This window comes from Procambarus clarkii, chromosome 64 (genome assembly GCF_040958095.1).
Source record: "Procambarus clarkii isolate CNS0578487 chromosome 64, FALCON_Pclarkii_2.0, whole genome shotgun sequence".
Lineage (NCBI taxonomy): Eukaryota > Metazoa > Arthropoda > Malacostraca > Decapoda > Cambaridae > Procambarus > Procambarus clarkii.
In genome coordinates, this window is record NC_091213.1 from 12,088,835 (window position 1) to 12,160,923 (window position 72,089).

General features: G+C 42.1%; 1 long non-coding RNA gene across 1 annotated transcript; it reads right to left on the reverse strand.

The window, feature by feature from the left end:
• Positions 1 to 25,514: 25,514 nt before the first annotated feature.
• Positions 25,515 to 49,304, reverse strand: LOC123768997 (uncharacterized). Its single transcript, XR_006774188.2, has 2 exons — positions 47,992 to 49,304; positions 25,515 to 29,571 (listed from the first exon to the last, which is right to left on the reverse strand). It is a non-coding gene; the product is annotated as an uncharacterized lncRNA (long non-coding RNA).
• Positions 49,305 to 72,089: the final 22,785 nt, after the last annotated feature.

The following is a 72,089-nucleotide window of genomic DNA, read 5'->3' on the forward strand; positions in this document are numbered from 1 at the left end:
GCAGAGTTGCAGGAGGCGGTGGTACCCAAGGACGGTGCAGAGCGATACAAGGAGACGGTACAACTAGCGATACAAGGGGGACGGTACAGCAAGTGTTACAGACGAGTGGTATAGCAGATGGAGACATCAGAGGGAGGCGTCTAGCCATGACGTACCATCCACTCGACTAGCCGGGCCGGTAATATGTTAAAATCAATGTTGTCTCACGTCTGGATGGGTACTTGCTATTAAACTCTCCCTCCTACTATTAAACTGTATTGTGTACTGTATCTTTCCCCATTCAATTTAACAGTTCACTGAGGAGCAATGGGGAGGTGAGGAAAGAAATGGGTGAGGGGTGGATGTTGAGGGAGGTAGGGAAAGGGAGGGAGGGAGTGAGGTAGAAGGGGTATAGGTATAGTGTCTAAATCCCGGTACTCGTAGAGGTAAGGAACTGATCCTTCCCCCCTCATTCTTTTCATTCGTTCCATCTTTCCCCCTTCGCTCCCTCGTCTTGCTTCTTTCTCTTGCTTTCCTTACGATCTCTGCCATATCTCCCCCTCCCTTCGTTCTCCCCTCGCCCTCCCTGCCAGGGACGCTACTGGTGCTGGGAGCACTTCACTACGGTCGGTGGCAGTATATCTATGGGGGAGATTCCAGTGTTTACTGTGTGTAATGAGATGGTGTTGGTAGTGGGGTGGTGTAGGTGGTGGTAGTGGTGGTGGTGGTGGTAGTGGTGGAGGCTGTGGTTGTGGTGGAGGTGTTGGTGGTGGTGATAGTGGTTAGTAAGAGTTATTCAGTATGCCATATAATATTTGGAATAGGGATCAAAACCTTGGAGAAATAATAACATTCGAGAGAATCATGTAGGCCCCAACCATGTAGGTTTGTATTATTTTCTCCTTACCTTCCTCTCTCCTTTCTACATTTTTGTTATTTTCGTCCTGCTTAATTTGACAGTGAATGGTTACAGGTTGCTGATTACAGTGAATGGCGAATCTCTTCAAGTTCTTCAGATTTCGAGCATGGACCCAGGCTACATGCTGCTGTATCCCCTCTAGATCACCACACTGAAGCGCAAAAACAGGAAAATAGTAGCTTTTGGGTCCCTGGTAGTGTTAACGAGCCTAGAACCCAACTCTTTTAAGACAGTTCATGGAATGCTTGACCCAGGGGGCAAGGGTCTCAGATGCTATAAAGACAAATGCTTCTTAATGGCCAAGTTCTTTATACTTGAATTGTTTCCCACACTATGGTTCTCAGAGTCATCTGCGTAACCCACACCGAAGGAGATATATGTGTTATCCACTGAGGATACACATGTGTAGTCCCCCCACCAGCTATCTACCATTCCTCTAAGGGTATATTGTGATCCAATCTGGATAATGCGAAGGGCTGTCAGGGATTTGGGTCTGCAAAAAAATCGATGTTGTAGCTCCTAGGCTGTGGTACGCCTCCTCTTAATGATATCTTAAACTTAATTGTAAATATATAGCAGGTACAAGAGCTGTCACGTGAGTCTTGTTTTCAGACTAAGAGCTCTCAATCCCTCAGTTTATGTGATGCCTTGACATACATGCTCTCCCCAAAACACATTTTGCTAATCACATTACAACCAGATCCCCAGTTAATGCTGGGTGCACAGACGCGAACAGTACAAGAACGGTGCCCATATCTTCCCTTCCTGCCCAAGAATCGAACCTGGATCTTCTGGCTTATGGGGCGAGTGAACGAGGGTGCTAACCACTACCAGATGGCCCAGGAGAAGCATGGCCTTCACCTTCACTACACACAATCACCATTGTTGTAACACCTTCACTACTGTTCCTGAACCTCCTTGGCCCTTCAGGGGGGGGGGGTTCCCTAAGAATCATAATTTCGTGGCATAAGTCGCCACACACACGGTCACTAACAGTGTATTTCAAAATATAAACATAAATTCGTTCAGTTTACATCTTCAATGGATGGTATTTCCATCAGCGATACCTCGTTACTAATATGGCCGACCCGGGATCCCCTAGGGTCCCCCCAGACTTCTAGATTCTAAATTTATGCGAGTCCCCCCGAAAGGTTTGCCAGGGCCAGTCGCCAGTAACAACCCAGACCATATTCTCTCACCTAATAGGTCGTATATTTGTATGTTATGGTAACCAGCGTACCAAATACAACCAACTATGACTAGTGGCAGTTCACAAATATCCACGTTTTGTATGCATAGGCTTGATTGGTTAGGTTAGGTTAGGTGGGTTGGGTTCGTATGTTTCTGGTTAGGAGGATGGATTTTGAACGAGGTGACAAATCAAGAGAACGTGTTGACCTTTGACCTTCTTCAGATCAAATGGAAAATGCCATTCGAAGTTTGATTGAACTGACTCAAGAACCTGTACACCAGTTAATTGACAGTTGAGAGGCGGGACCAAAGAGCCGAAGCTCAAACCCCCGTAAGCATAACTAGGTGAGTATACACACACTCACCCCTCACACATTTATATATTAATCCAAATACATATAACTAGGGTTTCACATATTGCATATATATTCATGTTTGTATTGCGGTTGGTGTTTTGGGAAGAATTCATATTTGTCATGAATGAATGCAGAATAAATATATAAATGAATGTATAAAATATGGCAGCTGTGCCGCCCCACATAAATATAACAACACAATAACATATAATGTCACAACTTTCAATAATAAAGTCCAATACTGTATATCATTTTGACCTCTGTTTGTCTGTCTCTCTCTCTCATAATTCATCAACATTCCATTCTGTGCAATGATAAAACATTATTTCCTTTCCAATATTATAAACTATTCAATACAACGTATAATAACAATAACAACAGCAACAATAGCATGAATAATTATAATTATAATTATAATAATACTAATATACATAGAAATCACAATTACGTGATATATCAAATGAACAAATCCACAAGGGTCCTGATGAGGGATCGAACCTGTGCGTGTGATGTATAGTAGACTAGAGTGCGTCTGGGAACATTGATCACATTGGTTCGAATCCATCAAGGCCCTTGTGGATTTGTTCATATAATAATAATAATAATAATAATAATAATAATAATAATAATAATAATAATAATAATAATAATAATATTAGAGCATTCTAGCACGATCATATATACACATATATATCTTATATATATACAAGTGGCACAACTTCCCACTACGTACAGAATCCAGCCTACTAACCTAACCAGAAACGTACATACCGAAGCCACCCACTGAACCTATCATTGCTTTGAAAACGTAGATATTTGTGATCCTATACTTCTCACAATAGGTTGTATTTTAAACGTTGGTTGCCACAACGTCGGAAAGGTGACCTATTAGTTGAGAGGTAGCGTTGACTAGACAGACCTGATGCCTCCTGTGGAATGGAAATGGCTCAGTTGCTTGGTTATCATCCTGAGCCATCAACGAAACCTGTTGATGGCTATCTTTCCTCAGTCATAATGACTAAGGAAAAGGAAACTGTTTACATTAAACCGTTTAATAAATGTAAACAACGCCAACAGGATTGCGGAAAGATGCCCAGGTTTCGTAAGTGGTTGCGTAAAGGCATTGATGAATACCTTTATGAATTGATGAATTGTCCTGAGCAATGTAAAAGAGAAAACTGTAAAGCTTCTACTGGAGACTATTGTAAGTCTCTACATCCGCGCAGGGTCAATTTCAACTGCTTTGTAGCCGCCTCTCGCAGCCCCACTTGCAGCCGTTCTTGCAACCGCCTCTTGCAGCTGCCTCTACCAAGATTGCACTGACCAGCAAACCTGGTCACTACCGGAGAAAGACCACAGTTGCAGATGTCCAGAAGAAAATAATTAAAACATCAGTTGAAAAACTATAGGCCCTAAGTACCCTTGTTTTGAGACAGTGGGAAGATCATTGAACAGAATCATTGTTGTGAGATTAGAAAACTACGAGAAGAATTAACAAGCAATTGAATTTATAGTGATAAAAGAAATACATTAGATTTGCCACTTCAGTTGACAGCAGAACTTATCAACTGGGTGCCAAGTCATGTGGGAATAATAGGAAATAACATTGCAGACGAAGCTGCAAAGTTTCAACCGATTAGATGATGCATGTATCAGGAAACCAAGTCATTGACCACCAAGAAAACATTGAAATTCAATCCATCACTTTTTATTAAGAGTGGAAATTGACCGAAAATCTAGCACTCTGAAGCTATATGAGAAATGCTGCAACTGAGTGACCTATGAAACCATCTTTATTTACATAAGGTAGAGCATGACCTAGGTGCTAAGTGGCATCTAATGCTCTTCCAACTACCAAATCAGATCAATACTTGGAGCACTCCCCACTAATTTACCATTAGTCTCTAGAGTATTTAGACACAATTGAAGACAGTGCGGCGCTTCTAGCTTGAAGCCGCCTCATTATTCCTAAACTAACGCTGTACATGCAGCCTCTCCAGCCCACAAGAGATATGGCCGGTCTGTATGAATTCCTTGTTGAACTTTATTGAATTCAAACTCCCTCCCACAGGAAGAAACTACCAAACTCGTAGAAATTGACGTGACAACTATATAGATATTTCCTTACCACAAACAGAGAAATTTAGACACATATCTCGCGAAATAGAAAATTATGGAACGAATTTTGGCAATAGGCTTGGACCAAGACATACTGACATACTTGCCAATGAATAGTTAATAACAAAGATTGACATTCAGTACCAGCTTAGAATCACAGCATTGCAATAAATAACTACAGAAAAAGTACTGCATTAACTTTCAAACTTTGAAGTAAAGATTTACAAGTGACGTAAATATATATATATATATAAAATAAACTAGTGAATAAAAATACTACTCCTAAAAACGAAAAAGAATCCTATATTAATAAAAAATCACAGAAAATAACAATAACAAAAGGAAATAAAACCATTTAATAACATTAATAATTAGACCGCTTCTCCACACGCGGTACTGAACCTGTCATTCCCTTAATGCCAAACATGCCCACCGCAAGTCCTTATGACCGCCGGCTTAGTCTATAATAGGCTTTTTTTTCCACGTTTATTTTGTTGAAAAATAACAAACTGACAGAGAGTGGGATTAAGACTGTCAAGACGTGAATTAGTAGTATTAGAAACCTCTCTAGGTAATCGTCACTTGTTTGATTAATACAATGCTTGGATTTGGATCTTATAAAAGGAGTGTTAATTTGTTCATTAAGATCGAATAATCAAAAATATAAATGATTGACGAGCACGTACGAACAATCCTTAAGAATAACTTAGAGTTGATTACTGTATACCAATGAAATGAATATATTAGAGTTCTTACAACCTAAGAATAGTAAAAGAATAACGAGATCATCTGCGCTATGTAACATCGCTTCAACACAGGAAAACAGAGAGTAAGAGAAAAAAGCAAAGAATTCTATTACGCTGTTGGTGTAATCATTGGACACAGAGATGAGGAACGCTCCGCCATGTTTGTTTACACTCGCGCTGATTAGCTGACTGTGTTGACAAAATGCAGACGCTGGGCTCCTCCCCTTTTTTCTTCCCCCTCTCTCACTTTCTCCCCTCCTACGACCCCTCTCACTTTCTCCCCTCCCACGACCCCTCTCTTACAGACAGACGCAAGCGTCAAAATCGGTAAACGAAAAACGAAATCAACGTTCTATCACAACACCTCAAGATTAGGAATTTTCCCAGCAACGGAAAAGAAACAGCACACTCATTGAGAGAGAGAGAGAGAGAGAGAGAGAGAGAGAGAGAGAGAGAGAGAGAGAGAGAGAGAGAGAGAGAGAGAGAGAGAGAGAGAGAGAGAGAGAGAGGGGGGGAGAGAGAGAGGAGGGGGGGGGGGAGGGTTTCTGACTAGTAGTGGACGACCATAATTAAGTTGAAGCCAGGGGTGAGTGACAGTCAGTCTTATCTCGTGACACATCTGCCAGGGGGCGGCGAAAGGGGGGGGGGGGACCTGTCTCTATGCATTTGCACTGTCTCTGCCACAGTCTCTCTGCCTGGTTTCGTCTCTGTCAACATCCTAGCTGTCAACAGCGCTGCTGTCAGCAACAGAGATGCTGATTTGTCAGTTATACATAAACAACCTCTTGGCTCCCCATAGCAAGCAATTATACAGCACCATGTTTGATCAAACATATATAAGAAAATACATATCAGAAATGTATCAGCGCATGGCCATGCGTTGGTCCACATCTGTTTTCAGACCAGGGTGAATAATCCTCGTTATTAAAATGGTGCTGGCGACTAAGGATAGTTCCCAGGAAGGACATAAACACCTAATTATAATCGAGTAACAAAGATTGAGAAGACCCCCATCGACTTGTCCTCTCAACTAATTCGTCACGTTTTCTACGGATATGGTCCCTCAACGCCCAAAACAATAGGGGTACTATGAAATGTAGCGACCCACAAATATCTACTACTAGGTGGCTTGGGTTCGTGCGGATGTATTACCCCTTATTTTGTACGTTGTGGCAAATCAAGAGGAGTTAGGCGAGTTGGGCTAGATTTTGACGCTTTTAGTTAGGCTAAACCACTGCATTTTGTACGTCGGCGAACTCGAGACCTGACAGGTTTCTCATTATTACCTTGCGATGATTTTGGGGCTTAGCGTCCCTGCGGCCCGGTCGTCGACTAGACCTTCCAGGTTGCTGGACTGGTTAACCAGGCTGTTGGACACGGCTGCTCGCAGCGTGACAGTATGAATCACAGCCTGGTTGCTCAGTTACTATAACAATTACATTAATGATAATATTACTAATTCTGGCTACTCTTTAAATACAAAAGATTATTAGACAAGTCCAGCGAGCTTACCGTCCATTCCTATCCTCTCCCGTGGTGTGGGGCTACCTAGTCCGTCCAACATTCACAGCTACTGGGAACACAAAGTTCCAAATAACATGGGCTATGGTGAGCCCGTAGTGGACTTTCCTGGCACCGGAGCGGGGCTGTAACTTGTGGTCACAACCGTAACTACAATCATAACTGTCCCTCCTTCCACCTCACCTTGACTCGTTGTTTTTGTTGTCATAGATTCAGCTACTCGGAACAAGTTCCAAGTAGCACGGGCTATGGTGAGTCCGTAACTTACCCGGCACAGGAGCGGGGCAAATAGCACAGGCTATAGTGAGCCCGTGGTGGACTTACCTGGCACAGGAGCGGTGCTGGGCACCTTGACTCTTTTTCATTTGTTTATGTACGGCGACAGGGAGCATAAGGCGAAGTGGTTATCGCTAATGGTCGTTATCCCTAATTGCTCTCGGTGTGGTTATTCGACCTCCAGGCCAGAATTGACACATTGTTATTTTTAGCCATATAGAATATAATATGGCAAATGCATATTATTTGCTTATGATAATACTGGATTATCTTAACCCATGGGCAAAAATATGAATAGAATCTTACTAAATATGTGTGTGTGTGTGTTCACCTAGTTGTGCTTGCGGGGGTTGATCTCTGGCTATTTCGGCCCGCCTCTCAACTGCTAATCAACCAATTTTTTTTCTTCACACACCCCAGGAAGCAGCCCGTACCAGCTGTCTAACTCCCAGATACTGCTAGGTGAACAGTTGCATCAGGGTACGAGAGGAAGAGAGAGAGAGAGAGAAACAAAATACGCCTTATACATCACAAAAACACGAATAATTACACTCAATGAACCTAAAACTAACCTATCATAATACCTTTCCTTTAAAGTCCTATTAAACAGTTTATAAGTCGATTTTGCAAAACTCTTTTGTTACAGCGCTCTACACGCGAGTACATTGTGTAAAACCACATAACAAAAGCCACTATACGGCCTACACCGATGTTATCACACCGGGAGAAGAGAGAGAGAGAGACACACACACCCCGTCCCCCACCAGAGCGGCTTCCAGTAGCAAATAGAGTCCTGTCAGAAGTAGCCGTGGTTCATCGTTGTCCCCAGTACTGTCCGCGCCTTGGGTGCTCCGGGGTGTCAGGGGGGCGCGCAAACTGTCTGCTGACACACACACACACATACACACACACATACACACACCCTCTTTCCCCAATCCCTCACACCAACAGTTGCAGGGGCTTGTTTGGTGGTGGTGGTGGATGGTGTGTATATGCCTCCCTGCGTCCTGTGGCTGTCTCCATGCTCTCGTTATCGTCTCAGGGAGATCAGTCCATTATATTTTTTAGGCGCAATGTGAGATTCGAATTCTAGCTCCTGCGCTAGTCATTCTTAATAGGACCTAGGGCATCTGGGTAACAATTTCTACAGGACCCAGAGGATCTGTAATTGTTTCTACTGGACCTATGGGATCTAGAAGATAAGTTTCTATGCGATATAGGGGATCTAGGATAAGGAAAAGTACTGTACAAAACTGTGTCCAGAGCCTTGTGCTGTCAGAAGCGGGAGTAAGACTGCAGGAGTATGGCGAGGAACGTCTCCATCCACTTTGGACTTGGGAAAGAAGGAATTCTGATTTGTCGAGGAGTCCGAGGATGGAGAGGATAGCGAAGGATGTGTTGAGAAGTCCGGGCAGGTCTTCCTCGGCAGAGATGTCGCCACATCTCACCGAAGGGAGCCGTAATTGCGTCTTTCAGCACTGTGAAGCTCTCTCCCGATCACTGATTCCCCGCCCAATACCTCACGCCGCCACAAGTCTCCCCGCCTTTGTCCGCTCGTTCCCGCCATCACCCGCCGGAGGGAATACTAAGCATAGACCTTAAGAAAGAGGCAGTTCTTCGCGCCTTTTGACTCACGCAAACACCTCTGGAGACGCGCTGCCAAAAACACTCGCGGGACTCTATACTGAATGACAGGACGAGCTATTTTTGTCCTCTTTGCTGTTTCACACAACGGCGGCATCCAGCTTCTTGAGGCGGATTTCTGTTGCTATAAAGCGTTATTAAATTCACATTTTCACACAAACGGGGCTCGTTGGGACGGGGGTTTGTCCCAGAATTACGTGTTGGGGTACGAAGAAAGATTTGTGAATTATACCTGATTATTTGAGAAAACAGAAGAGAGGAAGTGATAGAGATATATAAAATACATATGGTAAATAGACATGGTAGTAAACATGGAAATAGTTACATTGAATACCCACAGAGACCGTGAGTGAAAGTTAGACACACATGTGCTATAGAGAGAGGTGATAAAGTATGTTTTTACCGCAAGTCTAATATGAAACTGGAATGAACTAAACAAGCAGGTTGTACAAGATTACCTCCTTCACAATTTGAGAAGTAAATATAATAGCAAAAATTTAAGTCGTCTGGTAAAGCCGGGGTCAAAGAGCTGAATCTTAATCCAAAAAGTGTAAAAAGATTAGAACAAATAGGTGAGTTCATACACTAGAGACAGAGCATAGGGATGCATCAGGAAGCTGAAGTAAATGCTCATAATATGAAAGAATATGTACTAGTTATGGGGACTTGAATTATTGAAAGGAGGAGAGGATACATGGTGGATAAAGCTTGCAGTGACAACATAGAGTAACTTCCATATTGTCGATTAGAAAATGAAACATAGTGAGAGAGAATTCAAGAATAGTTCCCCATAGTTCAGCCAAGGCCCAGGAACTGACTCCCACCCCGTGAACACACATACCTCTCTCTATAGCAGTAGTTTCAAAGCGTTATATGACAAAAAGTGCTGGGAAGACGGGACACCATGAGCGTAGCTCTCATCTCGTAACTACACTTAGGTAATTACACTTAGGTAATTACACACACACATTCTTGTTATGTGGGCTTCAGGAGACAGGTTTGGTGTGACATCAACTCCTAGATCTTTCTCTCTGTCCGTTTCATGAAGGACTTCATCTCCCATTTGGTATCTTGTGTCTGGCCTCCTGTTTCCACCGCCTAGTTTCATTACTTTACATTTACTCGGTTGAACTTTAGTAGCCATTTATTGGATCATTCATTCAGTTTGTATAGGTCATGTTATAGCCTCATAAGATGACCTAGACAAAGATACAGAATGTGAGAAGAAGTATTTCATGAAACGGACAGAAAGTTCTAGGAGTTGATATCACATCAAACCTGTCTCCTGAAGCCTACATATCAAGAATAACATCGGTGGCGTATGCAAGGCTGGCTAACATCAGAACTGCCTTCAGGAATCTGTGTAAGGAATCATTCAGAACCTTGTACACCACATATGTAAGACCAATCCTGGAGTATGCAGCCCCAGCATGGAGCCCGTACCTTGTCAAGCATAAGAAAAAGCTGGAGAAAGTTCAGAGTTATGCCACTAGACTAGTCCCAGAACTAAGAGGCATGAGTTGGAGGAAAGGCTGCGTGAAAAACCTCTCACGACATTGGAAGACAAGAGTAAGGGAAGACATAATCAGTATCTACAAAATTCTCAGAGGAATTGACAGGGTAGATAAGGATAAACTGTTTAAAACGGGTGGAACGCGAACAAGGGGACACAGGTGGAAGCTGAGTACCCAAATGAGCCACAAGGACGATAGAAAGAACTTTTTCAGTGTCAGAGTAGTTAACAGATGGAATGCATTAGGCAGTGATGTGGTGGAGGCTGACTCCATACACAGTTTTAAAAGTAGATATGATAGAGCCCAGTAGGCTCAGGAATCTGTACACCAGTTGATTGACGGTTGAGAGGCGGGACCAAAGAGCCAGAGCTCAACCCCCGCAAGCACAATTAGGTAAGTACACATTATTAGGTAAGCACATACTTTAAATTACAAATTGCCAAACTATGAGTGATTTAATTCTTTTCGGAGCAGCAACGTAATTTTTCTATTTAAATCCTATTAATCCAGTCTGTCAGTAAGTACACAAACGACGAAGCGCAGATAGAGGGGATTGTCAGAGGGATTTTTATATATTATATTTTCTACATTAATTAATTCTGTTCCAGAAGATTTTGTTAAGCAGAGTATTAAAATTATATCTGAGCGTACACACACACACACACACACACACACACCAGAGGTGTGTGTGTGTGTGTGTGTGTGTGTGTGTGTGTGTGTGTGTGTGTGTGTGTGTGTGTGTGTGTGTGTGTGTGTGTGTGTGTGTGTGTGTGTGTGCGCGCGCGCGTGTGTGTGTGTGCGTGCGCTCCCCTGGTGGCGGTTCACGGGCATATGGTGTCAGTATCAAAGCTGTTTCTTTGTGTAGCCAATAATTTGTTTTATTTGACACAACAATGGTCTCCCTGCTACGGTGACGCTGCCATTGTGTACTGCTGTCGGGGAGGGAGGGAGGGAGGGAGGGTGAGAGAGAGAGGGAGGGTGAGAGAGAGAGGGAGGGTGAGAGAGAGGGAGGGTGAGAGAGAGAGGGAGGGTGAGAGAGATGGAGGGTGAGAGAGAGGGAGGGAGGATGAGAGAGAGAAAAGGAGGGAGGAAGGGTGAGAGAGAAGGAGGGATTGAGGGTGAGAGAAAGGAAGGGAGGGAAGGTGAGAAAGATGGAGGGAGGGAGGGAGGGAGGGATGGAGGGTGAGAGAGAGAGGGAGGGAGGAAGGGTGAGAGAGGGAGGGAGGGAGGGAGGGAGGGAGGGAGGGAGGGAGGGAGGGAGGGAGGGAGGGAGGAAGGGTGAGAGAGGGAAGGGAGGGAGTGAGGGAGGAAGGGAGTGAATAGGGTAAGGGAGGGAGAGATGAATAGAATGAAGCAGTGTAGAAGGGTTAGATGGATAGACACAGAAGGAATGTATGAGAATGGGAAGCGAAGGAAGAGTCATTAAGATGGAAAGGAAGTAGGGAGGCTAGCATAGGGGACAAAGGAACGGAGAAAAGAGGTAAAGAAAGAAGAGGAAGAGAAGAAAGTGGAAAAGGGAGACAGAGAACAAAGTGGAAGAGGGAGACAGAGGGGCTAGAGGAGAAAATGCCACGAATGACAGGCTTAGGAATCAAAGAATTGATGGAAAAGACAAAACAGTAAAGGGAGAGGAATCCGTCATCATCCACCACCATCACCCGTCATCATCCACCACCATCACTCGTCATCATCCACCACCATCACACATCGTTTCATTCCCTGTTATACCTATTTGTATTATTTGTATATTTTTAATCCAATTCCGTTTTCCTCCCTATTTATATATATTAAATAGGTGTGAATACGCGACTGGTGAGAATATTCCCTATTTATCAATATGTTGTATTTTCTCTTTATTTGTCGTTGTATTATTATATCTTTTTGCAGTTTTTTTATTTGTTATCTACATACTTGAACGTATACATAAATAAAATATGTATCATGTATATATGTATCCAGAAAATATATTTTTTTATTTTTATTTTAGTGTCTGTCGTGTATGTTTGTTTTCCATTTCCTTCATTTTTTCCCACCATTTCTTTCATTATCTTATTTTCTTTCACCTCCTTTTAATCTTTTCACCTGCTTCCCGTCTCACACTCCCATTTATTGTTACTGCCTTTCCCATTGCTCCTTGTTCCTTAGGGGTCTTCCTTGTTCCTTAGGGGTCTGACAGCTGAGTGGTCAACGCTCGGGATTCGTAGTCCTGAGATTCAGGGTTCGATCCCCGGTGGAGGCGGAAACACCAACCCCCCCCCGCTACCCATCACAATCCTCCCTTCCCTTTAACCCCCCCCCCCCGTCCCATCAATCCCAACGCATCGTCGCCCATCCCATCCTCATGCTGTTTTCTTCAACCCGTTTCTCTCCATTTATCGTCTATTCCCCCCCTTATTTTGGACTACATTATGGGGTAATATTATCGGTGTCTCGTTTCACAAGTGTTTGAATTGGCATGGTTGAATGAGCTTAAGGGTTGAGGGGAGAGTGAAGTACTCCGAGGGAAAGGGAGTGGACCGGAGGGAAAGAGAGGGGGAAGGACGGGGGGGAAAGGAAGGGAAAGGGAGGGAAGGGAAGAGAGGGGGAAGAGAGAAGGGAAGGCGAGGAAAATAAAGGAAAGAGTAAATTAAAAGGATGGAAGGGAGAGGTAGGGAGGGTGGGTGGTAGGGGTAGGAGGAGCAGTGGAAGGGAGGGGAAAGTTAGGACAAAGTGATTGTGGGGGAGGGGGGGGAGATGAAATGCAGGTCTAGGAAAGGAAGACCTGCATTTCATATAAATATATATATATATTGTGACGATAATCTCCTTCAAGAGATTGAGCCTGCTCTTCCCTCCAAAATTACGTCTTCACAATTATATAAAAAGACTATGGAAGAAATGTCCAACAACGACAACAAACACCAGCAAGGCTTGCCAGGGTGAGCAGAAACGTATGCAACCAGCCACCTGTTCGAACTCCAACCACCAAACTACCCGTTGATCGCTACGACTCCGCTGATTGGTCGCCGGTCTGGCTGCACCTGCCTCGCCCCCCCCCATACTACCTGATGTCTGGGGTCGCCCCAACATCAGTCCTCAGAATGTTCAGTGCTTTCGTAGCCAGCACTCCTCCCAGCTAGACTCTAGAGTGTACTGAGAGAGGTGGTGGCTTTAAGCCAATATTCCAGCACCTCCCACTTAACTTTTGTTTTGCACTTCTTATTATTTTGCCTTAACGTAACTTTCATTGTGTCATTTAAGTATTCTTATTATTTTGATTCATTGATTTTATTATACATATTTGTTTGTGCATTATTTTCATGTTTTGATTTATTTAACGTAATTAAAATTTCATTGTTAAAGTTTACTTGTGTTTTGTGTGTCTTCTCCTTACCTTACCACAGACGAAGTTCCAGTTTTCTATTTTTTTTTATAACTATGTGACGAGGCCATACCCCTAGCCTTAAACAGCCGAACACCAACGCGTTACCGTCACAAGTTATATGGGGGCCTATCCGGGAGCCTCACTCAGGTACTGGTGCCAAGTGGTAATTTATGGTAAGCGTATTTAACTCTGTTAACGTAGCTTTACTATTTTTCATTCAATTTCATTTTTTATAAGGTGCGGTGTATTGTGCATTACGAGAGTAACATATAGTGAAGGTGAGACAACTTTGGATTACGTGGTGACTGTAGGCCGCAGTCATACTCTTAATTGGTCATCTCTCCCTCCTTGTTATTACTCGTATTTACCATCTATGTCCCTTGAATATTTCTCATTCTGACAGATCATCATATTGGTACCCTGGTACTGTGGTCTGCCCCGGGTCAAGAGTACCCAATCTTCTGCAATCTGACTGTAGGAGGACAAAGAGGGCCATAGTTCCTCTAGCTCGAACTTTAGTTGCTGAATTGGGACCTCAGCAGCAGTTCTCGTCACCAGTTGACACCTCGCACCCCTACACGTCAGTCAGAGATGATGATACATACAACGGTAGGGAATTAGCTTATTTTTTCAGAGCACAAAAGTTCGCTAATTCTGTAAGTATCATATTAAATTCAGTAGGAAAAACTTGCTTTATGTCCTATAGAGACTTGGCAAGGTATGCCTACATCCTTGGACTACCAATTTTACTTTTGAAGCATTTAACTGTTTCATTTGTTTTCGAAACTCTGTTTCATTTGTTAGTAGGATTTTCTTGCCCTTATTCTCTTACATGAGTACCGGGTACAAGATTTCCTGCGCCCTTGATTTAATTTAATCATTTAATATCTTTCACTTAACGTTAATTGTTAAAGATCACACAGGATAGGTACCAGTTGCCACGTTGTCCTGTTTCTGACATTTCATTATTGAACATTCGTGTACCTTTATTTGCTAATTTCACCATGTTTCGTCTCCAAACTTTCCGTGCAAATCCAGCAGGTGAAATAGGGACTTTAAGTCGTGCCAAGAGGACTGAACTACAAACTCTTGCACATGAGTATCAACTAGAAGTTCCCTACCAAGCCAACAAAAATGACCTACACAACCTGTTGCTGGATTACTATTTAGAGCAAGGTAAGATAGACTCTGAAACTCATGAAACTTACTATATTGCAGATAAAACTGATTTGGCAACGCTGAAACTCAAACTAGAGCTGGCCAAGATTGAACGTGAGCAGCAAAGGGAAGCCCGTGAACAGCAAAGGGAAGCAGCTGACATACGAAGGGAAGAGATCGCCCTCAAGGAACGTGAGTTGGCAATGCTCCGTGAACGTGAACGAGTACAGCTTGAAACACTCCAGGAGCGGGAACGCTTACAGCTTGAAACCAAACAACGCGAGTTGGAAATACAACGCGAACATGACAAGCAACAAGCGACTCTGGCTCTTGAGTGTCGTCAACGGGAATACACGTTGGAAACTTCACACCTCGCTCAACGCCAGCAAGCTACTGCCAATCTTACCGTCAGTTTTAATATATCACATGCAAGTAAGTTAATGCCATCCTTTGTAGAAGCAGAAGTTGATGTGTTCTTTACCACCTTTGAAACCCTTGCTAATCAACTCAGTTGGCCTGTCGACCAATGGGCAACACTTCTCAGAGTCCATCTTACAGGTAGAGCTGCAGTCACACTCAGTACTTTGGCGTCTGAGAATGACTACTACACTCTGAAACAAGCAGTGTTGGACGCCTACCTCCTCTCTACTGAAAGTTATAGAAGGAAATTCCGTGACCACCTGAAGGCAAGTACCACTACCTTCCTTGAGTTTGCTAACACGAAACGGAGGTATTTCATGAAATGGCTGGAAGCAGCACATGTCTCTACTTTTGCAGAACTCGTCAACCTGATGCTTGTTGAAGAATTCTTGAGACGTGTGCCGCCTCCTGTCCGCCTCTACTTAGCAGATAAAGAAGAAACCGACTACCTGAAGTGTGCTAAGTCGGCTGACACTTACAGCCTCATCCACCGGCTGACACCTGAACCATCCTCCAGTAAGAAGTCGTGGTACAGTTACGAGAAGGTGAGCCCCGATCAAGCTGGTTCACAACTGTACTGCAAGTATTGTAGACTCTATGGACATACCATAGACAAGTGTGGTAAGTCTCAATACAAGGGAACCACTGACCAACAACGACCCAAACCAACTCCTCCTAAGTCCGGTAAGCCTGTGATGAATGTTGGTGTTGATGTTAATGATCTTTCTCTTTTCAGTAACCACCTGTATACTGGAACTGTCTCTGCCAACGGTTCAAATCCGGAGGGACGTTTCAAATTGAAGATCTTGAGGGACACAGCGGCTCTACAATCGATCATCTTGAAGTCGGCTGTGCCCAACATAGTCTACACCGGGGAAACAGTCTTCATCACTGACCTCACTGCTACTACTCCATACCCTCTCGCCAGAGTCCACCTGGATTGTCCCTACGTGAACGGGGAAGTCCAAGTCGCCGTCAGGGAAAAGCCTTTTCCCATGCCTGGAGTGCAACTTCTCCTAGGCAACGACTTGGCAGAAGACCTGCAACCTACCAACCTGATCGTCATGGACAAACCCCAGGTGTGTAACTCTGTGCCAATAAATCCTATTCTTGAGTATGTTCCAGCAGAGGTTCAAGAGAGTGATGAAGTTTCTCCTCCGGTTCTCGTGACCACCCGTGCACAAGCCGCACGTCCACAGCCAGCTGACTCTACTGCTACCGCTGTCCCTCAAGACCCTCAGAAACTACCCCCGCATCTGACCAAGTTGGAGTTCCGTAAGTTGCAGAGGGAAGATCTTACTTTAACACCATTGTTTTTCCAGGCTGAGACTCAACCCGACAGTATTCCTGGGTTCTTCCTAGAGAACGACTTGCTCTACCGCAGATATAGACCCAGTAAACTGAAGGAGGAGGACGATTGGGCCAACACCGAACAACTTGTGATTCCCACCAGCCTGCGGCCCACTATTCTACACCTGGCCCATGGAGCATTCTCCCACTACGGCTTCAACAAGACTTACCATGGGATTCGCCAAGACTACTACTGGCCAGGTATGGTAAACAACGTCAAACAGTACGTAAAACAGTGTCATACATGTCAGATGGCAGGCAAACCGAACGTCTCCATTCCCAGAGCACCACTGATTCCCATACAGGTGCCTGCGGAACCTTTCCACAGACTCATAATAGACTGTGTTGGTCCTTTACCTCGGACCAGTTCAGGTAACGCCTACATCCTAACCATCCTGTGTCCTACCACCAGATTTCCCATAGCAGTTCCAGTGAAGAACATCACGGCTGCTACGGTTATCAAACATCTACTGAAGATCTTCACTCAATACGGATTTCCCAGGGAGATTCAAAGTGACTGTGGCACCAACTTCACCAGTGATCTCTTCAAAAGGACACTGGAGGAGTTCAACATCAAACAGGTATTGTCCAGCCCCTATCATCCTGCTTCACAGGGTTCTCTTGAACGTAGTCATCAGACCATCAAAGCACTCTTGAAAAAGTTTTGTAGTGAAACCTCAAAGGATTGGGATAAGCAGATTGACCTAATAATGTGTATTTTCAGAAGTCTCCCCAATGAGTCCCTAGGAGTATCTCCTTATGAGATGCTCTACGGCCGTAAGTGCCGTACTCCCCTTAAGGCTTTCAAAGACTCTCTCAGAGATGCCACCTTCAGTGAGCATCAGAATGTGCCCCAGTTTCTTCAAAACCTTCAGCACATTCTAGAGAGAGTCCACCGCTTTGCCCATGATAATCTATTGAAAGCCCAGGTGAGAATGAAGACTCATTACAACCAGACCAGCAAAGTAAGAAAATTCAAGCCGGGAGACTTCGTCCTTGCTTATTTCCCTATCCCAGGTTCACCTTTACAAAACAGATTTTCAGGACCCTACTGCGTCAAAGAGTGCAGAAGCAACAACACATACGTCATCGAGACTCCAGATAGGCGGCGGAAGACCCAGCTGTGCCACGTCAACCTCCTGAAGCAATATAATGGTACTCCTCCCACTGTCTTGACTAATTATTCCACATTCACAGAACCCTACATCCACAGTGAGACCTTCCCAGCTTCTTCTCCCGAAAGCACTGACAAGGAGTCGGCGCTTTCTAATTCCAAAATCCTTAATGATCTTCCCAAATGCTTTCAGGATAATACTCGTGCTCCTATGCCCTCTTCTAATTCCACTCTCACCTCGTCAGATAAGCCCTTCATCCTCCATGTCGACGCCAATGGTACCGACGTGGGTGGTGTCGTGATGCAGCAACGAGGCGAGAAGAATACACCTGTCAGCGACTACTGCTACAAGGATCTACGGAACAATTGGCAAGGAGCTACTCTTCCTCATCCTGAAGCTTCAGCACTTCACTCCACACCTGAAAAGTGCTCGGTCCACCATCAATACGGACCACACCACCCTACACCTCCTGCAGCACGCCCACTTCTCATCTCAACGTCTTCTACTATGGGCTTGCTAACTGCAGAAATTCAACCTGGAGACACGCTATACCAAGAGTCTGACAACATCTTAGCCCATGATCTCTCCAGAGTTTATGAAGTAGAAGCAACTCCATCCATTACTCCACCACATAACGACGTACTTCTTCCAGAACCGCAGGCTTCGGGGGAGAGTTGTGACGATAATCTCCTTCAAGAGATTGAGCCTGCTCTTCCCTCCAAAATTACGTCTTCACAATTATATAAAAAGACTATGGAAGAAATGTCCAACAACGACAACAAACACCAGCAAGGCTTGCCAGGGTGAGCAGAAACGTATGCAACCAGCCACCTGTTCGAACTCCAACCACCAAACTACCCGTTGATCGCTACGACTCCGCTGATTGGTCGCCGGTCTGGCTGCACCTGCCTCGCCCCCCCCCATACTACCTGATGTCTGGGGTCGCCCCAACATCAGTCCTCAGAATGTTCAGTGCTTTCGTAGCCAGCACTCCTCCCAGCTAGACTCTAGAGTGTACTGAGAGAGGTGGTGGCTTTAAGCCAATATTCCAGCACCTCCCACTTAACTTTTGTTTTGCACTTCTTATTATTTTGCCTTAACGTAACTTTCATTGTGTCATTTAAGTATTCTTATTATTTTGATTCATTGATTTTATTATACATATTTGTTTGTGCATTATTTTCATGTTTTGATTTATTTAACGTAATTAAAATTTCATTGTTAAAGTTTACTTGTGTTTTGTGTGTCTTCTCCTTACCTTACCACAGACGAAGTTCCAGTTTTCTATTTTTTTTTATAACTATGTGACGAGGCCATACCCCTAGCCTTAAACAGCCGAACACCAACGCGTTACCGTCACAATATATATATATATATATATATATATATATATATATATATATATATTTAAAAAATTCAAAACAGGAATTTTATCAAATAAAAATTAATAATATAATATGTTAGCATATGTGCATATGTAGGCATAGGTTAGGTTAGGTGTTTAGGTTCTGTTGGCGATTATTTATATTTGTAGTGCGTGGGTGAAGCATTTATAACGTTGTGGTTCGAACAAAATTCGCCAGTGAAGCACTTGTTCCGGAACTGTTCAAACGTCATCAGTTGTGAGTCGTGTGTAAACTGTTTTTCATTCATAAACAGGAGGTTTGGCGGATGGATGGAATGGACTTTGGGTCTTTGTTTAGAGGACGGGCTGGCTGACAGCATACATGCAGCAGACGGACAAAAGCAGTCAGTGAAGAGGAGAGCTGAGGCCTCTCGAGCTGTTCAACTCGGGGGTTTCATTTTGGCCGAGGTGAATACATTTCAAGAGGTTATGATCTAATGTGTAACAATTGCAAGTCAGTACAGGGAAATGATTGTGAGTGAATAGGTAGCTCTTGACTTCATGGCGATCTTCGTATAGCAGACGACACAACAGACCTGAGAGGCACACACACACACACACCTGTGCGGTAAGAGGTAAGAGATACCACATATGTTGGCAGATACAGTGTTTAAGGTATCGTTAGGCATTCCCCTCCACGTCCAACAAGAGATACACAAAACTAACATCAACCCACACTCCACGAATCCAGGTCTAGGATTCACCAAGGAGTTGCTTAAGTGCTTACGAGCCTGTACATCTTTACTCAATCCTTAGTGGCTTTGTTTACATCTATTAAGCAGTTTAAGCGCTCCGATGCACTACGAGGCTGTTGATATCTATAGTTACATTTGGTTGGAAAGTTTCGATGCAGGTAAACTGTTTTATCAATCCAATTTGTGAACATAAATATTTCAGTGTTACGAAGTTAAATTCAGTTACAATGCCTTAGAGTATCCAAATATAAATCCCTATATAGTTATCTTTAGGGCCTGGGAATTTTAACAATTGGTAAGAGTTTAGCGTTTAAGAAATTCCTCAAAATCCCGTGAAATATTTTGCTTAGAAAAACAAAATTTCTTAAATTAAAACAAAACATAACTCGTCCAGGAAATTAATTTCATCATCAATTACAATTTCTAGTAAAAAATATCTATTCATTAACGTTTTAATTGTAGTTATCATAAATAATTTAGGATTAAATCTTAGATAAAGTAACTCTGGCCCCCATGAGCTTTGATTTACGATAAACAGTTGATAATTATCCTTTAGTATTAGTCATTAATAAATCAATAAATGGTATTTTGGAATTAAAGTATATATAATTGAACTATATATAATTTTATAAGTAAATACCAATTTTAATTGCTTAGCATTCCAATAGGAAGCAAATGTATTCACACGTGAACAATCATTAAAATACTTAGAAAATAATCGGCTACATATTGACGATAGAAAATTGGTTTAAACTCAGAAGGTTCTCAAAGTTACACAGGAACACGTTGCATTATATATATATATATATATATATATATATATATATATATATATATATATATATATATATATATATATATATATATATAAATTTATCGTAAATGATTACAAGATGCGGCATTAACATACACAACACGACCATTACAAGTAAAATGAAAAACTGACCAACGGGATGCAATAATAAATGTCACAGACAGATTCGATCATTGTGGCTCATTGTTGCAAGTCAAACACCTCTTCGAACTCCTCCGAGGTTGGACTCGTGCCCAAGATGCAGCGGGCATTTGCATGCATAGACAGACACACACACATCTCTCTCTCTCTCTGTCTGTCTCTCTCTCTTTCTCTCTCTCTCTCTCTCCGACGTTTCTCCGGCGCCAGCGCTGCCTACCGACTCCGCTGATTCATTACCCGACTTGTCCTGCGCGAATTTACTCGCTAATTCCGACTTGTTCTACTCTGACATAAAGGCCTTTTTTTCCCAGAGAGGAGCCGAGGAATATTTGAATACTAAATTAGGTTTGGGAGTTACTATATACCGTGGAGTCAAAATAGCGAGTAACCGTCCGTGTGTGAATTGTTACATCAGGCCCAAGTTGGTTGAGTGCTGATTGGCAGGGATGATTTCCTGAATATTAAGTTATTGCGCGCAAATTTGTCGTCATTCATCTCCGTAGACGCTCGGGAAATTGTTGATTCCATTCACTCAACTCTGCGGAATTAAGCAACGGTGTGGGTGGAAGGCTGGCCACAATTTGCTCATGTGTCCGAGGGAATTTGGATGGAAAAAAAAGAAGAGATATAGGATAAAAAAAGGAGTGATTTGGGTTAAGGGAAACATCTTTGTTCGTTTACATACAAGATGTGTTGGCTTGAATATATATATATATATATATATATATATATATATATATATATATATATATATATATATATATATATATATATATATATATCTATATCTATCTATCTATCTATCTATCTATCTATCTATCTATCTATCTATCTATCTATCTATATATATATATATATATATATATATATATATATATATATATATATATATATATATATATATATATCCCACCCTCCATCTCTTAGGAGAGTTTCTCAACTCTCTCACTTGGGGTAAGTACCTCCCAGGGCCCTACCTCACCAGGTAGAGTACCTCTTCCCTCACCTGGTAGAGATACACCCCTCACTCATCTGGGACAAAATATACCCCCCTCAACCCTCCCTCACCCTCTACTCTTTATCAGGGTATAAATCAAAGGGAATTTGAATAAGAGGAACATTCCACAATCTCTTTTTTCTTGCTACCCGAAACCTGTCATTTGTGCGCGCTGATGTGCTGCAGTTAGCGAGAAGCACTAAGGTTAGCGGCGGTCGCTGGAGCTAGCAGGAGGCGCTAGAGCTAGCAGGAGTTGCTAGAACTAGCAGGAGGGGCTAGAGCCAACAGAGGGCCACGCCAGAGGGCCGTTCCGGTGCCATCACCGCCGTTATCGCCACCCCGTTTGTGGTAATTATGTGGCAGGTACTGAACGTGTGGTTGGTTGGCGGTGCTCTGAGTCCCTGGTGGTGCTCACTGGGGGATGGTGGTGCTCCCAGTGCTTGGTGGTGCTCACTGGGGGCTGGTGGTGCCCCCAGTCCCTGGTGGTGCTCATTGGGGCTGGTGGTGCCCCCAGTGCTTGGTGGTGCTCACTGGGGCTAGTGGTGCTCTCAGTCCCTGGTGGTGCTCATTGGGGCTAGTGGTGCCCTCAGTGCTTGGTGGTGCTCACTGGGGGCTGGTGGTGCCCCCAGTCCCTGGTGGTGCTCATTGGGGCTGGTGGTGCCCCCAGTGCTTGGTGGTGCTCACTGGGGCTAGTGGTGCTCTCAGTCCCTGGTGGTGCTCATTGGGGCTAGTGGTGCCCTCAGTGCTTGGTGGTGCTCACTGGGGGCTGGTGGTGCCCTCAGTGCTTGGTGGTGCTCACTGGGGGCTGGTGGTGCCCTCAGTGCTTGGTGGTGCTCACTGGGGGCTGGTGGTGCTCCCAGTGCTTGGTGGTGCTCACTGGAGCTGGCGGTGCTCCCAGGAGGAGAACCAAAAAAGGTTTTTATCTACTTGTTGCTCCGGTTCATAAGAATTGCAAATGGCACTAGACCCGAGGAATGTCAGGCATAAGGTATGAGAGGTGGGCCGTCTGGCTCACCTCCCTCATTCTCTTCTCCTCATTCCCCCTTCCCCCCTCACACCCTCTCCCTCATTTTCCTTTCGTCGTGCCTCCTCCTATCGTCCATTCGACGGTCCACGAAAGGGGGGAAGGCGGAGAATTAGCTATCCGGAGAACACATTTATATTACGGTAAATCTGGGGTCTGTATTAAGTGTCACCGGTCTGTGGTACCAGCATGTGTCACTCGTCTGTGGTGCCAGCATGTGTCACCCGTCTGTGGTTCCCGCATGTGTTACCCGTCTGTGGTGCCCGCATGTGTCACCTGTCTGTGGTGCCCGCATGTGTCACCCGTCTGTGGTGCCCGCATGTGTCTCTAGTGCTACTTCGCCAGACGAAGTTGACGGGTGGTAAATGCTGCCGAAGGCGCAGAGATTGGACAGTGGACGGGAACAGTTGTTATGAACCTGTCACTGCTTATGTCAACCCGCGTTCATCAACTCTGTCTAACAATAAGCAGCAATCACCTGGAAGGAGGCAGACAGTGCATGGTGCTTGAGAGAGAGAGAGAGAGAGAGAGAGAGAGAGAGAGAGAGAGAGAGAGAGAGAGAGAGAGAGAGAGAGAGAGAGAGAGAGAGAGAGAAAGAGAGAGACTGCTATCACCCTCTTTGTATCAGGCTCTACAAATGTACTGAATCGTCTGTGTATATCTTCACACATGTATATCACCATTACATATAGTAACCCATGTACATCAACTCATATGTATACTGTTCAAGTGTTCGTTTATGATATAAACAGTCAACGTCACACGTAAACACAAAGAATGCAAAAATTACCTGAATATGAAGAGAATGTTTTTTTATGGGGAAACTCATGTAATCCTTAATTAATTATGAATCAGTCGCCAAAGCTAACATGAGGTTATTTTACACCCTGAACCTGTCGGCACCGGCCACTGGCCGCTCTTGTTTAGGTTACGCAAGTTACCTAAAGTTACCCATTGTATTATATCCGTATATTATTAAACTTTTGGGTCTCTTGTTGTTTCATTGATCCTAGAACCTACTTCTGAGATAGTAGCTCTCGGTACTTTATATGCAGGAACCGTTAATCCCGGAGGTATGAAGGAAAAATTATGCTGTGTACCTATGGGCTGTTTACTGATTTCAAACGGGTGGTAATACCACATTCATCCTGAAGAATTACAAGTATCGGCTAAGGATGATAGGCATGTGTAGTCGCACACCAACTATCTATCGATCTTCCAGGGGTGCACTGTAGTCTCATCTGGGCGACCTGTACAGTTAGCAGAGTTGTGGGACATTAGGGAACAAGGTTATACGGATGTGGTAAAGCTCCGCGAGATGATGTTATTGAGTTCACTATGTCCTGAGTGCCAGCCACTTGAGCTTTGGTAGAGCAGACTATGCTGACCGTATCTGTTACCCTCTGCCTTAGTGTGGATTGAGATAGCGAGTTAGAGGGCCACTGTGCAATTAGGGTTTGTGTTTGTGAAGTGTTTCTATTGCGGATGTGGAGGGGGCTAATAGAAAATCACCAGCATGGGGAGCCATCACAATTGTGAAGTGAGCAATCTTACAAGTACAGTTAGTCTTAGTACAGTTTCGAGATACATTGTAGTTGCTCTCTAGGGCTGATCTGAGTAATGGAGACTATGAGAAAATCGCCTCTTGGTGAAGCAGCGTGGAAAACTAGAATTGCCTAATTAATCCAATAGGATTCGTTGATCAGGTCATTTATTCATTAAGGGGGTAATTTGTCTCTCCACCACCCTAAAATTCTACCCTTCAAATCTTCTCCTATCTTCATGTTCCCCCTCTTCAGTCACCCTCCCCCATTTCCTCCTTTTTCCTCCTGTACCCTATCTCTTCTTTCCTATGTCCCCCATTTTTCTCATTCTTCTTTCTGGCCTCGTATAGATAGATATGTTCATTTATACATAAAAGTAAATTATGAAAATTCCTGGGTAGCTTCAACACTCTATGGATAACACATTCCTGATTTCCAACCATTTCCATTTCAGACTTAATGAAAATAGCATGTGTTACACCCTGATATTTCTTAAAAAAACATTTAACTAAGGCCTACCTGACCTTCCTATGTCCATCCCTTACCTCAGACTAATCCTCCTGCAAATCTTGGGTAAGGGAGCCTAAAGCGTCTGGCCTCCAGCTTTGGACAAACAGACATTCTTATAGTACATATATAGATATCGCATATGGATTATTTTTCCCCCCAAGGGCGAATTGGTAGAAATAAAGAGTGAAGACTGAAAGAAATCAGATGAAAATATGTGGAAATAGAGTTAGTGGTGGCATTATTCCCTCTGTCAGTAGGAACGGTAATATAATTTACAAACGCGGCAATTTGATCTCTATTCACCTGTCAGTCGCTGTTAGTGTTGCCATACGGTGGGTGTTGAGATTGGGAGGAGATGTGGTAAGAGAGAGATGTATATTTTTGTTTATTATATATTGATAAGGAAAGGTAAAAAAAAAGTAGTTTTTGCGTGAAATTTAGATTTGCTTGAAGGGAATAGGAACTGATGTTTGGATGAGAGAACATTGCTATTGGGTCATTAACCTACGCTGGAGGAAATGGGGATTTTGAAGGGAAGAATTAATGGGGGACAACATTCATGTTGATGGTTTATATAGTGAAATTGATGGAAGGGAAAGTGTTCAGAGATAAGCCTTGGTAGCGTTGATGTCCCAGTTGTCAGTTAATATTACATGAAGACCCACAGACACAGAAGTAAATATATTTCTAGAAAGGTATTATTAAACAATAAATATATTTATTTGTTTGAAAGTATATTTTATTATTGAATATTTTGTCGTGAATATTGCAAACTTTACATTATTATTTTTTATTTATTGTATAAGAAGGTATATTGGCTTGGGAGAGTACATAGTATTGTTCTTACATTCTTACAAAGCCAATAACACGTGTCGCCTTTCAGCAGGTCCTTAACCTAACAGATAAAGGTAAGAATAATTAAAAGGTACATTGTAGCAGAATTTGATTTCAACATAATAGCTACAGTAAAAATTGATTGTATTGATAATACTGGTGATGTTGCATGTCCTAAATACTATAAATGAGTGAGTGGGTAGCACAAGATACAGTGTAAGTTTGAAGCACAAGGTAGCAAAATATGAGGATATAAATAGGTAATTTTTGGTTTTACATTTCAAAAAAGCATAAGTTGGACATTTTTTGTATTTCATTACATTCTGTATTTTATACATTCTGGATTCATTACATTCTCATTGTAATACATTTTGGATTTGACATTATAATTCATTTATAAACATTAATCAATTCACGGATTTTGGAATGGTGGAGGTAGACTCCATTCACGGATTTAAGGGGTAATTTCCATACACTTGCATGGCTTGCAATGATGGTTACATTATATGGTTAATTCTGAAGTAAGATAATGTATATGAAGTTTTTGAACATGTTTGACAGTAATTTATTGCATAGGCTAGCATATGAAAATTTGCCTAACAGAATAATAATGTAATGATTTAATAGAAAAGCTAGTCAAGGTAAATTTTGTTTAGTTAATTTGCATATTGCAATTGCATTGGGTAGTTAAATTAAGTAGGCTAATGGACTTATAGGCATACATTTCTGTTCCTTAAATAACAGAGTATAATTTAATTTGCATATTCTGTTTTTTTTGCATATGGCATGCAGTGTCTGCCATATTAATTATTATTAGTATTGTGCAATCAGCAGTCCCGGTGAATATATGTTTGCATAACATCTGTTTGTATCCCAGAAATCATAGTGTGGAGACGTTATCCTGTAACTGTTATTTTCAGCCACTCAGATGATCAGTTGAGGCTATCATGTCACGTCCAATCCTCCCAGATGGGTGTCTGTAATTACGGTAGTTTGAGGGATTATATGTAACACCTTGCTAATTGAAATTGATTAGAACATTGCAAAAGGTTAACCATCATGCTTTCTGAATTTGTCATTGATAAGCCTTTGTTTTGGTAATTCACGCGTGAAAATACGTTATCATAGATCTGCCATCGTGAGTGTCTGCAGAAAAAGGTTCTAACCCTCACATCTCTTCAAATTCAATTATATGGAGAAACTTGAAAGAAGGTGAAGGAAAGACCCAATATATAATATGTGCAAGTGTATTAAAAAAACACATTTTCCTATGTAACCTACATTCTACCTCAAGGTACTGTATACAATGTTCTGAGCAATGTACAAGACGTTTGTGTTCGTAAATCTGGCAGAGCGGCTCACTTAGCCTCCATCGTTGTTGTTATTTAAGATTCAGCTACTCTGAATAAAAAAAATCCAAGTAGCACGGGGTATGGTGAGCCCGTTGTGGACTTACCTGGCACAGGAGCGGGGCTGTAACTGTCAGATTTCTTTGTTGTCGTTGTTGGCCCCTATCATGATCACAACGACATCTAATGATGGAGACGAAGTGAGGCGTTCTGTCAGGTTTATAAACGTAAACTCTTGCAATCTTGTTCAGAACATTATATACAGCATCTTGAGAATGAACGTTTCATCCGAAAATTTGATTCGTAATACGTTTACACATGTAGATTGGTCTTTCTTTCACCTACATTAAGTTATATATGTGAACAAGTTTATTTTGAATACACAGTATGTTAACAATTGATGATTTCTTATAATTGTAAATTGATGAATTTACAATTGATGAATGCGTCTGGGGGGGGGGAGATGGGGGGTACCGCCGCTTTAACGAGTCTAGCCTAAGAAGAGGTTGAAAAATACTCCCCCAATATAGTGCAATTACAAATAATTGTCAACAGACCCTGAACACTTAACCTAACCTAACCAATTTAATTTATATATGAGAAAATCGCTATTTTGAAAGTTTATATGAGATGAGTGTGACTTTGGGTTTGACTCCCGAATAAGGGAACATTGCCTGAAGACGGGATTTTATTGTGATTTGTTTTATATATGAATGTGATTTTACGTATAAATGTGATTTTATATATGAAACTCAGATTTATAAATTTTGGTCTTTTGGGAACGTCAGCTTTTAATGACCGACTAAAGTGAATTTATTATGCAAGCTCTAATAACCTTACAGAGCATTGGCAGATATTTGTGAATTTAGACACATTTGCTTTGACCCGATTATTACAGGCCGATTTGCCTTAAAATTATTATTGGTCAGTGTGCAATATTTAGGGAATTATAATGAGCTGTGTGTGAGTGTGTGTGTGTGTGCGTGTGTGTGTGTGTGCGTGCGTGGGTACGTGGATGTGTATTCACCTAGTTGTGCTCATGAGGGTTGAGCTCTGCTCTTTCGGCCCGCCTCTCAATTGTTACTAACTACTATTTATTTTTCACACACACACAAAGGAAGCGGCCTGTAACAGCTGTCTAACTCGCAGGTACCTATTTACTGCTAGGTAACGGGTCATCAGGGTGAAAGAAACTCTGCCCAGTATTTCTCGCCGGCGCTGGGAATCGAACTCCGGACCACAAGATTACGTATCAAGCGTGCTGTTCACTCAGCCACCGCCCGCCCGCCGTGAGTGTGTGTGTGTGTGTGCCACCGGCTCCCTGTTTGTGTGTGTGTGTGTGTGTGTGCTTAAGATCAGAACCCGTCCATCGGGTTAATTAGCTCCAGCATAAAAGTGTTCAATCTTTTTAATCTGTTGGACGGGAGTTTATGACGCTGTGATGCTTATCTTCTCCTCCTGGCATTGTTTTGGTAGTTCAGGCTGGTCCCTCACACCCGCCCACTCACCACTCACACCATCTCATTTGCATACGCTAATTCTACCTTTTGGAATACCTTATATATATTTTTTCGTTCGTTTTTTTGTTTTCGGGGAGTTGCTTGCACCCTGATTGGTCTTTTTCCTTGGCTGTAAATTGAATCGATTGGGGATATACTTCGTTTTGCAGGTTAGTTTTAGTTATTGTAAGTATTTATGAGGTAATAAGAAATGATGTCATAGTAGGCACACCAATGGCAGGCTGTCTTTGATGTTCGACATATATGACGTCATGCATTATATACTAATTAGAGGCTGTTTATGATGTGCTATTTTATTTAGAAAATTTACTATTTTCACATAAAAAAGTCTCCTCCAGTCACCCAGTGCAACGGGTCAATAGGTCAACACCTTTTACGTTTTTACGTTAAAATTACAATACAGATGGTGCAGAGCCGCATGAATCAGCAGATGGTGGAGGTTAACGTTGGTCAACAGCTGGTAAGTAGGTCTAATGAAGCAGGTGGCTCAGAGCAGGATGAATCAGCAGGTGTTGGGGCTCAACGTAGGTCACCAGCTGGTAAGCAGGGAGACAGGCGGCGCTGGTCAGTGATGCAAGCCAGCAGAAGGTAGGCCACTGTAGGTCACTAGTCTGCATGAAGGCCTCACGAGACAGGGGTGTGCAGGTCGCCGTAGGTCAGCAGGTTGGTGGTGGGTAGGGGGTCAGGTGAGAGAATGGATTGGGGGGGGGGGGGTCATGGTACCTTATGGAGAGGGGGGGAAGGGGGTATTCGGATAAAAGGATGATTGGCTCATTCAGGAGACTGAATGAGTGGGGGAAGAGTTAGGTGACTAGATTGGGATAGGGGGGGGGGGGGTGAATGGGATTACGAAACAGGTTGGGTCAGGGAATCATGGATTTTGGGGGGTTGAGGTGACAGGTGAACGGATGTGCAGTTAGCCAGGTATCCTAGGGGGGATGGGAAGGGTGCCAGTGTCAGATGGTTAGGGAAGCTAGTTAGCAAGGCGTGGGAGGGGGAGGTGGGGTTACAAAGGAAGGAGGGGGGGGTAATGAAGGTCAGGGAAAGGTGGAGGTCCGCACTGGTATCTGGAAAACATTAAGGTTATTAGTATTGAATCATTACCTAACATTTGTACAACATCAATTCACACACACACAATTCATATGTATTTATATATTAGTAGTGGAAGCAAAGAAAAAATATATTTTGTAAGTGTTCTGAATAAGAGTATAAAATAATGCTTGTCAGTTTAAATAATTAGTATCAAGTCATCAGACGACTTGATAATGGTCCGGGAGGGACCGAAACGTCGTCGTCTCCTCATCTTCTGGTGTGTGGTTTGGTCAACATATCTTCAGTCACGTTATTGTGACTCTTCGTCTGCTTATTAGTATCAACTTAAAGTTTTAATAATTAATTCAGTCTTGGAACATAAGACTCGATAGCCCATAAAACAACATTGCTCCAGATTTTATCTCTGTTAATTTGTCCTCAGAATATTGTTTGTGATATTTAGCTGAGCGTTAAGATTAAATGTCTTACTTAACCATGGTAAATATATGTCGTTATTTTTTGGGCTTTCAGAGAACCGCTCAAAACTATCATCACAGTTACATCAGAGAAGTACAGATTATCTAGGTTCACTAAGGCACTTAGCTTTCTCTCCTTTTGCTAATCCAGTGAGTATTTTCACATTCCCCGTATTTTTACCTGTTCTGCGACATTCTCCGGGCAGTTCTTAGTCTGTTAACATTCACTATGGCTTACCTTGAGGTTACCTTGAGGTGCTTCCGGGGCTTAGCGTCCCCGCGGCCCGGTCGTCGACCAGGCCTCCTTTGGCTAATCAATATTCCAGAAATTCCAAATACTCTTCCTATTTTTTCACTATAACTTTATTTTTCTGCACGGGACACGTTCAAGTCACGAGATTCATGACAATGGGTCTTCCTTTCAGGTCCAACTCATGCTAATATTCTGTTAAATCACTACGAAGTCAGATGGTTATAAAAGTTCTCATTATATGCCAGACAATAAGTGGTTGAAGGAGCATTTGTAATTGCTTTTTCCCTGATCATGTGTTGGGGGTAACTTTAATGTTCGTGGAATAAACTGGGTTAACAAAATATAGAATACTGATGCAGAAGATTAGTTTTTTAGAATTGGCTGATGACGGCTTCTTTAAACATCATTAAGGAACCAATACGTAGAAAATAATATTTTTAACGTAGTGTTAACTAAGAGAAAGAGACACAAATCAGTGCCATCGAAATTAGGAGTGAGCTAGTTAACGTACCAGATTTATCCTAAAGCTGATTTTAATGGACTAAGAAATTTCTTGGGAAGGATAGATAGGGCAAACCTAATAATGGAAAGTAAGCTGGTCTTGGATTGTGATGTGAACCTAGCAATGAGTGACGTAACAAGGGATTGTGATGTAGATTCGAAATATAACTTTTTCCAGCATTTTCTAAGCAAAGCCCAGTATCGTAGTATTCCCTATAAATTGATTAGATCGAATAATATTGACCCCAAATAGATAACCACGAGTCTAAAGAATCTTGTCTGTAAAATAAATCTTCGTTCAAGAGCATTAAGAATGGGAACTTAATCTTGAACATCACTTAAACTAGTATTGATATGTTAACATATTCATTTAAATATGGACTACTAGATATGTTAAAAAAACAAAACACAAATAAGGAAAGCAAAAAAAAAAAAAAAAACCAATAAGGAAAGCAAAAAAAACAAACAAAAAACTATGAAGTACTTGCAGCAGGACAAGCAAAGACAATTCCTAAAGGTTATTTCTGCCATATAAAACAAATAGTAAGGAAGAGAAAGGTCAAATAACTGATAGTAACTAAAAAATTTGTAGTAAATTAAAAAAATATTTGTTTTCTTAATTTACTAAAATAGAGAACTTAACATTATGCCTTCAGCCAAGCAAGTCCCCAGGGCCGGACGTGGTGTTTGCCCGGGTGCTTAACAAATGCTAAGAGCTTCGTGAGCCCTTGGCTTGCATATTCAATAATTCATTAGAGTCAGGCAGAGTGCCGGAGTCGTGGAGGGTTGCTAATGTGGTATCAATTTTTAAGAAAGGACATAGATCAATTGGATCGAACTACTGGAGGTATGAATATGGTTTTCAGCTTAACGTCTATCGTTGGAAAATGGCTTGAATCAATGACTGCAAAAGCCATTCCGAGTACATCTTGAAAATATTGCTTAATAAATAATTCACTACATGGTGCTAATGAAGGCCACTCATGTTTGGAACCTTTGCTTTCATTCTACTCCAACATTTTTTAAGCAGTTGATAGTGGAAAGGTTTTTGAGTTTGCACAGGAGTTGCTTGTGAGGTACAGTGTCAAAACCTTTCTGGGAATTCAGGAAAATACAGTCTTCTGAGTTCTCTCCATCTTGTTTGATTATTGTCGTCTTGTCATAAAACTCTAATAGGGTGGTTAAGCAAGATTTTCATTTGCTGAATCCATGATGATGCTTGAAAACAAAATTTATATGTTTTAAATCTAAATGATAGATGAACCTTCTTTTGATTAGTCTTTCTATTACCTCACAGGGAATACTTGTTAGTAATATTGGTCTGAAGTTCAGTGGCTTCGTTCCTTTCTTGTATATAGGTTCCAAAGGTCAAGAAGTTCCCCGTTTCTAATAAGACGATGAATACTATTGCAGGGAGTACACGCAATGCTGCCAGCTCGTTCTCCTAAGGTTTCCCAACGTCAGGATGACGGCCATTTTAAAGTGTCCTCTCCTAACCGACCAGTGGACCCAAAACAGAAAACGGGACAGTACATCACTTTCGCGAGCTGCTTCTATTTTCTAGTACGACAATTTTTGGCCTTAAGTAACGGCCTCTTCTCTTCCTCTTGCTACAACTTTCATAACAACTACATAATCAAAGATCAGAACAGAATAGTCGCTTGCCCACAATGGCATTTCACGCTCAATGTTCATTTCATTTTGTGTGTAGACTAAATCCAATCGTCAGGTTGGTTTCTCCCTTGTCTTCGTGTTTAATCCCAAACATGTTGTGTTAAGGGGGTTAATTTTTTGCAACATCTACCAGTTTTGCTCTCCATTTTTTTTTCTACCTCTCTCAGATTCATTGATTTTAAGTCAATTCGCCCGTGATTGAAATCTCCCATAACTAGTTGCTTTAATTTCTGTCTGTTTATCAACACTGGTTACTGGTCGGAAGGGTATGCCTCCCTGACTCTCTTGTTGTAAGCTGTCATATGCCTGCCTGATCCTCAAGCAGGCGTCTGTACTACAAGTCACTTTGGAGTTGTAGCTCATATGGGTGCTGTTATAGATCTCTTCAGCCTGTTGCCCTCTTCTCTCTTTCTTCACACCTCCAATTTCTCTCTCTTTTCCTCCCTCCTTCTTGCTCTCTCCCTGCCCTGTTTGATATTTTTCTTTATTTGATCATTTATTCATGTCATTTTCAAGACAAACCTTTCTTTAGCCTTTGCTATCTCTCAGGTTACCTTTTCGTCTCATCAGGATTCTTGGTGCCGCGTCATTTGCAAATACCTGTTTTAGTGGTCTAATTCTTCTTTGTTGCTGTGCTGTAGCAGATGAACCCAGTCTATAACATTTTACTAAGTCTCAGCCTCGTACAGGTGTAGTAGTCTAAGGATATGTGTGGCCGATTCGTTATCTTTACGCAAGTGCGTGTGTGTACTTACCTAATTGTGCTTGCGGGGGTTGAGCTCTGGCTCTTTGGTCCCGCCTCTCAACCGTCAATCAACAGGTGTACAGGTTCCTGAGCCTATTGGGCTCTATCATATCTACACTTGAAACTGTGTATGGAGTCAGCCTCCACCATATCACTTCCTAATGCATTCCATTTGTCTACTACTCTGACACAAAAAATTCTTTCTGACTTCTCCATGGCTCATTTGGGCACTCAATTTCCATTTGTGTCCCCTAGTGCGTGTGCCCCTTGTGTTAAAAAGTTTGTCTTTATATACTCTATCAATTCCTCTGAGAATCTTGTATGTGGTGATCATGTCCCTTCTAACTCGTCTGTCTCCCAGTGACGTGATGTTTAATTCCCGTAGTTTCTCCTCGTCGCTCATGCCCCTCAGTTCTGGTATTAGTCTGATGGCAAACCTTTTCCAGTTTAGTCTTATGCTTGACTAGATATGAACTCCATGCTGGAGCCGCATACTCCAGGATTGGTCTGACATATGTGGTATATAATGTTCTGAAAGATTCCTTACACAAGTTTCTAAAGGTCGTTCTTATGTTAGCCAAACTGGCATATGCCGCTGATGTTATCCTCCTGATATGTGTGTGTGTGTGTGTGATGGAATTCGGTAAGTAACTATGCACGCAACAGTTAAATAGAGTCATCGTTTAATAACACCACTGTCACATTTATTCACGCAAGGATTACACAAATTTATGTTGAATATCACAATGAGTCAGGCGGATTAGCGGCGATTTACTCATCCAGAGAGTGTAAATCCTCTTGTTATGGGCGGCCACACGCATAATGTTATTCTAAATTATACGATTCTTGCTCTCTCTCATTTCATCTTTTAGGTCAATAAAGTTAACACAGAGGTAAATTATCAATTAATTATGAACGAGTTTGTGTAACATTATATATATATATATATATATATATATATATATATATATATATATATATATATATATATATATATATATATATATATATATAATGTTTTATTATGATAAATTATGCAATATTTATAATTGAAAAAATGAAAAGCTGTCGCCAGCGTTGTCGGCGCTCTCGTAGCCCTTCCAGGAGGTGGTATAGCCGCCGCCAGCGGTGTTGGCGCTCTCGTAGCCCTTCCTGGAGGTGGCATAGCCGCCTCCAGCGGTGTCGGCGCTCTCGTAGCCCTTCCTGGAGGTGGTATAGTCGCCGCCAGCGGTGTCGGCGCTCTCGTAGCCCTTCCTGGAGGTGGTATAGCCGCCGGCAGCGGTGTCGGCGCTCTCGTAGCTCTTCCTGGAGGTGGTATAGTCGCCTCCAGCGGTGTCGGCGCTCTCGTAGCCCTTCCTGGAGGTGGTATAGCCGCCGCCAGCGGTGTCGGCGCTCTCGTAGCTCTTCCTGGAGGTGGTATAGCCGCCGCCAGCGGTGTCGGCGCTCTCGTAGCCCTTCCTGGAGGTGGTATAGCCGCCGCCAGCGGTGTCGGCGCTCTCGTAGCCCTTCCTGGAGGTGGTATAGTCACCGCCAGCGGTGTCGGCGCTCTCGTAGCCCTTCCTGGAGGTGGTTTGTTGACACTAATGACCGTGATCACAGCTGACATCATAACTCCGTAAGGGTCTGTTGTGTTTGATCACTCTTCAAATTGTTATCAAATAAAACCCGTTTTCCCACCCAATTGGTCGCATGTGTAGCGGAGATGAAGAATCCGTTAAAAATGCGACGCATTAGTTGAAATTAAAGCACCGTAATAATGACTGTTTTTAGCAACGGCCTTGGTACGTTGCGTTGTGTGTGTGTTTGTGTGTGTGTGTGTGTGTGTGTGTGTGTGTGTGTGTGTGTGTGTGTGTGTGTGTGTGTGTGTGTGTGTGTGTGTGTGTGTGTGTGTGTACTCAGCTATTTGTGCATACGGGATCGAACATTTGCTCTTGGATCCCGCTTTTCTAGCCGAAAGTTGTCAAATGCAATGACTCGTGATCTATTTCCTTATCATATCTACTTTTTAAATTATGAATAGAGTTTTCTTCTGCAACCTGCTCTCTTAGTTCATACTATTTTTCCACAACTGTTACGCTAAAAGAAGCTTTCTAACGTCTCCATGACTCTTCTGATTTTCAAGATTCCTTCCTTATCCTCTTATCTTATAATTCTCGTTCTTCCTTCCATGTTTAACATTTCCCTATTTTTTCACTCTATTAATCCCCCCAAAGTATTTTATACATTTCTATATATGCATCTCTCTCTTTTCTTGCTTCGTCAGGTTTAGTTCATTCAGTCCCTCTTCATAACTCCTTCTTCATACCCTCGAAATTATTATATTAATTTACGAGATGTTTGAACTGTTGAAATGATTGTGTGGTTTAGTCACCTACTTGTTGTCAAAACCAGTTCCATAATTTGGCGTATATTTAGGAAGAGACGAGAGTTAGTATTAGTTTTTTTTTTGAAGTTCGAACATGTATCTGATTACAACTGGATAAGTATCCTGGGGCCAGATTCACGAAGCAGTTACGCAAGTACTTACGAAAGTGTACATCTTTTCTCAATCTTTGACGCCTTTGGTTACATTTCCTAAACAGTTTACAAGCATGAAAACGTCCCAATGAACTGTTGTTATTGTTATAAACAGCCTCCTGGTGCTTCGGAGCTCATTAACTGTTTAATAATTGTAAACAAAGCCGCCAAATATTGAGAAAAGATGTACACGTTCATGAGTGCTTGCGTAACTGCTACGTGAATCTGGCTTCCAGGACAAGACGAAACGTCCTCACTTGCCATTTCAAATGTGTAGGTTTGTTTATTAGCTTTCAGACGAGATAATGAGGCTTATTCTGTGTATGTGATTGTCATATATATGTCTCTTGGTAGTTTATTGTTGGTAAAGAGACTTGTGAAGAAGTTAGGTCAAGCCAAGACATTTTGTTACTCTGTAAGAGCGTAATAAATTTTTTTTCTCAGTCTCCCTTTTATTTTTCTATAGCTGCAGTTTCTGTTCACTCCACTCACAAGTGTCATTTTTTTAAATCTCTTGTAAATATAGTTTCTAAGCCTAAATCTATATTAAACAGTACATAATATTAATTATTACATGTTATGCTATTATTACGCCTTTCGCTTAGGTAAATAATGTAATGTAATTTTGTGCAAACTAAATCATCTCCAAATTTACAAATAAAGAGTTTTAATTGAAATTTCCGAATACTTCTTCTCTTCCTTCGTCTCCTCCTGCTCCTTCTCCACCTCTTCCTTTGTGTACTTTTTCTTCGCCTCCTCCTTTTACCCCGTTCTCCTCCTCCAGCTTCACTCGTGGTCAGAGTTACACAGTAAACACCTCATTAAAAGGATCAGATTGCTTTCACCCGCAGAGGCTACGATGGCGTTTTGTTTTTCTTTACCCAGAAACTACCTGTTACCTTTCTCCCACCAACAACCCCATTTTCTTCCTCTTCCTGGCCTTAATTTTTGCGTTGGGCCAATCTCCAAAGTCGCTGTACACAACTACAAACAAATACACTGCAAAATCCACTTGAAAACAAACATTCGCACCCCCTATCGTGTTGTGGTTAAAGTTTATTTTTTCTTTATTTTCCGACTAATTTGGTTCTCCTTTTCTTTCTCGGCAGAGGTGTCGACGTGGGCTTTGTTATTGTTGTGGAAAATAGAACTCATACTTGCAACACGCTACGGCTGGAACACGTAGGGTGTTGCTGGAGCCTCTAGAAAGTCAAGAACAAATCGAGAGTAGAGAGAGATCTTTCAGCAACACCCAGAAATATTTAGAACACTGGTCATTATTGATATTTTGTACTTACAGTAGATGAAGATGCTTACCTCCCCCAGGATTTAGAATTAATTTGGTTAATGTTAGAGTCTTTTCCTCACCTTTTTCTTTCACCGTTCCTCCCCTCCCCCTTCCTTTCTCCTCATTGTTTATATCCACGTCCTCTGCCTTCTGTATAAATTGTTTGCTCTCCCACCCTTTCTCTCTCTTAGTTCCTATTTGTCTCTGTCTCTCTCTTTCCTTTTGTGTGTCTTCCTCTCCATCTCCCACGCCTCCTGCGACGTCACCTTCAGGAGTGGCAGTGTGCCCCCCTTCCATGCCAGGCCGTACTGGGGTGGGGGATGTCAGGGGAAATTCATTTTTTAATTAAACTGGTGAATTCAAGACGGGGAACAGAGGCTCTGAGGAGCCTATTTACATACTATTACTGGCCCTTAGCTCCTTCCTTGTTGTCGCTGGCCCTCACCACACGACGCCTGTTGGCCTCCCTCCCTCCCTCTCTCCCTTCCTCCCTCCCTCTCTCCTTCTCTCCCTCCCTCTTGTTCTACCTTCTTTTGACTAATTCTCGTCCAGCGCTTGGACACATCTTGCTTTCTAGTTCCCATTTTCTTCGAGTCGTCTTTCACTCCTGCATGCTCTTTCTTTCTTATTTTCTGCCTTATCTTCCTCGTAGCCTCTTTATCTCTCTCCTATACTCTCTCCCTCCCTCATATTCTCCTTTCCTCTCATGAACTCCCTCCCTCTCTCCTTCTTTGGTCTCCAGGAGAGAGGAACAGTTTTTTTGCACTTTCCCGTGCGCTTTGCAGAGTATAGAAAATTAAAAATAGCGTTGTTGTGTGCTGAGGTTTTGTCCGTGGGGTTTTGACCGGGTTTTAGTGAGTTCTGTCCAGGAGTTGTAGCTGAGTGTTGATGGGTTCTCTCCGTAGGGTGTAACCGGGTTTTGATCACATAATTCTTGTTTATAAAAAATATAAACAATGCAACAAGAGTTTGCCAGTGCAGACTACTCATCACATGACCCTGTATGACTAATCATCCTGTGTGATGGGGATTTTTAGCATCACGTAGCTAGTTCTTGATACGCACTGTATTCCCTTTCGTATAGTCTTTGGAAGCTGCGTAAATGCAGATCCCTGGAAACAAACCGAAACTGTCTCTATTTTCCGCTTGTTACAACTTGTAATAAAGTTGTTACATCTTGGCTTAACGTGTTTATGACGTATTAGAACGTTGTTACAACTTGCTATATTGGTTGTTATAACTGGTTAGGTGTTAAAACTTGTTCGAACGTTGTACCAACGTCGTAGTTTCGGTGTGTTTGGCGGGATGTACCTGTGTTAATAAAACTATAACTTATCATTATATGACAGACATTGCAGCCAAATTGGCTTGTAACAAGGATGAAGTTGAATTAGACCTTGGTATCTCCATCATGGTTGTTAAGGCTATATTGTTCCAAATACTAAGGTTTAATAGGAGAGAAATTAGTGACTCCCGCTGACGTCCGCCAGACGGTGCGACACTGTAGTTGGCTGGATCAAGGTGGATTACATTTACCTGTGGCAGGTGGCTACAGGTGACGAATCCCCCATTCCTGAGAACGCCAAGTGAGCTAGAACTGGGTTATGTGAGCAGGAGCTGGGTTTTGTGAGCAGGAGCTGGGTTTTGTGAGCAGGAACTGGGTTTTATGAGCAGGAACTAAATTTTGTGAGCAGAAACTGGGTCATGATCTCAGAAAATACATTATTGAATGTCCAGTCATTAGACCCTTCAGATCTGCCGGCATGAGGTATCTGGACCCCTTGCAATTACTTGATTAACTCTGCTGTTGTTGATGATATCCTCATAATGCACCCAAAGTTGGCCAGTGCAGACCGTCTTCTCGAGCGTCCACAACGTCACAAAATGATGTACTAAATTGCCCGAACCTAACCTAACCGAGAACTCGCGAACAGAACACGGACCATCACGACAATTTTGCGAGACAGTATGATTTTTAGTACACCATATTTTGGCCCCAAGGAAATGTATACGCCAAAATGCAACGTAATATTCGAAAGGACGAGTTGACTTACCATCCTGTGTGATGGGGATGCCTTAGCATCACGTAGTTAGTTCTTGACACTCTGTCCTCCCTTCATATAGCCTAGGGTAGCCTCAAAATGCAGATAAAGCTAAATGTGTTAATAAATCTGTCTTTGGGTTTTGGCCGGGTCTTGGTGGGTTGAGGAATATAAGTGTCAGGTTAACTGGCCTTATTCTATACTAACAGAACTAACTGCTCGCCAACTAGCTACAATATATAAGCAACAGGGCTTCATTAAGGAACATATAATCTCTTTCCACAACCAGACCATCACCAGAGAAGTCTTAACAAACAACACAGAAATCATCGATAGATACAGCGATAGCAGGCGGCTTGACATCTGCGAGGCACTACACATCAAAAAGTCAACACCAGCAGTCAACAGCCAATTAATGCACAACTATATTCTACCCACTTCAAGACTCCGTACCAATATAGAAGCATCAAGAGGAAGTATGGGCTAATAGGCTCTTTGCAGTTACTTCCATTCTTCTCTCTCATTTATCCAATTTATACCCATTGCACCGTGTTCTGTCTTGTGTTGGTCAAAAGTTTGTTCACCTCATCCAAAACTGTTGCAACATATCACCTCACCCAAATGCGAGTATATAAAACAAGCTGTTCAATGTTAGCATTGTTAACTCTGGTTTCCCTTCAAAACGCATTCATAATGTTAGCATTAAGTAAAACTCTGTTTAGTGTTTTCAGGTTACAGTTGTGTGTGTGTAAACTAAAGTCTTTGAAAATGTAACAAGATATTACGAAGCACGTTCAAGCGTCAGACTAGAAATAAAAACGAATTTTGGAGAATTGATTTTTCAATTACCATCGACAGTAAAAAGAAACATAAGAGATATTGAGAAAATTCGTGTTAGAATTATTAATCTTACTTTTTCGGTCATATTTAACAATATATGTTTACAAGAAAGACTGTTACCAATATATATAGCAATATTACCAATTACCAATATATGTATATATATATATATATATATATATATATATATATATATATATATATATATATATATATATATTTATATATATATATATATATATATATATATATATATATATATATTTATATATATATATATATATATATATATATATATATATATATATATATATATATATATATATATATATATATATATAAAAACCTATGTATTTATGTATATATACAGGTCCAACCAATCACCATATAGCGAACGCCATCTCTCCACAGACCACTGCACTATTTCATCATATTTAAAACAAAAACAATTATATTCATGGTTGTGCACTAACACAATGTCATATCACCGTGCATTTGTTGGCTGGCCGCCATCACGGTGAGGATTTTTGCGTGTGCAACAATTCTGCAAAAAGAAAAAAGATAAAAAAAGGCTTTTGTGGGAGCTAGGCTTGGTGGGGGCCCCGTGCGAAATAACAGGAACGAGGCAGCAGACGAGAGAGCAGAACGAACGAATACCATGTAAATGTGGAGGTAATGCATAAATTTTGTTATTAATATATATTTTTTTTGGGTGGGGAAGGTTGGGGGGGTGTTGGGGCTGGGGGTGTTGGGGGAAGGAGTAGGAGTAGGAGGAGGTCGTGTCAAGCCTTTCATGTAATTATTATAGAAGGGGGTGGTCGGGGAATATGAAAACACTATGTGTTTATGGGATGGAGAGATGATGGTGGATCCTGGTGTTAATGTTATTTATATTCCCTCATATTACACACAAACTCTATTTACCCATCTTCCCCCTCCCCCATACAAGCAGGTGTGTGGCGTGTGTTTCACTGTGGTTTTAATTGTGTCTTTAATCTTACATTATTTAAGGATCTGGGTTTCAAAATATTCTCCTTGGTGGCCGAGGAGGGAGTACACCGTATACTGAGGGATGTTCCTTGTTTCTTGCAATACTGAGTAGAAGAATAGACGTAGGATAGACGGTTTGTTTCAAACGTAGGTTAGACATGTATGTCTAACATCACTAACGTAGGTTAGTGCTGATGTTATGTTGTTTATTTGAGGATCTGGAGATGCAATGTGTATTTGTGAGTCTTTTTATTTTTTGAATCCAGGAGCTGCGTGTCTGTCCACCCAGCGCTTGTGTATGCTGCATCATAAGTCACGTGGACTGGTGGTGGGAGACTGGTGTGGGAGACTGGTTGTGGGGGGCTGGTGTGGGTGACTGGTGGTGGTTAGAGTTGGAAGGGCCAGGAATGAGTGATTGGTGGTGGTGGTTAACGGTGGGGGTAGCTGGTATAGGTAACTAGTTGTGAAAGTTAGGGTTGGAGTGGGGTGGGTTGTTACTGGTTACTGGTGGTGTTGGTGGGGGGGAAGAGCAGTTGGGGGTGACTCCAGCAGTGTAGTGGTGGTGGGATACGAGCGTTCTCACCACCTCACTAACGACGTCATCAGTTACCAGGGTGGAAGACATGACAAGTACCGGATGTGTCGGGAAAAAGGAAGATACTTTTTTTTTTGCTTGTTCTTGCCTGTCTCTTCTTTCTCCCGTCTCTAACGTCATTCCAGTACGTTCATCCTCCACAGCATCCACACAGAGACGAGGTCATAAATCACAGTCTCTCTTTCACACGTTCCTGGTTCCTAACACTACTCCAAACTTGCCAAACATGCCTCCTTCATCACTTAAAAAAAAATCCTCACTATTCCTTAATTGTTGCCTTTGTTTCCAGTACAGTTATTATTTTTGTTTTCTCAGTACATGTTATTATTGTTATACTGATTATTTGTTCTTCTAACCTGCCCTTCTCACGCAATTAATTGCAATTTTGACGCTATAGACCAGAGGGGGAAGGGGGGGGGGGTGTAGAAATAGCCTAAACTATTCAATCCCTTTGAGATGTATTTCTTTCTTGTCTCAATAAACATACTTGAACTTGAACTTGCGTCAAAAATATCAGTGGTTTAGTCAAGGACAGAACACTGTTAACAAATTAGCGCTTCTCGGATAGCGAAAACCACTTCATATTTGACGCTTGTCAAAACCGTGATATCTGGCTACTGGGTAGTTATCTTATTTCAAAATCTCTCATCCTACTCCCCCCTTCCCCCAATCATAAACTGAGATGCTGGGCTTTGATTTTCTAAAACTAATTCTCCTGTTTTAGAAAATCAAAGTCACGTTAACAAATTATATATATATATATATATATATATATATATATATATATATATATATATATATATATATATATATATATATATATATATATATATATATATATATATATATTTATATATATATATATATATATATATATATATATAAATATTTATATATATATATATATATATATATATATATATATATATATATATATATATATATATATATATATAAAGAGAGCGAGAATGTGCATAATGAATTTGGTAGTATAGAAATAGCAGCTGCCTTGTATGGACCATAGGACTTAGCGGAAATGTATCACTGCTACACTTAGCGGAAAGTAATTCACAATAACATTATTGAAGATATTCAAGAATCTGTTTTCACAATACGATACACACAACAAAATAGATACACTCGAAGCGCTGAGTGCGAGTCTGCGTGCCAGAGTGCACTTACCGGCGTGGCCAAGGGCCTCGTGTTGCTCCTGTCTGGTTTTAACTTGGTAATTCCTACCCAGCGGCGTCCTACCGCCCAGCTTAGACTGACAAACAGTTCTAAGTTGCGTTAAGTAATTCTCTTGCATCTATCTCTCCTCGTTCGTTGTAAATTGTAAATTGTATTGGTTGGTGTTGGGCCTATCACCCGCAGGACGGTTATTAAACCTTTACTGACCAATCAGCAGGTATATACTGGCCCTGAACTTTGTTTAGGCCTAAAATAAACTTTTCAGTGTGAATACACCGAAAAGTTGGGTATATTCACTGAAATATTTACATCAAGGGTATATATATATTATGAACTGTAATTTATTACATTTCATTTGACTATGGTACATTGTATATTTACACAATATTGTATAAAGGGGTACCACCTCTGGTGCAAGTGTAGGGACTCATAGCCTCGGAAAATAAAATAAAGAGTACTCAGATAAGACCTTGTGGATCCTCACTGAACACTTTGATATTTTCTTCATATTATATATATGTATATTACATTATAATATACAGTATATTGGCTTACTATTTTCATAATATAACAAAAAACGTGATGGACCTATGAGGAAATATTGAGGAGATGCAGTGGGATCGAGTTCTCGCCTCCTGTACTCCCCAGACACACAAACATTACCCACTGAACCATAATATGCTCAAAATTATCACAACTAGAAGTATTATCAGTCTTGGAGTTTTGGGAGGGACCATCCGGTATCTTAATTCTAGTTTTAAGATATCCATCTTCACTCGGGCGTAGTCGAAGGCTACAGATGAGGGAACATCACTAGCTACACCTGACTGTAAGATGCTTATGAGCATATCATGGCTCAGTGGGTAATGTGTGTGTGTTTGGGGAGCCCAGGGAAGTGAGTTTTATCCTATCACATCAATATTTTGTCGTTGTTGACCAAACCACGTACTAGAAAGTCAAGATATGACGACGTTTCGGTCCGTCCTGGACCATTCTCAAGTCGATTCACAATCGACTTGAGAATGGTCCAGGACGGACCGAAACGTCGTTGTCTCTTCACTTTCTAGTGTCTGGTTTAGTCAATATATTTCAGCCACGCTATTGTGACTCCTCGTCTGCATATTTTGTCGTTGGTTTATCATATCATTGATCTTTTTACATTATTTCCGTATTAATATCGTTTCTTTATGGCGATATATACGGAGATACGTCGTGGTTAGTTGGTCAATGAAATTAGGAACATAAGTCTATTGTTTTTTAATAAAACTTTTACACACTACTATGGCCCAAAAAAATGCTCTAGCGACTCACACTTTCTTTTTAGGAGTTAAATTTCATATTGCGATAAACTCAAAAAAATTAAAGAAGCTCTACGATCGTTTGTAATGCACTGTTAGAAGCGTGTTGATGGTAGGTCTACGAGTCAATAAACGTAGAAATGTACGCTGTACGTCGAAGTACGTCGAGAATTTCTCAAAGTGACTTTGTACGTCTTAATCGAGAAGGGAAGCGAGGACTCTGAGATCAGGAGCTAGATTCACGAAGCAGTTACGCAAGTACTTACGAACGTGTACATCTTTCCTCGATCTTTGACGGCTTTGGTTACATTTATTGAACAGTTTAGAAGCATGGAAACTTGCCAATCAACTGTTGTTATTGTTATAAACAACCTCCTGGTACTTCGAAGCTCATTAACTGTTTAATAATTGTAAACAAAGACGCCAAAGATTGAGAAAAGATGCACAGTTTCGTAAGTGATTGCGTAACTGCTTCGTGAATCTGGCCCCAGATATTTTTGAATTTTCCCCTCTAACAAACTCGAGCCCTTATCGTAGTCAATAGGCAACAATGCAGACTACTACATATTTGCCTTTATGCATGATGTTTAGCGATGTTAAAACACGCGAGAAAAAAAAAATCTGTTAATTCACATATTTCAGTATTACACAAGTTGCAAATCTTGGAGAACATAAGAAAGGAGGAACACTTGAAGCACTCTCTGGTCTGAACCCTCTCACTCTCCTTCATGCGCAAGTGTAATTTGCATTTAAAGTTTCAACTTGTTTTGCAGCTAATGATGTCTTTCGGCAATGTGTAGTGCACTAAAGGTCGTTCGTTAGCACAATGTGTATATTTTCATTTGAAAATTACACACGCGTTTGTCTCGTCCACACGTTGCAATATTAGCCACTTCATTCACACTATACAGTACGTGTTGCTTCATTCACACAATATGTGTCATTTCATTCACAATATGTGTCACTTCATTTACACCATACACGTAACTTCATTCATGTGTCTCTTCATATATAATACCTGTAACTTAATTTCCACTGAGTCTCTTCATTCACACAATATGTATCACATGATACACACAATACGTATAACTTTGTCTCAGACATTACAATACTTGCCAGGTCCTCCACCACACACACCTACGAGCAGCAACTGGCTTACCCTCATGAAACAGTCTGATTTATTAACCATTCTGATATATATCTAACTATGTTTTGACTTTATACGTATGGGTCTCGTGTATAAACTGGCTGATCTCAGCATGCTCGTTGCTTATGTATATTTAGAATAATTGTAAAACATACAATATAAAGTATAATACAAATTGAAATATAATAATAAAAACAATAATATAATTATAAAATAATAATAATAATATATAAAAATAATAATAATATATAAAAATAATAATACTTATAATTGGTTTTATAAGAATAATAATATATAAAATGAATAATACTTATAATTGTTTTGAAAATAATAATAATAATAATAATAATAATAATAATATAAAATGAATAATATTTATAATTGTTTTTATAATATTAATAATAATAATGCGAAAGTTAATGGAATTTTTGCTTTTCTTTAATTTCTAGTTACTTACGGCTAATTAAATAACAAAAATGTGTAATTATGCATACCTGAACACACACACACAGGCGCTTTAGTAAATATTTGTCATATATTGCAATTATGTAATAAAGAATATTACGTAAAATATCTATTGATTTTGTTAAACTACATTATGTTTTCGTCCCGTTGGCAACTGGTAACCAGTATGAACTATGCTGTATACTGCACTGTACAGTTGCATACTGAAACCACTATGCAACTTGTATTTGTAGCATGTTTGTGAAGATTTCACTAAGTTGAAATTCGAACAGAATTCGTCAGCGAATGTTCGAACGTCATCAGTTGTGAGTGGTGTGTGAACGTTTTTCATACATAAACAAACGGTTTGACGGTCTAATTAACGAACATTTGGATTTCATTTATAAGTGTGCTGTGGAAATACAAATTAAAATGAATGAAGCACTTTAAAGAAATATTTCTCAAGAAGTTCATACAGTTCATTATTGGAGTTTTTTTGTAAGTCAAAATTACGATTAACATGATAAAATATTTGAAGCCAAATAATGTGATCGAACTATAGATATGATTCGATGAACTTATAGATATATCATGTTCTTGCGATCTCATTGTGTACCTATACCTATTAAGGACTCCGGTCATCAATGTCCCAGCGGTCCGGTCTCTTTTCACATCTACTGGTTGGTGGTCTGGTCAGGCATGTTGCTCTAGATGCAGCGCCTGCAGGCTGACGTATGTGCCACATCCCGGTTCACCAGGTATCCTTCGGGGGCGTTTTTAAGTCCGAGTTTTATAATACTTTGTAACTTGTAGATGGACGGACTCTGGACCGGTGTGTGTAAGCTTCCCGTGAGGTGTATAACCTCCCCGTGGAGTGTATAACCTTCTCGTAGGGTGTATATGCTCCCCGTAGGGTGTACCAGGTCCCCATACACACCCTGGCAGGTAGGAGAGAGGCTGACAGGAGCACCCGACCCCATCACCCACATTCAGGTGTCACCCCTGACTCAACACACAGTGGGAGGCGATCCGCCCTTCATTATAATTCCCTGTTCATCACCCCCTTACTTCCCAAGGCAGTACTCATGTGCGGGAAATGACAACGTAGCCAATATTACCTGCACATATATCTTGGAGTAACACCTCTGGTTCAATTGTAGGGACCCATAGTCACGGAGAAGAGAATAAAGGGTATGCAGAGAAGATTTTGTGGATTCTTCTTGAATACTCGAATATTTTCTTCCCTTACCACCCATAATTTTTTTTGTTTAATATGATTTATTATATTTATTTTCATTCATTAATGGCATCAATCTAATCTGTAGACTCGTCACAAGGTTATTATTTTTATGTGTATAACTGTTTGGGTTTAGATTAATTTAAGGTAGTTATGATCTAAATGTAAAGTCACTGATAGCCTAAATGTTCGTCTTATATATGTTAGCGATAATTTTACAAATGTTAACGCTAGTCCTATATATATTAGCGATCATCTTACATATGTTAGCGCTCGTCTTATATATATATATTAGCGATCATCTTACAAATGTTGGCTATCTTAAAAAGTTTAGAGGGCTGATTGTCTTGTATACCACAGGAGGCAAAAACATTTTCTCAATGAGCATCGCAAGCCGAGAACTTCTTGAAGTCCCTCACTGGCCATCCAAATTTTTTCAGGTTCTAATTGGGGAATAAATTTTAAACAAATCTGATTGAGGAACCCAAATATTAATGTACCCATTGAAAGACCTATTTTTGTTTAGGTTTCAACTAAGGAATTCAGTTCTTAAATTTTCCACGGAGGGACCCAATTTTTTAGGTTCCCTATTGAGGAATCCATTTTTTTTAGGCTTCCACTGAAGAATCCAATTTTTAAAGTTCTCGCTGAGTGACTAAACTTTTGAGGGATTCATATAAATGTACAAAAGCGTCTCTCTTAAGATTGCTATGCAAAATAATAATTTTATCTTCATAAATTGCTAACACACACATTTGTATTTGTTTATAAAGTATATTACTTTAGCATTGAATTGAAAATATTTTAACAATTTAGCCAGAAAATCTCATCTGAGATTGAAAGATCTTCTCGATATGACAGTCCAGAGAAACCCATTCCCCAAATGTATTTAAATATTCACTGCATTGTTCTATAGCTAAATTCAGAATTTGATACATTGCATTTCTGCACTTGGAAATCATGCCTACAGAAATGTATTAATAGCCCCATACATTTGAAAAGAAAGGGAAATGACATTGCATAACAATATATATATATATATATATATATATATATATATATATATATATATATATATATATATATATATATATATATATATATATATATATATATATATATATCACTTATGACATTGACCTCGAAACCTTACTAAAGATTTACTTTTTCTTAGCTGTCTGTTTCGGAAATTTTAATTGTCAGCACAAGCTCACCTCCTGAGTCCGGTGGGGCTCGCGGTCCTGACATAAACAAACTGTTAAGTAGTTCCACGTCGTTTCCTCTTCCTGTTGATGACACGACATTTGCGGCCACTTGACGTATGGCCGTCGCCGGCGGAGTATGTCGACTGTCGCTCATTGGCTACTTGGTAGTAGTCTCAGCTTGTCTGCCCCTTCCCCCCTTCCTACCCCACCAGCCCCTCCCCCGCCTCTCTCTCTCTGAACACTGCACTTGCTCATGTTGTCAGCTGCTCACTAATAGGGATAATTTCAACGATTTCTTTGTGATTTTTTTCCACCCAAGGAGAAATTGTGTGTTTTTTCAAGCACTCTTCACTTAGTTCCTCTCGCTTGCACTCTACACGACACCTTGGTGCATGTAAACACGCTACGCTGCACTCTGGCGCTTGGGTCATGGGTGGAGTTAGAGGGGGGGGGGGAAGGGGGGAGTGTCAGCGCCCCCGTCAGCGTCTCCTGCAGAAGGTGGCGGCTGCTGCTGCTGCCCCACTCTGTCCTGACCAGGACCTCCCGGCTGACTGGCGCGCCCCTCGCTCATACTGTATACACCCAACGCCGTTCGTTCCATATTCACCAGCGCCATTGAATATGCACCTTCACGACCCACTGTCTTCGATATTCCGGCGACTTGATGATTTACATTCTGGGGTGATCACACCACGGGGACCTCAGACCTTCCTCCCTCACCGCGGGGGTGGCGGCGGCCACTTCCCTCATGCTGCCTCCTCCTACCTCGCCTTCTCAAGGAGGCGTTGGAACCTCAGCAGGACTGAGACGAGAACACGGAGAGTCCTCTTTATGGGCCCAGCGGCGTCCTCAGTGCGTCTCTTCGTCAGCGGTAGAGTGGGTCCTTCCTCGACGCCGTTGTGATCGAGTGGCGCTGACTACCACACGACATCCGGACATTGTAGAGGTGTGATCACCGGAAAAGAAAAAAAAATGGCTATTTGCATCACGCGTCTCGACTCGAAAACATGATTCTCACCCCAAGAAAAAAAAATTTCCATCGACCCGCACGCTCTCGATCCCGGCAACCTGTCTTCTTCTTCGAGGTCCAGGGACGCGAAAGACACTCCACTCCTGTGTTGCTGACCCCGGGGATCTGACCTCTGTTGACCCGTGTCACTGCCACCGCGGCCAGGACCCAACTCGAGGCCGGCGGCAGGGTGGGCCGGGCCGGCCCTTGCCACCCTCGTCATCTGCAATTCTGTGGAGGCACTAATCATGATGTAAACAAACTCCACGACCGCCTCCTCCTCCTTCTCCCTCGACCTCTCGTAGTCCTCGAGTGACCGCTGCTTTGTTGTATTAATTTGTAAGGTAACGAGGCTCCTCCTGTATAGAGGATGAGGCTCCTCTCTTACCAAGCGATCGCCCGAAGGAGAGGATGCCGAAGTTATTGGCTCGACTCTTCTAAGTGTATTCGCTGAATAATTTTACCTTATTGGCTTCCTGCTCGCGGAATTATGCGATCCCTACAATCAGTCTTCGTTATATATATATATATATATATATATATATATATATATATATATATATATATATATATATATATATATATATATATAACTCTGCATCTCTCTGTAACATTATTATCTCTTTTAATCTATCGCTTTGGACGCCGTGGTGTAATCTACCTTCCAGACGCCGCCTGATTCAGCTCCTTGATCGACACCCGCTCCTGCAGCTGCCACCACCGGCCCTGATGTCGACCTTTTCCTGCCACGACTGCCCCTTCTGCTGCTCCGTCGTCAGTCACTCCTGCTTGCTACTGTTCCTTCTCCCGCCGGAGCCTCGCTACCTACCTCTCTGTTCTCCGGCGTACATTATACGCCAGATTACAACTAATTATGAACGGTGCATGAATACTTTGCTTTCCTGTTCTTTATCAAAACTTTCAGAGAACATTCTCCAGTGGGCGGAAGAACGGTATTTATTTCCACTACTTTTCCCGTTAATTGACGGACGTTGATTATTCATGGAATCGCGATTAACGAGTCGTAATGTGATGGTGGCAGTCTTGATGGTGTCAGAGATTACCTACAGCCAGAGGTGAAGGTCAGGTCTTGCTGTAGATCACCTCGCGTGAAATTCAAATAAATTTCTCTACCTAAAAAAAATACTAATAAATAAACGCTGATGATGACAAAAAAGGCTCAAAAATCCGCGCAATTATGAGCGTGGAGCACAAAAGACTCCCATGAACACCGCGTCCAGCACAAAAATCAAAGAAACTATTTCCATTCTCGTACTATTTTTCTTCTCTGGATTTGAGGGGGGGAATTTTGGGTTGTGGACTTTTCCATTGGTCATATATCATCCATTAAGTGAGCTCGCTTGGCCACACTGATCCATAAGGGAGTAGGGCGGTGAGCTCTGATACAGCAGCGCTCCACAATGCTTCAGTCTAGTGCCAGAACGCTTGGCTCCCTCTCCGCTGGCCGCTTTCAACCCAAGCCGCCCCTCGCGCAGGAGGGCGGGTCCTGTAGCGGACGGGGGGCGCAGGCGGCGACGGGGACTCCGGCGAGCGCTGGCTACTGGTAATGGTGGGGGTATGATGTATAATGTGACGATCCGCAGCCTCATTACGACCCGCCATCAGTATCTATAAACTCTGGCCCGTCACACACACAGAGCGCCACAACTCATCACCGCTCTGCCAAATACTCACCACCGACTCACTCTAACTCGGATTTGAAGAAGAGAAAAAGTAAATGAATTTCCTATATCCCTCTCCCCCTCCTCCTCTTCCCCAACCCCCAAACCCCCCCTCCTTTCCCCACCATCTTCAACCTTTACTTCTTTCAAAACTAACCACCCTTCTTCCCTAACCCCTCAAACACATTAACCATTTCTTATCCTCTACATATTCGCGTATTTTTCCTTTTCCTGTTCGGTTCTGGTCTCCCTCTCACCGCCTCCGTCAGCCCTCCTCTCTCCCCTCTCAGAATAAGGAAAATAATAGAAATTCTATGGTTCCTGAGGGAGGCGGGGAAAGGATGGGCTGCTTCCTCGGGGCGGAGCCTGGCTCTACGCGCCCCAACTGACTGCTTCACCCACCACCACTCACGGGGTCACTCGTGGAACTCACTCACTACCTTCGTTACTCTCTTGAAAGCACACGCACGCTACCTCCACTGCACTCACTATAACCACTACACTCATTGATTCCCACAAATTCAACTACCATCCACTGAATCTACTACCATCCATTAAATCCACCCCCGCCCACTGAATCTATTACCACCTACTGAATCCACTACCAGCCACTAAACTCAATAGACCTATTGAATCCACTAGTTCCACTGAATCCACTACCTTCCACTGTATCCAATATTCCCACACTGTATCCAATATTCCCAATGGCTCCGCAAACTCCACCAAACTGACTATGTCTTTCAATGCCCATAATTCATTCAAAATTGCCTCTGCTATCATAAGGATATGAATACCGAGAAATATACCCAACTTCTCGGTGTATACTAACAGAAAGTCACTACAACGTGGCTTAAAAATTGACACCCAACCCATGAATCTGAAATTATAGGAGGTGACGACGTTTCTGTCCATCCACGATGGAAAAGGGCGCAGGATGGACCGAAACGTCATCTCCCCCCTTTTATTTTCAGATGCGTGGGTTAGGCATCAGACTAAAATGTACCTACTGGCTGGTCAGTAAAGTCTTGTGATGGGTTGGTAACTCTCTAGATGTTGACAAGCCTGAAACACCGCACCACACCTCCCAAACTCTGTCCATTACTCACCACTGTATTCACTGTCACTGTAGCCACCACTGTACTTACTACATCCCACTACTGCAACCTTTATCCTTTCTGCTTGGGTTCCACAACTATTCCCAGTGCACAGACTGCACATATTCTTTACCCGAAGCAGAAAGCTAGAAACCGCTCCTGCCCTGTCAATCAAGAGCGCCGTCAATCCTTACGAGAAACAAGAAAGGTTCCCAGAAGTCGCACTGCATTTCAAATGCAGCTGAATCCTGCGCTTTAAAAACTTTGAAGGATATGCCAAATCTCTTCAAATACTAAAGGTCCACTTGAACCACTCTTTGCATACACATTCAACAACTTTACCCACAATTTGCTATTTTGACATAAGAATATTAGATCACATCTATCCTCTTTAGCAAGCGGCTAAGGACAGGAGTCTATCGCTCTGTCTGTATTTTTAATTATGATAACTACCACTTGGCCTACGGTGGGATTGTCTTAATAGTCAGACTCCCAACATATTGCAATTTCTTCTTGCTCAGCATTTGTGCACTCCCTACTAGCATCAACAGTGATTGATGCTAGTTGATCATCAACTAGCATCAACAATCACAGTAGTAGTAGGCATTACAGTATGTACATTAAACACCTATTCTGATAAAAGACTAACGTAAATAACGCCACTTATAAAGCCATTATTCACATGGAAGATACACTGAAGTTGGCCTAAAATTTCCCAAGCCTGTAACGGTTCAAACAGACATCGCTGCCACTGTTGTAATGGTAACGTGATTTACCATACTCCCATTGTAACGGTAGTGTGGCACCCGATTACAAGCCTATATGTATTTCAGTTACCAACGATCTCAAAGAAAACACCATAAAGTAGCAAGGGATTAAATAAATTCCCCATGGGAATTTACCAGTTCAAGTATTCAACTGGAGACCCAGTATTCAACTAGGTCTCCAGTTGAATAATAGAGATACCTGGAAATATAAGATATAATCAAACGTCTGTTTTATGAGCACATAATATTAAACCTACAAGATATACCATATCACAGATACAGCTATCATTATTATTAACATCTTTATTGACAAAATATGCAATTTTGCCTAATATGAATAATTCAAGTAGGTCATATTACAGCGAGGTGCTGCTCGTATTCACTGTCACACAGGACACAGGATCATACACAAGACAATAGGTCTAAACTGTTGACTGAAGCTGATGCATATTTCATGAGGTTACCATCTACTACATCAGATATTATACATGTTTTAGTTTCCGAATTTGTAAATGCAGCTTTTCTGTTGTTTACTATCAAACAAGGCAGTAATGGATTTATGAGAGATGCAGCTTAAACAAAATTAAATAGCATTTTCGTTCTGCATTCTTTAAAAAGGTCAAACAAAGTTTGGATAAATTGTTAGAATATCTTCCATTACATCAAATTCAATGAAATAGTTAAATAGTTGATTGTGCAACTGGCCCAAGAAATCTACAATCTTTTACAGTTTGACATTCAATAATTTAATGTTCAAGTGAACGCCTTAAATGTTTGTCCCAGAGTTCACAAGCTGAATATTCAAGCAGTGACTCACCCTCACTAACCTGCCAGAAGTGCCTCTAGCCAAGGCGAATTCGCGCAATGACTACATCACAGTGTCTGGTCCCGTTACTGCCCTGCTTAGACAGTTATTATAGATTTTAATACTGCAACTGAACAGATTCTGAAGGGACAAAAGAGGAAAAAAAAGGAAGGAACTATCAGGGGGGAAAGCGCCAAGCCAATACGACTATATAGCTGGGAAGGGGTCAGGATAAGGATTTGGGATGGGACGGGTTGAAGGAATGGTCCCCTACGACTTCGACGGTCGAGGATTGAACGCCGACCTGCATGAAGCGAGACCGTCGCTCTACCGTCCAGCCCAAGTGGTTGGACAAAAGAGGAAAGCTCGAGTAATCTGTAAATAGACTTAATAAATTCCCTTTTTGAGAAACGTTAAACTCTACCACTGACTACAGAAGCAGCATAACTCATTGTTAGATGAAAACGCTTTCCAGTCCTGGATGAATGTCTTTGTAAACAGGAACAATCAGATACAATAAGTCCAGTCAGATGCCATAAGCATAGGTTGTGGCTGTAATCCCAATCGGAGATTACAAACACAATTAGAGACCAAAAGCACAATAAGAGGCCATGATCCCAATCAGAGACCACAAAGACAAAGTGCCAAAGTGCTTTTGGTACAATCAGAGACCAAAAGCACAGTTCGCGGCAATAATCCCAGTCAGAGATTACAAGCACCATAAGAAACCACTTCCACAACCAGAGCCCAATAGCACAATCAGAGAACACAACACAATCAAAGGCCATAAACATAGAGGCCGCAAACACAATTAGATACCACAAGCACAATCACAGCCTACGAGCACAGAGACCACAAGCATAATCAGAGACCACAAGCACAACCAGAGCCTACGAGCACACTCAGAGACTACAAGCATAATCAGAGCCCACAAGGCACAATCAGAGCCCACAAGCAATATCAGAGACCACTACATATCAGTGTAGTGGTTAATATAAAGTCTACCAGCAACAAATAAATATTACAGGAACGAAGGTAAAAGTTTACAAGCTGCAGGAAGTACGAGGACTACGTGGGGTGTGGGTACCCCATCAAGTCATTAGTGGACCACGGGCTGGCTTGCACGAGAGAAGAACTCTGGAAACCAGCCATAGGTAAACCCCCTTACTTCACCCACTTGTTCCCAAATGCAGTCAATATTTACCACTGGTAACACCGCCCCAACCTATCCACCCAAGTACCCATATTCTTCTCTACCTACTCACCTCCTCACTGCAGTAAACACACCACTGAGGGGAAGGGGATGTTCTTCTCTCCTCCTCCTCCCACGCACCACGCAATGGTCGCTCCTAAATCCCTGCCAAAATCACTCCCCCTTAACCAGCGTCTTCGGGGAGGTTGGAAGCGGGAAAGTGGAGAAAGGAATATTTTGTACGTCGAGGTATTTTTTTAATTTTGGTAAATGTCCTGGTGTTTGGTGGTGCCTGTAGATGAGGTGAGGGTGAGATTGACTTTGTGACTCATATGAGTCTCAAGCTTCCATCCATACCCGTTTGTTCTATAGGTATTCATTTTGAACATTTCCTTTTTTTCAGCCTGTCAATCTCCCTAAGTATTGTATACGTCTCTATCATATTTTCTCTCTCTTTCTCTCTTTTCTATTTTCTAGTGTCGTAAGGTCTAGTTTCTTCAGTCTCTCTTCATTCCCAATCCCTCGCAATTCTAGGACGAGCCTCGTTACAAACTTGAGAACCGTTTCGAATTTTCTAATGTTTGTTAGATGAGGGCGCCACGATGGGGAGGCACACTCTAAAACTGGTCTCATGTGTGTGTGTTTGTGTCTGTGTGTGTGTGAGCGCGCGCGCGGACGCACTGTCAAGCCCTTGCCTGACTCTGGCATGACGTGTGTGCGGGGCGACACGACCCCGCCTGACAGAGTGACCTGATCGACATGCTGCGGAGGAGCTGCCCGTCACATCCTCCTCCTCCAGCCTTACACGCGCGCTGTCGCAGTCAACGGATCATTCCTACCACATTCTCATTTACGTTCCAGTCCCATTCCTGTCTCACTGACACTATCACACCCCCCTCCCTTTCATCCCATCCCCACTCACCTCCCCTTCCCCCACGCATCATCATCCACCCCTCCCCATCAACGTCCACCTTCCCCATCACCGATCTGTTCCGGATACCGCTTCAGTGGCACTCGAAAAGCCGTCGGGGTAAAGTGTTCCAGCATAGGAGGTCATTAGCAATGACCTGAGGGGGTTATTCGTCTCTATACAGCGGTATTGAGGCTCTTCATTCACCAGGGTTCTATGAGACTCGAACGGTGGACTCAAAGCGTGTGAGTACTAAGCTCTATTTTTTTTATTGAGGCTTTTTTGTCTCTATATCGCGGTATTCAGATTATATATAGATTTATTTTATGAACATAAATGGTTAAATAATGCGATTTTGTATTTCTAACTTTGGTACCGGAGTACGGTAGAAGGTAGACAGTTAATAGTACAAGGTAGAAGGTAGATATGCTTAGAGAACAAGACATTCCCTGGCATTCATCTATAGTTAATATTACCACAACTACCACCACTACTACGTCAACAACTACCACAACTATCTCCACAACTACCACAGCTCCCTAAGCAACTACGACAATATCTTGAGGTTATCTTGAGATGATTTCGGGGCTTTAATGTCCCCGCGGCCCGGTCCTCGACCAGGCCTCCCCCAGGAAGCAGCCCGTGACAGCTGACTAACTCCCAGGTACCTATTTACTGCTAGGTAACAGGGGCATTCAGGGTGAAAGAAACTTTGCTCATTTGTTTCTGCTTCATGCGGGAATCGAACCCGCGCCACAGAATTACGAGTCCTGCGCGCTATCCACCAGGCTACGAGGCCCCTATAACCTTAACCTCTAACACAACTACCTCCACCACTACCACAACAACCTCCACCACTACCACAACACCACCACTACCACAACAACCTCCACCACTACCATGCTTACACCAACAATAGCAACAACAACAATAGCCAGCAACAACAGTAGCAAAACCCGAAATAAAATCATAATCCAGGAAGCCAACCAATTTCTTCGCTTGTAATTGGAATTAAATTGGCAAAATGGGCGTCATCTGCACTAATTACCCTAAGCTGCTCCACGCTGCTACTATTTGCTGTGTTAATTGAGCCATTCCAATTAAATATAAAACGACATTGTTGCTATTTAAGAGCTTAATATGGCTGTCTGATACAGGTTCTCAAGCGCATGCTGGTTCTAGTTTGGCCCAATTCTCTTTAGGTGGTCTGTTATCTTTTTCTTAATCTGTTGTTTTAATTGTTTGTTTGTGAGTGTGTGTGTGTACTCACCTAGTTGTGTTTGCGGGGGTTGAGCTCTGGCTCTTTGGTCCCGCCTCTCAACCGTCAATCAACCGTCAATCAATGTGTGTGTGTGTGTGTGTGTGTGTGTGTGTGTGTGTGTGTGTGTGTTTGAGAGTTCATTTAGTTGTACCCTCCAATTTGTATTTGTTGAGCTTCGGCTCTTTGGCCCCCACCTTTCAATAGTCAAACATGCGTGTGTGTGTGTGTTTGTGTTTACTCACCTAGTTGTGCTTGTGGGGTAGAGCTCTCGCTCTTTGATCCAGCCTCTCAACTGTCAATCAACTGGTGTACGTGTGTGTGTGTATTCACCTATAAAACTGAATTATTATCTCTGAAATAACGTTAATCTTGCAAACATTCAGGAAATAATTAATTGTGAAACTCTATAAATAATCTCAGCACGTTGGAAAAAAGTATAAATACAAACATCGTTTGTTAATTTATTTGAAAAAGCAAAACCAAATCACATTGTACAGGTAATTCTATATATTCCCACAGCGGGTACAGCTAGGCCAGTGCGCTCACTCAATTTGCGCGTTCCGTATACAAATGCAAGTGTTTTGCCTAACCTCACCTCACGTCACGTCACCTAACCTAACCAAAGTACATAGTCAAATGCTTTAACGTTCTTAAAACGTATGTTATCTCAACTATATTTAGTCCCCTCTAGGCTCTTTTTCCTTTTTTTTTTGTCTTCTGTTGTTATCTCTTTAGTCTTTATTTCTCCTGTTGCTCTTTGCCCTTAGGCCATTTGCAATTTATGTTATTCATATTAAATACTTTGGTTTACTTCTCCTCTTCTCGCCTTATACCTCTTATTCTTACCTTATAGACATTGACTTTCTCCAGTGCTCTTTCTTTACAAGATGTAACAATGGTCCAGGACTTGGTAATGGTCCAGGACTTGGGTAATGGTCCAGGACTTGGTAATGGTCCAGAACTTGGTAATGATCCAGGACTTGGTAATGGTCCAGGACTTGGTAATGGTCCAGGACTTGGTAAGTCGAGGGACCGCGGCATAGGAAACGTCAATATTTCGACGCTTTCGTTTCACCAAAGCGTCACATTTCTTAACGGATCGACTCATTCCATCTAAAACACGACGATTAGGAGAGAAGGGCGGGGTTGAAGGAGAAAGGTGGTGAACGAACGGGCATCACCATACCTACCCATCTTCGGGATGTTGGAATATAAACAGCGAATGAAACAGCAGTAGACGAAGCTGATGGAACTTTTCATAGGACCTTCAGATTGAGACATAGCTGGAGAATGACAACTCTCGCCCCTGCTCTGCCCTGGAATGAAAATAAATGCGTTAATATATACATGTGTGCATAGGACCTATGTACTAGCATAACGGGTCCCTTGTTGCCAATGACCCGAGGTCAGAAGGACTGTATTGGTACTTATTTACAAACACCTCACGTCCTTACAACTGCATCCGTGAGTACTTATTGTTAGTTGAGGGTTTGGTGTTCTTACGGGCTCACCATAGCCCGTGCTACACGAACACTTCGTTCTGAGTAGCTAAATCTGAAACAACAACAACGTTTGGGGTTCTTCCTCAGTTACTGTACCAGGTAAGTCATTTACGGGCTCTCCATAGCCCGTGCTACTTGGAACTTTTTGTTCCCAGTAGCTGAATCTTAAACAACAAACAACGTTTGGTGTTGAGCTTAAGGCCGATATCAACCCCCCCCCCCTGGATAGTTATTAACGCCTATCAACCTCTAGAGGGTTATTGGTGAGATAACACTAGATGTCACCAATTAATATCATCATTAGATATATAATTATTTTCTATATATTTATCCCAAAACCTTATTTGATTTATTTTAAACATTTATACATTTCTTGTTGAACATAAAGAAAATTTACATTAAAATATATATACTAATATCTATTTATACTCGATAACATTTCATTCCGGGCAACACATCACGTCAAAACAGACGAACGCGTTCCTTAAATCGGCCAAATTCCTCTTAATCTAATGGCTAGATTAGCGAAAGATGTCGTCAGGTCAGACTAGTTAAAGGACGGCCAGCCGCCGTCCCTCAAGACACATTCATAAATTTTTACATATTGTGTATTAAAAATGTTTGTTTTCGCCAATAAATTAATATTAATATACATTAAAGTTCTGTGTATAATTAGACGTAAGTAAGATCAGGTGTTAAGGCTCTGTTGGCGATTATTTGTATTTGAAGTACGTGGGGTGAAGCATTTACAGCGTTGTGATTCGAGGAAAGGTCGTCAGCGAAGGTCGTTCGAGAAATTCGAACGTAATCAGATGTGAGTAGTGTGTAAACTGTTTATTTATTTCATTCATAAACAGGGGGTTTGGTGGCTATATTAACGAGCATATGTTCTTTGTTGATGAGGACGGGTTGGTTGACGCGGACGGGCCAATTAGCAAATACTTAGCAGGCTGGGTTTTGGCCACGCTCGTCCAAGCTTCAATCGACCCCAAAACGCACCAATCAACTCTACCGCTATTCCTTCATAATAGAAATGTTCTCAAATATAAAGTAATATTGTTATATATTAGCATATTGTGTATATTTAGGTATTGGTTACGTTAAGAACATTTCTTAACGTAACCAACGTTAAGAACATTTCTTAGAGAATTGTTCGAATGCCATCAGTTGAGTCGTGTGTAAAGCGTTTTTCACTCATAAATAGGGACCGGAGGGTGTATTAACGAGCATTTGGTCGATATTAATGAAAACTGGCTGAATTATTTACATTCAAAGTACGAGGGTGCAGCAATTTGAGAAGTACACTTCGGCGAGAAGTGAGAGAGGCATTCGGACAAGTGAGAGAGGCATTCGGACAATGTTTCGGGTGTTCTGAAATGAAACACCACCTGGCTTCGAATGGGTTTATGAGCAGTTTCATTCGTAACTAAAAACGAAGACGTTCTGGACTCTATACCTTCGCGGGTCAGATCATTATCTGGTTGACTGTAATTTGTGGTTGTCGTGTAGTGACGCGTGTGTGACTTTAATGTATATAATGTAACTGAAAAACATTCACCGCTTCCTTCCGGATAAAAGACTCGTGTGTTCGATCACAGTGAGTTACAGAGACGGATGTTGCAATATTACCGACATTGTTGACGAATTCTAATGGTGCTTTCAAGGGACCCGATATTCGTACCTTGGTTAGAAAGGTCTTGACAGTGCATTGTGCAGGAAATACAAGTTGAAAAAAGACATTTAGTGCTGTGGACAAATGACATACTTGACGTAATGTTGAGCAGACGTTCGTCTAGTGTTTTTTGTCTTGTGTTAAGTGTTACGTCTTACAAATTCACGAATGTTGGGAAAGCCACTTGGCCCGTCCCCTCCTTCCCTGTGTAATATCACAGCACGATGTACAACAGCGTCCTCGTCCTTCAGTACAAGGTAAGCCATACCTCCACCCAGTGAATAATTTATCTATCCATCATCTACTGTCTGTCTGTCTCTGTTTCTTATAAAAATATAATTATCTAATGTTAGAAAGGTCACTGGTGAGAGCAGGTTAAAAATGTGAAATACCATAGAAAAGAATAGTTAGCCCTTTACTTTGAGAAAGAGCATGGCTTGAGAAACCTTTTGAAGCTGTGGGGGCTTTGTCTGTTTCCCCCGAGATCAGTGCATAATGTTTCAGTCTGTGACCGCGGCTTGCTGTCCCCCTGTGTGAAAATACCACAGAAAAGAATGGAAAGATTCTCTTTTTACCCTCTTGAAAGATTCTGGCGATGACGCCCACCCTATATCTTTCCCGTATCCCAGACCATTCTCCGTGAAAAGTTGTGTTAGACTAGCCCTAAGCATCTTTCTGCCGAGAATTACATTCTCTTATAGATGGATTGAAACGTGATTATTCATATGGTATTTGCATGTTATATCTGAGATTTTTGAGGATTGAAAAGGCATTTCACATAAATATATCAATAACTATTTTTTATGTCATTTCAGGTAGGAGATTTTTAGCTCATCGAGGGACAAATGCACCATTTGTTAAGGTATGTTCATTTTTCATTTCCGTAACTTTAGTTTTGAAATCTAGTGAACCCATAATGTGGGAGAAGTTCATAATTTTCGGCCGTGATATAATTACTATTGTGGAGAACTGTGACCAAGACACCAGGCCTTGTACACAGTTCTCCACAATATGCGAAGACTTCTCGAGACCGTCACTGTGCTGCGAGGCTCCGGCTGGCCATGTGTGCATTAGATAAGTACCATGTTGGGACCCGCAAGATGGTGAACTGTGCCTGGCCAAGATGTTGGGATCCGCGAGATGGTGAACTGTGCCTGGCCAGGATGTTGGGACCCGCAAGATGGTGAACTGTGCCTGGCCAAGATGTTGGGACCCGCGAGATGGTGAACTGTGCCTGGCCAGGATGTTGGGACCCGCAAGATGGTGAACTGTGCCTGGCCAAGATGAGGCCAGAGGAAACTGGCGAAGGTCCGTATGATGCCAGACTCTGAAACTCTGAACTTTAATAGACTTGTTGTAATTCTGGGCAAATCTTATCTTGATTAACTCCGTTTTTATCATATTATGATTATTAATTAATCAAAGAAAATCAATCGGATAAATTAGTTCATTGAAAAAGTGTTTGTGTATAACATTCAGAGTGACTAGAAAAGAACAGCCAGAACTGACGACACTGTATTATAAGATAGAATGAAAAAGGTGCTACGAGAACGCGTTGTAATGTTAGCAGAGATACTCCCGACAATCGTTTGTCTCGAGTGTAAGTTAAGGTGGCAGAGTTGGGAATTTTCACAATGTCTTGAGAATGTGCAGTTTTGTGCACACGGAGAGCGTTGGAGTAAGTTCATCGTTTAGTGTGGACCTTGGTGCACAGTGCAGTGTGCATGCATGTGCACAAGCTTGGCAATAGGTTAGCATTGCCGTGTTGGGTGACATTGCCCCATGTGTCAACAGAATGGCACCATGGTGGCTGTCATGGCGTGTCATTGCAAGCTTCCACATGCGACAGTAGATAAGCCTCTAGGTTTGTGTGGATTATCTAGAACGGCAGTAGAGGAGTGTGGTGGTACTAGAGGTGACTCAACAGGTGTGAACCCATCATTTGACCCTCTCCGGCAGGTGAGGTCAGGTCACTCAACGCCTCAGGTGGATGAGTGAAGACTAGGTTATCCTGTCTGGAAGTCACGAATACCCCTGCAGAGCTTTTAGAAGTTTACAGACAATTGTCTAATGTGCATTAGAGGTTGCTGATTGGTCCGCTCTGAAAAACGCGTCACTTATTCTAACAGGTTACCTTGTGTTTGATTCTTAGGAATCGACCCTCCGGTTTGTATAGGCTTGGAGTCTGACCCTCAATGTAACGAGGTATTCACTGTTTATTATTATAAAGATTATTATTATATTCACTGTATTCACTATTAACGAACTATTCACTTAGCCTGTGTGGTAACGACTGTCTGCAGAGTTGTATCAGTTCGGTTAAGATCTCGACACATTAATGGTCATCTGTGACCAGTGTTCAATTGTTAGTGTTATTTCACAGTGAATGGAGTCTTTGGACTCGTTAATACTCGGTATAGATTATTATGTGTTTTCTACATACTAGTACTGGTCAGAGGACCATCTGTATAATATTGATTGTATACAATGTTATGTGTTCTCTCTTACAGGAACTAATATTGTTGTGCACAATTTATATATCTCTGTATTGAGATAGGATTATTATCGCAGTTTCATTCGTAACTCAAAACGAAGACGTTCTGGACTCTATACCTTCGCGGGTCAGATCATTATCTGGTTGACTGTAATTTGTGGTTGTCGTGTGGTGACGAGTGTGTGACCTAAATATATATATTGTAACTGAGAAAATAAAATAATCGTGTGTTCGATCACAGTGAGTTACAGAGACGGAATGTTGCAATATTACCGACATTGTTGACGAATTCTAATTGTGCTTCCACGGGCGCCGATATTCGTACCTTGTTTAAAAAGGTCTTGACAGTGCATTGTGCAGGAAATACAAGTTGAGAAAATACTTTTAGTGCTGTGGACAAATGACATACTTGACGTAATGTTGAGCAGACGTTCGTCTAGTGTTTCTTGTCTTGTGTTAAGTGTTAAGTGTTACGTCTTACAAATTCACGAATGTTGGGAAAGCCACTTGGCCCGTCCCCTCCTTCCCTGTGTGATATCACAGCGCGATGTACAACAGCGTCCTCGTCCTTCAGTACAAGGTAAGCCATACCTCCACCCAGTGAATAATTTATCTATCCATCATCTACTGTCTGTCTGTCTCTGTTTCTTATAAAAATATAATTATCTAATGTTAGAAAGGTCAATGGTGAGAGCAGGTTAAAAATGTGAAATACCATAGAAAAGAATAGTTTGCCCCTTTACTTTGAGAAAGAGCATGGCTTGAGAAACCTTTGAAGCTGTGGGGGCTTTGTCTGTTTCCCCCGAGATCAGTGCATAATGTTTCAGTCTGTGACCGCGGCTTGCTGTCCTCTTTTGAAAGATTCTGGCGATGACGCCCACCCTATATCTTTCCCGTATCCCAGACCATTCTCCGTGAAAAGTTGTGTTAGACTAGCCCTAAGCATCTTTCTGCAGAGACATACAAACATTCTCTTATAGATGGATTGAAACGTGATTATTCATATGGTATTTGCATGTTATATCTGAGATTTTTGAGGATTGAAAAGGCATTTCACATAAATATATCAATAACTATTTTTTATGTCATTTCAGGTAGGAGATTTTTAGCTCATCGAGGGACAAATGCACCATTTGTTAAGGTATGTTCATTTTTCATTTCCGTAACTTTAGTTTTGAAATCTAGTGAACCCAGAGTGTGGGAGGTGTTCATAATTTTCGGCCGTGATATAATTACTATTGTGGAGAACTGTGACCAAGACACCAGGCCTTGTACACAGTTCTCCACAATATGCGAAGACTCCGCGAGACCGTCACTGTGCTGCGAGGCTCCGGCTGGTCATGTGTGCATTAGACAAGTACCATGTTGGGGCCCACGAGATGGTGAACTGTGCCTGGCCAAGATGAGGCCAGAGGAAACTCTGACGAAGGTCCGTATGATGTCAGACTCTGGAACTCTGTACTTTAATAGACTTGTTGTAATTCTGGGCAAGTCTTATCTCGATTAAATCCGTTATCATATTATGATTATTAATTAATCAAAGAAAATCAATCGGATAAATCAGTTCATTGAAAAAGTGTTTGTGTATAACATTCAGAGTGACTAGAAAAGAACAGCCAGAACTGAAGACACTGTATTATAAGATAGAATGAAAAAGGTGCACGAGAACGAGTTGTAATGTTAGCAGAGATACTCGCGACAATCGTTTGTCTCGAGTGTAAGTTAAGGTGGCGGAGTTGGGAATTTTCACAATGTCTTGAGATGTGCACTTTTGTGCACACAGAGAGCGTTGGAGTAAGTTCATCGCCTAGTGTGGACCTTGGTGCACAGTGCAGTGTGCATGCATGTGCACAAGCTTGGCAATAAGGCAGCATTGCCGTGTTGGGTGTTAGCCCCTTGTGTCAACAGAATGGCACCATGGTGGCTGTCATGGCGTGTCATTGCAAGCTTCCACATGCGACAGTAGATAAGCCTCTAGGTTTGTGTGGAATATCTAGAACGGCAGTAGAGGAGTGTGGTGGTACTAGAGGTGACTCAACAGGTGTGAAGCCATCATTTGACCCATTCCGGCAGGTGAGGTCAGATCACTCAACACCACAGGTGGATGAGTAAGACTAGGTTATCCTGTCTGGAAGTCACGAACACCCCTGCAGAGCTTTTAGAAGTTTACAGACAATTGTCTAATGTGCATTAGAGGTTGCTGATTGGTCCGCTCTGAAAGACGCGTCACCTATTCTAACAGGTTACCTTGTGTTTGATTCTTAGGAATCGACCCTCCGGTTTGTATAGGCTTGGAGTCTGACCCTCAATGTAACGAGCTACTCAGAGCTGACTGCCGTCAGCCTGTGTGGTAACGAATGTCTCCAGAGTTGAGTCAGCTCGAGTAAGATCTCGACACATTAATGGTCATCTGTGACCACAAGGTCTTCGGTGAGAACCAGTAACTACACGGGATAAACACCCTCATAGCCTGTGTCTATGGGGTTTAAGCCATCATAGGTCTAATAAACCTAAGAATGGAAGGGGGGGGGGGGGTGACACAAGCATTGGGGCCCAGAAATCTTGTATTGGGAATAGAAGAGCCTGGAGACCCAGGCTTTTTTAACAGAGGAAACCTGCACCCGGTTTCCTGGGTGCAGTTCATTTGATCTCTTGGCTTGGGGAGGCGCCCTTCAGGGCTGAAATACGTCCGGCAACGGGTGTAAAGCTTCCTAGTGATCCAGAATTGAGCTGGTTGGGCAGTCTTCGAGGAGGACTGAGCCGGGGTGGAGTGTCGTGATCGTCTTGGGGGTCGTTGTCTGCGCAGACAGGCCGAGTGACGCAAACAACTTGGTTAACCCTTGTAAACCATTCGCATGATAATTGGTTCCTCTCTCCGGAAGCTGAATTAGACATGCTATGAACAACAAGTGATTGTCTTGTAAACTGTTTTCCGTAGAGTAAACAGCAATAAATTTGTATTTGTTCCCAAAAAAACGTAATGTGGCACAATGGACAAAGACGGAGAATTCTGTGAGACAAAGATAAGCAATCTTGTTGAAATGGTCACTGAAGGAGCTGCAGCAGATTGTAGAGCACCTTGTGGTGGGGGGGGGGGATTGCATATGCAGGGGGTCGTATGTGCAGTTAGACGCCAGCTGCTTAGTGCTGTCAGACGCAGGACAAGTCTTATTAGTAATAAGACTAAATGCTGTTTTATTCAAGGGGGATTAGATATAAGAAGCAGCTTAAAAATGGAAATGTAACATATCGCGGTACTTTAAAAATCATTTAGACAAGCAATTCTTTTCAAATGCGCGTCTCTGTATGTTTATAGCTTCGCAAGTTTTCTATAAACAGCGTAGTTTGTAATCTCTGTTGTTAGTAATCCACGTTTAAATCTTTTTGCAATAATTCTAAAAACCATTACTGTGTGATATGTTTCTCTGTAAGAAGATTGCAACTTTTTCCTCATTAATATTATGTCGTTTGATGAGTTTATTTATATTTATATCATATTCATTCACGTCTTTTAGACGGTTTTCGTTTAATTCATTTCTTAGTTTCATTATCAGCTACGTTGCTCGGCGCTATACTTGTTCCAATTTGCCAACTACTTGGGGTGGACGGTAGAGCAACGGTCTCGCTTCATGCAGGTCGGCGTTCAATCCCCGACCGTCCAAGTGGTTGGGCAGCATTCCTTTTCCCCCCGTCTCATCCCAAATCCTTGTCCTGAGCCCTTCCCAGTGCTATATAGTCGTAATGGCTTGGCGATATCCCCTGATAATTCCCTTACCCTTGTCAATATATTTTCTCAAACACGATGACCAAAGCTATACGCGATACTCAGGAATAAAAGACGCACCAGTGAAGTGTACAGAGTACACCACAACTTTGTTTACAAATCGAAACATCTGCCAATAAATCCCCAAATTGCATTTGCCTTCCATATGACCTTGCCGGGCTTCATGGTATTAGCCAAGGCCTCTCTCCTCGAGTACTTTGGTTAGGACTTTTAGTGCTCATTTTATATTTTCCTGTTAATTTCTCTTTTAGTGTTCAGCATTGTTTTTATCTGCCATTTGTTAGCACAGTTTACTGTGGCGTTTAGGTCGGCTTGCAATATTTGTCGTTCTAAGGGTGTTGTAGCGCTGCTGACTAGTGTGATGTCAGCAGCAGGTTTTAATATTGTGCTGCTTCAGCAATCATCGATGTCATGTATTCATATAAAAGAGCACGGGGTCCAACACTGAACCTTGCGGCACTCCACTAGTCACGTCAAGTTAGTCTGAGGCAATTACGTCCAGAACAACAAGTTAGCGTCCTGGTGACCAAGTTTTTCAATCATTTTAATACATATATATGTATTCCATGAGCATTTATTTTCCCGAGATGTCTTGTATGAAGAACTTTTTCGAAAGCCATTTGAAAGAAACAGATATATCCACGGCATTGCTGTCATTGTACATATTACAAATATATCAAGAGGACTCGTTAAGCATCAACTCTACTTCGACATTCTTGCTGGGAGTCCTTTGTTTTTCTTCTGGTGGTGCACTATGTAGCCTCGGAGCACAGTTCCCATAAGCTGTCCACTACTCATGTTAAAGTTATTGGTCGATAATTGTATAAATTAGATTTGTTAACCCATTTGAATATCGAAGTTTATACTTGCATATTTCCATCTACATAATCTTCTAAGCTTGGTGCTCTAATTAAGTAATTACTTCATGTTTCCACTAATTTAGTTGTTGTCCCGGAGGCGGCTAGATTAATGTGACCCACCATACTCATCCTGTGAGCATTAGCGCAAATATTACAGAGGACACAATATGTCTTAACCAAACTTCAGCGGGAATGTTTACATTAACAGTTAAATATAATCTGTGCCCTTTATGATATAGTGACAGCTAGTAACAATTTGTTTACATTGCAACATTGTGTTGACAATATAGTATTGTTAATCCCTAAACTATTTTTTAAATATTAGATATTACTGGATAACAGAAGAGCTGTTGTTTATAATTATATGTCCACACACTACATAGTTTGTACATTAACCACACACACACATGTCTAATGGCGAACTGTTCCTGTCTTCAGCGACTTGTCAAAACGCCCTGTCAAAGGTTGTACAGCTTAAATTTTTACTCCGTTACATATTCATAGGTATAGTTCATTAGGGCCGAGTACTGAATCTATCTTGATTATGCTTAATACTGCGAGCACATGAAGCTCACAAATGGTAATAGATTAAAAGTGCTCATCCTCATTTTCTAGCAGAGGTACTGGAATATTTTCTTTGGTAAATACGGACAAAACCCCCATATCGTCTTCCTAATAAGCTACTCCCCCATTTTCTGTTTTTTATGGGACCAGTCGCCTGTAACTGTAACCTGTAACATTCCTGTGGGTTTGCTTAACTGTTTACAGCAATATTTGTCTCGTAGTTATGTTTGCCAAGACCAATTAGGTCTCTTGCTTTTTTTGGCCGTAACAAAACATATTATTTTGTTTTAGGGTTTTGCCAAATTGTTATGATAGGTCGCGTTTTATTTCACTGTTGCGTCATTTAGGTTTAGTGGTTTGATGTCAAAGTTTGTTTCGTAATGGGACAGTAGCAAATGTTGCGTGGTCGGAAATGGGAAGGTTGCGAAACCGGAAGTGGGAAGGTTACTTGGCCGGAAGTGGGAAGGTTGCGAGGCCGAAAGTGGGAATGTTACTTGGCCGGAAGTGGGAAAGTTACTTGACCGGAAGTGGGAAGGTTACTTGGCCGAAAGTGGGAAGGTTACTTGGCCGAAAGTGGGAAGGTTACTTGGCCGGAAGTGGGAAGGTTACTTGGCCGGAAGTGGGAAGGTTACTTGGCCGGAAGTGGGAAGGTTACTTGGCCGGAAGTGGGAAGGTTACTTGGCCGGAAGTGGGAAGGTTACTTGGGCGGAAGTGGGAAGGCTACGTGGCCGGAAGTGGGAAGGTTACTTGGCCGAAAGTGGGAAGGTTACTTGGCCGGAAGTGGGAAAGTTGCTTGGCTGGAAATGGGAAGGTTACTTGGCCGGAAGTGGGAAGGTTGCATGGGCGAAAGTGACGCGTTAACCTTATTAGACAGAAGGATAATGGTGAATGAAGATAAATTTGTACAAAAGGGAGAAACAGAGAAATGAAAGAAAAAACTGAGATAGGTTGATGAACATTAGACTACATGGATAAAAATCACCTGTGTCATGGATATTTGGTAGGGAAAAAAATCCATCTTTTCTGTTACAAGTTCTATATGGGTAGGTGACATCTGTTAGAAAAACAGATGGCTCTCTCCCTCTCCTCATACTCTTCCTCGACCCCACACTACTGACAGGGAAATAAGTTGAGAAGTAGCACCAAGCAACAGTGAAAATCTGCATTCAAATGTTAAAAGAGGTAGAGAGGGAGAGAGGCAAAGGGAGAGGTAGAAAGAGGGAGAGAGAGCTATCGTCTGAAGACCAAGTATATAAAAATGAGACCAGCGGAAAGGAACTGGAAGGAATGGAAGATTACGACGAGAGGGAGAGAGAAAAAAGTGAATGGAAGATAAACACGGGTAAAAGCGTGAAACCGACGTGGGACAAACCAGATGTAAGGATGAAGGACAGGTTAACGAGGTAAATAGGATGGGAATGAGAGATGGACAGGGAAATATGCTGACGAACAGAGAGTGGGGAAAGATAAAGAGGGAAAAAGAGCTGAGTAAGATGAGAGGAAACAAGAGAAAGAGAGAGAGGGGAGACTAAAGAGAAACTGGGAGACAAGGGGAGACGCCAGAGGGGACGAGCCTAGCTCGCCAAAGACATCCTTCCCTCGCTCGCCAACTCCCCTGGCAGCCCCTTCCTTCATTTGTAATTCTAATGGAAAATATTTAATTTTTGTTTTCATTTCGTCATCGATTTACCGAGGCTGATTCATCACTATTTTCAACACTGCAGGATATTTGGAGCCTTTTGTGCGCGGCCGCCGCCAGCTTGCCAAAGACGCTAAGAGTTACCTTAATAAAAATATTCCTAGTTTACGATATGATGTGCGTGTGGGAGAGAGAGAGAGAGTGAGAGTAGGAGAGGGAGAGAGGGAGAGAGTGAGAGTAGGAGAGGGAGAGAGGACAGTAAAGCCAAAAACAATAACAAGGCAGCGGTTAGATTTAACGAGAATAGATTAGTGCATTTTTTAACATTAATCTTACTAGAGATCAACTACAATAGCACAGAATTTTTTTTTTGCCCAAGTTGAGGATTAGGTTAATCCGAAAACCAATAAACACCAACACAAACGCGATTCAACCCTGCAAGCGTCGAATCCTATCTCTTATCGGGCCGCCAGTAAGTAACGAAGACAAATGACTATCACGACAACCCGCTGATTCCAAACGTTGTCGGCTAGAAATATTACAGAAGGGAAAAATGTGAGTAATTGAATATGAAGTCGGTGAGAACTGAAGTTATTGGTCGGTGGCCAAGAAGGCTTTGTGTTGGTAGGGCAGTGATTGGCTCCAAGTTAGTGTGTGTGTGTGTGTGTGTGTGTGTGTGTGTGTGTGTGTGTGTAGCTCTTGGCCCGATGGCTGATATTAGGAGTGGTTGTGAGTGGATGGTGGTGATTGTGATGGTGGTGGTAACAGGGGTTGTGAGTGGGTGGATGGTGGTGATTGTGATGATGGTGGTAACAGGGGTTGTGAGTGGGTGGTGGTGGTGATTGTGATGGTGGTAACAGGGGGTTGTGAGTGGGTGGTGGTGGTGATTGTGATGGTGGTAACAGGGGTTCTGAGTGGGTGGTGGTGGTGATTGTGATGGTGGTGGTAACAGGGGTTGTGAGTGGGTGCTGGTGGTGATTGTGATGGTGGTAACAGGGGTTATGAGTGGATGGTGGTGATTGTGATGGTGGTAACAGGGGTTGTGAGTGGGTGGTGGTGGTGATTGTGATGGTGGTGGTAACAGGGGTTGTGAGTGGGTGCTGGTGGTGATTGTGATGGTGGTAACAGGGGTTATGAGTGGATGGTGGTGATTATGATGGTGGTAACAGGGGTTGTGAGTGGGTGGTGGTGGTGATTGTGATGGTGGTAACAGGGGTTGTGAGTGGATGGTGGTGATTGTGATGGTGGTAGTGGTGGTGACAGGGGTAATTTTGATAAATATTCGCGTGTTTTATAATTTTGTCAATGGTGATAGTTCAGGGGGGGGGAGAGGGTTATAGTGATTGTGATGGTAGTTAGGTGGTAGCAGTGGTGGTTGTGATGGTGGTTGCTGGTAGTAAAGATCACAGTTGCGACTGTTACGTCGGCAATTAACAACAATGTTTTGATGAACATTCAGTTGTAAAACCATAGCAACTTATAACGTGAGTGATGAGTGTTGGTTACGTCTGTGTTACTGAAGATGACGTTGTTGTTGACGGTAGTGATGGATGGCAATGAAGGTGATGATTAATGTTGATTCTGTTGTTCCTGTTGCTGCCGTTCCTGCTGCTGTTATTGTTGGTGATTCTGCTCTTAGAGCTGCTGCAGTTTTTTATCTTACTGTCCCAACTGTTGCTGGTGACGCTGTTAAACAGTAAACTATTGCTTTATCAACACGCCCGACCACCCAATCCCCCGGCACCGCCCGGGAGCTGACCCTTGACTACCAAGGTGACAACCAACCTCACTCTTATATCTAACCAACGCTTAAAGCAATGCAGCGATCCTACGACTATTATCTTATCCGGTAAGTTGTTAAATATATCAGAAACCCTATTTCCAAACCAGTATTTATCCAAGTTTTTCCTGAAACCGACCAATAGACTATAATATAGTCCGTTAAAATAATATATACATAATTGTGTGAAATTAAGATGGTTTTTCCAGATAAAGTTCCAGTTCAAAAAACATTCCAACATGAATACAAAAGCTATATGTAAATGCAACGGCAACCTTTTATTTTGGAATCAAATTCGATTTTTTTGGGGGATTTACATGAACGCAGGGACATGGAAGTAATGATTCGAATTCCTCTCATCAGATAAACGCCAGTCACTGATAGGTAGATAATGGTTAATGAACTCGGATTTCCGTCTGACGTAGCTTCGCGAACGGTGGCTTAGGTAAACAAACCTCTCGAATCCACTGACGTGATTTGCACCTCCAGACTCTCGCATTTAAGAAGATATTCCTAGTTATAATTAGACATATCTCATCCACAAGAAGTTGAGGGGGAAGATGGTGTCTCCGGTGTGTCCGTGGGGAATAGTGAGGGAACATATCCCTCATATTTTCTGGGAACTCAGCCGTCGGCGTCATCAACTTCGAGAAGTAAGAAATATATTAAGGCATGTTCTTTCCCTGAGTGGGAGTCGTGTGCTCTTCCAGGAGGGAAAAGGAGGAGCCTTCCGGAAGACCCAAGAGTAGAAGGGACCTGATGGGTTTTAACTGGGACTTGCGATGCGATGGGGAATTGCTATTTTGATGGGGGAAGAAGGAGGGGGACCTTTAGGTATTTGCATGGGTTCCTCAAGGGAGGAATCATCCCTCCTTTCCTCACAAAGTTCTCCACACCACTTTTCCCCAACTCCTCAACCCCTCCCATGTTCTTCCCTTCCCCCACCCAGTCCAAGTCCCCAACCCCATTGTCATCATCTCTTCATCTACTGCCTCCCCACCCTAAACCCTCCCTACTCTACACCTAATCCTCTCCGTCCCCACACCATTCCCCTCTGTTCCCCACCCCCCTCCCCCTAGCATGTGTCTCCGT